Raw genomic sequence first — 72,089 nt, forward strand, 5'->3', positions numbered from 1 at the left:
TGTCACTTGGTTGAAGATGGAATCGATGGATTGTAAGTGGTGTGGAACTTTTTGTTAATTACAGCAAACAGGAGTTACGAGCTGAAGGATCCCAAATTGAACCCAATTAAAAAAATTTATAATCCAACAAGAAATCTTCTCCGAAAGACACTCTCGGGGGAATGCGTTAGAAAGGAAAAGTAACGGACCAAAGGAAAAAATACCTGCGACGAAAGAAAACAAATTTCACATCTGAGTGAAAAGCAAAATTTTGCCATTTAACTGCTCTTTTTTCTCAGAGGGTAGATGTCAAACAACCTGAATTACTCTTGACATTTTACTTTGATCACAACGATGACATTAGAATGGGTGCTTTCAGTCAAAGAAGGTTGTAAAAAGTATTTACTCGTTTCAATATTTTCTTTACTTTTTTGCACAAAATTTGAACGCTGCAGAAACATAACAAAAGTTTTTATTAAATGCTTAAAAAACAGCTAAGCAGTTCGGTAATTTCCGGTAGGATTTTTAATTTCCCGAGATGTTAAAATGTAAATTGTTCAGTAAAACTAGCAAACTATCTATTAATAATTGCTTCCCATTGAGTTGAAAATTTTCGTCAGAATTTACCGGTTGGAAAACATAAATAAACTCTAGTAACAATAAATTCTGTAGATTAATTGCACTGTACATTAAGAAAACTTATTAAATACAGGGACTGTTTATGTTATTAAATTTGAAGAAAATGTGATCTAACAGAAAAATTGTAATTATTAACCTATGAAATTATCAAAATAATATGTATACTAGATATATACACCAAAAAGGTCTTTTATTGGTAGAGGTATGGAATCGTGAAATTCATTGATTTTACATTTTTCGAGAGGGTTGATAAAACGGCGACTTAACGCCTTGGCCATATTCGATTGATATCTGTTTTTTTTCTGTAAAAATTCCTGACAATCAGTAACGTTTCTACAAACCATCTGCTTGAATACTGAAGCTTCAGTAAGTGCTTGCTGATTAATTTGCTTTATGCAACACTTTTTATAGAATTTTCACTGGCTTCATGAAAAAATCTACATTTGAGTTCTTGAACAAAAAACCAGATGGAATGTGTAACTGGTCGGCCGAATCGCTTCCCGATGATAAGCGGGTGGCTTAAATGCGCCACTCTCCTAAGAGAGACCACCCGCCGAGATGTGATTGCCCAGCCTGAGACCTTCCAAGGGGAGGTTATTTTTTATCCCGTTACGAGAAGGGAAGCTTTTTTTTTGAAGTAGAATACTTCTCTCAGGAAGTTCGGCTACATAGGGATGTGAAATGAAAATCTTAAACCGAAAATAGTGAAAAATATGTCCAATTTCAAATGCTAATAAATCGGTTAGTATTCGATGGATTTCCTTAGTTCTTGTAGCAATAGATTGGAAAATCTTCTAAGATTCTTCCCAAAATAAGATAATTGTAATTTTATTATTCACACTATTGTACTATTGAAAATAGTCAAGCCTTGTCAAAACGAAAAATTCGACCTCTGATTGGTCGTTATATGCTTGCTTCCCAAGCACGGTCGACAGAATCATATACCTTGCAATTGAAAACATGCTATTTGGCCTATATAAGAGCCTGTTTCAGCCGGAGCCGCTCATAATAGTTCTAGACAGCGACAACAGCAGTCGTCCTTCCTTAGCAGCAGCACTAGCCCTGTGGCTGGTCACCACGTCTCAGGAGCAGCGCGGTTTTCTCAGCGTGTGTCGCCAGACAGCCATTATTCCCCCCGTGTTGGGGCAGCATGAAGATTGCCATCAGGAAATCTAATTTTGGAAATCAAAATGCCTTTTTGAAGGCAAATAAACAAGTCATTGAAAGTTAATAATTTTTGTCAACGCAAGCAAGTATTCTGTGTTGCATCCTAGCAATTTAAATTTGTCGCACCCGTCTAATTTACTGAATGTGAAATAGCTTCCACAGTGCATGTTGTCCGTGTATCTCAATTCCACCAATGTTAGGGCAGCTCAAAGGTTGTAATTAGCAACCGATTTTGAACCGCAACATGCTTTTTTGAAGGCAAATAAAACAATAATTGAAGGTTAATAATTTTTTGGCATCAACACAAGCAGACATTCTGTGCGGGATGCAATCAAATTCTGTTGTAGTTGTCTAATTTTTACTTTATTTAGTAAACTCCCCACTGTAGGGGCAGCGCAAAGGCTGCGATCAGCATAACCGACATTGAATAATAAATTGCCCTGTTAGAACGCATTCACAAAAGCAGTTAGTTCGACTATGCAGAGCTAATATGAAGTCGATTCAATCAATCATCATAAACAGAATTTCGTCGTCTCCCAGCTGCCAAGTTGCAACATGATGCAACACGCAACAGCGAGCAAACGAAATCGCTTGATGTTACAAACCGCAATAAGATACGGGTTAAAACCGTTGCATGTGTAAGAGCACCATCCGTGTTTATTCGCTGGATACACTATCTACTGTCTACTGAACGCAACAATCTGCTTACATGCGACACGGGGACGGGAACATTTTCCTCAACCAAGCTGCACAACACGACACAAAACATGTTATTTTGTTGCTTCAATAAGAGTGTTATCGGTCCGGCTCGACAAGAAATCATTTTTGTGCATCCGTGCTACGAATCTGAGGAAAAACTTTAAAAACTGAAAAAAGAGGTGGAGCTTATCAAATGATCGCTCTGAGCCGGAATGAAGTCACATATATTTTTCAAGTTATGTCATTTCACCACATACGAAAAATAATTCATTTCTATTTTCATCCCTATATAAGAGCCTGTTTCAGCCGGAGCCGCTCATAATAGTTCTAGACAGCGACAACAGCAGTCGTCCTTCCTTAGCAGCAGCACTAGCCCTGTGGTTGGTCACCACGTCTCAGGAGCAGCGCGGTTTTCTCAGCGTGTGTCGCCAGACAGCCATTATTCCCCCCGTGTTGGGGCAGCATGAAGATTGCCATCAGGAAATCTAATTTTGGAAATCAAAATGCCTTTTTGAAGGCAAATAAACAAGTCATTGAAAGTTAATAATTTTTGTCAACGCAAGCAAGTATTCTGTGTTGCATCCTAGCAATTTAAATTTGTCGCACCCGTCTAATTTACTGAATGTGAAATAGCTTCCACAGTGCATGTTGTCCGTGTATCTTAATTCCACCAATGTTAGGGCAGCTCAAAGGTTGTAATTAGCAACCGATTTTGAACCGCAAAATGCTTTTTTCAAGGCAAATAAAAAAATAATGGAAGGTTAATAATTTTCTGGCATCAACACAAGCAGACATTCTGTGCGGGATGCAATCAAATTCTGTTGTAGTTGTCCAATTTTTACTTTATTTAGTAATTCCTCCACTGTAGGGGCAGCGCAAAGGCTGCGATCAGCATGACCAACTTTGAATAACAAACGGTTAACGTTTATTCACTAAAAATTCATCCAATTCAAAACAGGTTATTGTCTGAGTACAATAATTTGCACAAAAAGACATTAAAAATTTTACCGCATTATTAGACGCGTTTCTCCAGTCATGCCTCGTGAACGTGAAGGTTCCCTATCACAGACATAGATTTCGTGCTCCAGCACGTTACAACACGTGGAAATTGTCTTTTTACTAGTGCAACATTTCTTGGAAGTGTTTTATTATTCTCGGGTAAGAGACTACGAGTGCATTTATTGCATTTATTGAGAAATCCATCGGAAGTGTATTCAAGGCTATGTCTAAATATATGAACGCCAAATACAAGCGTGATGCTCGGAAACGCGCGAAGGACCAGCATGGGGGAAGTGCATCGAAGAAACCAAGTACCAGTACGGAGGTCAATGTAAAAGCAGCCAGAGGTAACACGTGTCCAACCTCTGGTTGGGACGCTGGAGAAGGGCCTTCTACTAGAGGTAGGAGAAATCGAACCATTTATTTATTCCGTATGCTTTCATGTCTAATTTACCTTGGATATAATACTGCGAAAATGATGAAATTTATATATTGTCGTGCATGCAATATTAGCATAACTTTTGAACTCTCCTAAGGGATGTAATAAAAGGCAAAATAATTCTAACTTTTAATTCTCATCATTTTCGTTGCATAAACAAAGATTTACAAAAGGTACAACAGTTTACTGAAACAAAAGGTCTGAACTGTGCCTAAAAGGTTCCGCACATAATATACGATAAGTCCTCATCTAAATGTCATATCTGCATAAAAGAGCACGAAAAGTTCTGATTGCATTTTTGAAGTAGAATACTTCTCTCAGGAAGTTCGGCTACATAGGGATGTGAAATGAAAATCTAAAACCGAAAAAAGTGAAAAATATGTCCAATTTCAAATGCTAAGAAATCGGTTAGTTTTCGATGGATTTCCTTCGTTTTTGCAGCAATCGATTAGAAAATCTAAGATTCCTACCAAATGCAGGAAATTGCAATTTTTTTATTCGAACTATTGTACTATTGAAAATTCTTAAGCCTCGTTAAAACACAAAATTCGACCTCTGATTGGTTGTTATACGATTGCTTTCCCAAGCACGGTCGACAGAGTTATGAACCTAGTAAATTGAATAATGCATTATTTGGCCTAAATAAGAGCCTTCATCAGATATTAAACAGATATTTCATCAGATATTAAACTGGACAACTGAAATTTGAAGAACACAAATGAATATTTGAAGAGTTAATATTTTCGCTATAATACAAAGTTAATTATCTTCATCTACATGCATACTCTGCTTATTATTATGTATTTGCGTCGCTAAGTGTTTGGCTACGGTGATGCAGAACGCAAATGACGGCGCGATGCGATTCGGCAAGACGAAATGTGTTGAAATGTATAGCTCTACTTCGCCGTAAAAAGAGCTGTACATTTCACCACGGTAAGGCGAATCGCATCGCGCCGTCATTCGCGTTCTGCATAACTGTAGCCTTTGTTCCGTTCCCGTTCAATGATGTCGTATTTAATGTGTATATTAAAATTCGGCAGCACTTCAACTGCTCATTTGCGCAAAATTTTAAAAATATTCAATACACTTTATTCAAAATATCAAACAAAATGAAATTACAATACTGCCAATGAACGGCCAACGTTTATTTACTATAAAAAATAACTGACACGCAAGCAGCCGGGTTATCTTTCTTTCAAAAGTATTCTACTTCAACCTTGCGGTCGTGGCTTTGCATACAACCTTCCTATGTTTTTTCTTCATTGGGAAGGGAAGCTGTCCGCTGACCTTAAATGCCCTGCTCTACTCCGCTAAATGCGTCAGATACTTTGCCTACGCTCCCACCTGGTACCTTTATCCGCGGTACTCGACCTCGCAAAAACAGAACGGCAGAGGGTTAATTTTCATCACTGTCCCAATCCAGTCTCGCAGAACTAAAATTGACCAGAGTGGATTCGGGAGCTTTCCGGGCTGGTTTCGGAGCCAGCCGCCCCAGTAAAATAATACCAAAACAACAGCGAAACTACACGAAACCCCGAACCAGTGAAAAACCTTAACCCATCTACTAGGACAGTCTATCGCTTTTCATAAAAACCGCCGTTTTCTGCCGTATAACTACTGCGGTTTATTCCAGTGAGATTTGGTACCTTCTATCACGTTTCAGCATTTTATTACAATGGTTTTGGTTTACAATTTCGCTTCACTAGGCCTAGTCATTTCTTATCCTAACTCATTCCTTTCCCGATTTATTCCCTATCTTTTACAGTGTGCAATTCTGCTGTCGTCAAAGGGGTAGGTGTGCGGCGGGGGCAAATATTCTCTAGATTCGGCTTAGGGTCACGGCCCTAGCTTAGTCGCATGCGCATGGACAAAAATTAGATGGGAGTACTCACTCTTTACCGGGTTTCATGAGGGTGGGTCGGCTTACAATGGCGTAGCCGCCATACCTGGTTACTGCTGCTGCGTCGTTCTGCTTCGTACCACGCGGGTCCTTTCACCGATGTCCTATCGGCACGCTACCAGTGCTACGTTGGGTCGAAATCGGGTGTCTCCACTCTATCCGTCTAGCCTATTGTTCTCCTCGAACGTCTGCTGCTGCCTGGCAGCGCACAGCGTGCGCCTCGATCAGTGAATCATCAAGGGTGATGGTGCCGATTACTGGTCTTTCGACCTGTTCCGTACAGGCATAAACGTTTGACGATGCTCGTGTTCGGAATCGTGTTGTGCAGGGGGCGGGGGTATCCGTGATGTCGCAATCGATGAGCGGTGGCAATTCTAATGGAAGAAAAAGGTGGCTAGCACGTGTCGTTTCATTATCTACCGCCTTTGGGCAAGATTCCGCTTCTTACCTTTATGCACACTTTGCACACTACAATTTTTTACGCACATCCACTCTGAATGGAACCTGCCTTTTTCTATTTACGGGTCTATCTGGGGAAAGGAACTGTCCTTAGTAAATTGATTGAAGAGTTTCACTGGTTTTTTTAAACCACCTGTCTCAAACTTTGCGCGGATCTGTACTGTGCAGATCACTCCAACCTCTTTCGCTAATCAACTTAGAGTGAACGATCAAGCATTGGGATTCCTCAGATCAACCGTCCACGGTAACTTCGTTACCGGAACCTGTCTCGCGAGGATCATTGCCCACGCTAAAAGCCCGAAGGTTGCAGTTTCGGCAAAGTCATCTTCTTCTAGCGTGCATCTTCCACCCAGCATCCAGTATCCCATCCCCGAGGATAGAGAGAAAAAGGAAACTCTCCCAGTGACGCAATAGGTCAATAGACTTATTCGGCTGGGTCAATCCACTCTTCGACCGCCAGCGATGCATGCAATGCAACGTAAGCGAACGTAAGAGGACTCGTGGCTGAGTAAATATTATGCCAATTACTACTTTTTTGGCGCCTGTTGCGGTAATGTAAACCGCAGATTATTTAGAAAAAAAGAATTTGAACGTGGCAAAAGTCGGAAATTAATTCTAGCATGCATTATGTGTAATGCAGAATACTGAAATAAAAAACAAATCAATTCTGATTCAATCTTACAATATCGTTATTTAATATTACGATAGTGCTGCTAAATCTAAAAAACCATTACTTCCAAGGTACTCGTTACAAATGTACTCGCCTTCCGTTGAAGGTCAGCTTGACCTTTTCGATCGACTCGCCGTAGGCCTCCAGCGTTTTCGTCATCCGCAACGCCAACGGTCACAAGCTCTTCAGGGAACTTTAGCTTCAAACCTCCGTCGTACATGACATTCCACCACGCCGGATCCAAGATGAAACCTTGCGGTACTCCTGCGGTCATTGGAACGCACTTCTGACCCTGCACCGTGATGTAAGCTAGTACTCGATTCCGAAAGTAATTTTCCAATATCTTGTACGACGAAACTGGAACATGGATCATCCTAAGCGCAAGCGCTATTCAACGCATTCTTCACTTGCCAGACCGTTTTCATCCTCTGTGTACTTCACCAGTCTGTTGAGGATAATCTTCTCAAGCACCTTGCCGGCGGGTGCCCAGCAGACATATGGGTTTGTATACCGATGGCGGTTTCCCAACCTTAGGCAATAGAACCAGTTTCTGTTGCTTCCACCTCTACGGGAAGATGCATTCATCTAGGCAATTCTGCATGGCTACTGTAATGGCCGTCTTATTGGCTAGGTTCTGTATTCCATCCAGTCCTGATGCCTTGCTCATTTTCAAGAAGTTGGCGATCACAATGAGTTTCTTTTCGTAACACTTGCCTCCTCCTCAACCTCGACACGATTGTCGTTGCTCACGGATTGGATGTTCGGCAAATTGGTCGATCATCCATAGTCTGTGTATGATATACTGGAACATCGGACGGGAGACTGAACCGCCGGAGGAAGGGGTGAAAAAGGCCCCTCGATGATACGCTCCAGTATCGCTGGTGATCGCTCTGTAGGCGCTATACTTTAAGATCCTCGGTGCACGGGCTTCGCATCCTCCGTCTTACATGGAGGCACGCACTGCATGGCAGTATCGCGTCCGTCCACCAGTAAACCTGTGGTTTTCTATTCCTAGGTTGGCGAGTCCCAGACATGGTGGCGTCGCACGGCCGCGTTAGTGTGGTAATTGGTCAGCACTCGGGTGGAGCCAATTAACCCCCTAGAGCTCTCTCAAATACCTCGGACGGTTGGAGTGTTGGCTCTACCCGTCGCTTGGCACCTCACTTTGTGATCTACACTATAGCAAACCTATTGGTGGTCGCTATTTGTGTCGTCTACCCGCTAGTTCGTGATCAGTCCTGGACTGGAGAACGTCACGTATATGATTGACTTTATACCATTTCTGATGAATGCAATTTTGGTCCCAACGTTGGCCAGGTCAAGGTAGAGCTTTACCAAAGTTTCCAACAAGATCTGACCCCTCTGGTTCGTACAGCGAGTTCCCCTTTCAACAGCCCAAGCGTTAGGCCCCGTCAGCTCCATGGTTGAGAGGTCGACCATCCTTTCGAACCTTTCGATAGACCAACATGGCGGAGCGTAGCAATTGCAGTAAAACACTCCGTTCAGCTTGGCAATAGCGTATCCCTCGTTTGAGGCTGACACAATCTGGATTTCCGATCACACCTTGCTTCTGCGTTCAAGAACTCTTGGAGTGTCTCCTCTTCTCCTCCAAGTCGTAACTTCAAATGGCTATTTCCAATCAAAAATCGTCAAACCGGCTGCTGTGGGTTTGCTTATTCATCGTCCTGGTATCGATTTGCTTACGGCAATATCCGACTTTGTGGTTACCGGTAGATACAACAAACCACCGATGAAGCTGTAAGGCTCGGTACTATTTAAAAGCCTTAGCTGCTCTTCAAAAGGCATGCAATTTGAGCAGTTTCTCTCTGGTAACATCTATCCATTCCAGCTCAGCCTTGCTCACCGTCAAGTTGCCGTACTACAGAAAACTTCACCGTTGCAGCATGCTCTTCTATGTCCTGTTGTATCTCGACCCAACTCACATCCGACAATCTTGTTTTTTTTTTTTTTATTCTCGCTTATTTTCCGTCGGTCAAGTTCCGCCACTGTTGTGGCCAATCACCGACGCCCAGGGAGACGACTCCACCCCCAGGACCCTAACTCACGACCCGTTTATTAACGGACCGGCGCCAACGGCTTTACTTCCTCATGCGATGGAAGGCGTGATCCCAGAGATTTTTCGCCTCAGAAAATCTCCCGGTGTCGGCTAGGATTGAATCTAGACCAGTTTGGGTTGGTTGTGAGTGGATCACGCCACCTCACAACCATCGACACCTATGTCGGCGGTGGGATTCGAACCCAGGCGTCGAGCGTGGTTGGCGGAGACGTTACCAACCACACTAGGCCCCCGCTCTAATTGTATTATGGTTGATGACTGCTTGGACAGTTTAAGTTTTGACTTTATGACTTGTGTTTATGATCCAGTAAAATAAGTGATCAATGCCATCAACTGATTAATAGAGATGGTCGGGTTTGACCCGAACCCGAAAATTTTATTTCTTTGAAACCCGAACCCGACCCGAACCCGAAATTGTGGAACCCGAACCCGACCCGAACCCGAGATTTCATAGATTTTATAGTCGGGTTTCGGGTTTTCATACCCAAACCCGACCTGAACCCGAAATTTTCAAACCCGAACCCGACCCGAACCCGAATTTTTTTTTCACCAAACCCGAACCCGACCCGTACCCGACACTTTCAAAAATTTTCAAACCCGAACCCGACCCGAACCCGTCGTTTTCAAACCCGAAACCCGACCATCTCTACTGATTTAGTACTGTACACCGATTCAGTTGACAGCGCTTCAACAGCTCTTTATGATAAGCTCTACGTACTTTGAGTTCGGCCCACGGAAAAGACGAGTGTTCCACTCGTCCGTTAACCAGCCCTGTTGGACTCTTGAGCTGCATCCAGGGGCGGATTAACGCGTAGGCGAAGCAGGCGGTCGCCTGCTCGTCAATCATCGAGGGGCGGCAAACAGACGGCTAATGCGTGTGCTTATTTTTTAAGCGACGAGGAATTTTTTTCTCTCGCTAGCAGGATTTCCATTCACGTGCGACGCGACCAGGCATGTACCATACAATTTGCAGGATGCGCAAGGTGATGTCTTGTCGCTTTACGAACTACTTACTTGATAGAGCTCGTGAGACTTTATCGTGAACCAAAGCAATATTTTGTGCTATTGGGGAAAGTCGTTTGTTGTCAGAGCTTCGAGCTTAGCGATACAGAACTTTTCAATGCAAATATCGCGCATTCACACAAATAACTAATCCACATTTTCATGTACTAACGTTGTACTAACACTCCACATGCCACAGTCTTCTTCCAAAATTACAGCTCAGTCGGACTTCGAAAAGTGGTGCCTCAAAGCGGTCAAAGTTTCAATTTTTCGGCCGATAAAAAATGCACAGGTAGTTCGTAAAATGTTTTTTTTTTTTTTAATAATCTTAGAAATGCATGATACGTCGAGATCTGGTATATTCTCTTAAATTTATTATCTTAAACTTTTTTTGTAAAAACTAATCCGTTCCATGCAGCAACCATTCTCTAAATCTTGTTGTGCCAAGTCATGTTTTGATGCAGTAGACTTTTTCAGTGTAGTGCAAGAGGCCATTGCCCCCCCTAATTGCTGAAATTGGTGCAGAATCTTGTTTTCAATAACTCTAATAACGTTTGCGCTAAGAAAATGGACAAAAATTGCCAATTTTTCATGGGTTTACCTTTGCACGCACTGACGAAACTACGCATGCAGCAACAATCATATTAACCCATGAGTCATCAGAAAAAATTTGATTTGCGCGTTTAAATAACGGTACTCTGCCGCGTCAGAAACGGACATCGTGCGGCAGTTCGTGGACACCGGATACACCCGTTCCGGCATCTACAACAACTTGGCACTACTGGACACCAATCAGAGCATTGAAAGAAAGCCCGGTTTCGGACGGCCGACGACCCTGAGCGACGAGAAGCTCCAGAGGATACTGAAGAAGACCGAGGGAAAAGTGGCTACAACTGATTGATACTTTTTCAAATGTTTTTGTATCTTTGAGAATTATACTTACTTTACCCATTAGTGTAGCAAGTGGCGAGAGAAGTTTCTCAAAATTAAAACTTATAAAGACGTATTTACGATCGACAATGCCGCAAGAACGTTTGCGTGGCTTGGCGATGATATCGATAGAAAAACAGGTGCTTCATGAAATTGATATGTCGGAAACGTTAAAAAAATTTGCAACATTGAAAGCACGAAAAGTTAATTTTTGAATTTTTAAGACAACACATGCTATCTAACAAAATTTTCGAGTCTATAGAAAATGCGTTTCATATAAAATAAAAACTTGAGGGGGGCGGCAAAATCAGTCTTCGCCTGCAGCTCAAATCAGCCTTCGTCCGCCCCTGGCTGCATCATCTGCGAAACGAACTAAGGAAAGCTTGCCACTATTTCTTCCTAACGAAATCTGAAAGCGACAGACTAATACAGTACTGTCAGCTCCTATTGCATCACTGTTAAACCGATCGCTACGTGAAAGGACTTCCCCGGCAATCTGGATTCTACTTACTTTACCCTACCTTATCAGTTAGCACCATGCCGAGTAGACCCTTGCTGTTCGAAAAAGTCATCTTCATTCAATTCGGTCCATGTCCATGTTTCACCTGCACTCCGCCGCAGATGGTACGCAGCCGTTCCGTTCCGTTCGAAAACCCCAAGGACGCGTTGTTCCTCTATGAGCATGGTCCAAGTGTCGTGACCGTAGAGGACTACCGATCTGATCAGTGTTTCGTAAATGGTCAACTTCGTGTGGCGGTGGATTTTTTTCGAGCGGAGGGTCCTCTGGAGTCCAAAGTAGGCACGATTTCTGCCATAAGGCGTCGACGAGTTTCTCGTAGTCAGCAGTCACTAGTGATCCCAGGTACACCTCGATTTCATCACTGCTAATCTATATTCGTGGTGGGAATCTGATACTATCTTCTCTGGAACCTCTTCTTCTCATGTACTTAGTCTTCGAAGCGTTTATGGCCAGTCCAATTCGTCCGGTTTCAGCCCCCGTGTTCCAACAGCTCGCTGGGGAGTTGGTCAGTTTCAGCTGCTCTGTTGTTTTTTAACTGGTCGATCTTCTCTTTAACCTCCGGGATGATGTCGGCTGGAATTCTGTCGTCATCAGCCCGGGATTTATTGCCACTCGGTGTCGTTATCTGCTAGATCGCCGTAAAGCTGCTCGTCGTAGTACCGCTTCCACCCTTCAATCACCTCAAATTTGAGAAGGTTGCCTTCGGCGTGTGGCACGTAGCCTTTGCGGGATCTATCCAGCTTCTCGTGGAACTTTCATGTGATATTCGTTTGGTGGTTTTGGTTGTTCCGTGCGCGCTCGGTAGCGAGAATTTTGGGCACATGCATACTGCAACGAGGTAACGGTCTGAATCTATATTAGCACCGCGGCAGGTGCAAACGTTGATGACGTCTGAGAGGAACTGAATTTACCGTCGATTAAAACGTGGTCATTTTGGTTCTCCACATGTTAGTCAGATCATCGACAGGTGGCTTTGTGGATGGTTTTTACGAAAAAAAAAGGTACTTCTGACTACCATACTGCGGAAGGCTGCGAGCACATCGTTGGCCGTTGTTATTTGATGTGGCATACAGGCTATTCGTTCCGATCACCGCGTTTATATCACTGATGATGATCTTAAGGTACTGTTGCGGACAGCTATCATACACCTGCTCCAGCGCATGGAACGATTCTACTACCTTTGGAACCTTCTCGTACCACGTCTTCAACATCAGAACGAAATGTTCAAGTACACCGACGAAGAGCAGCTGTAGCCGTCGTAAAAGGTGAGAAAATCGACAACCACCCGGGCTCATCATGTTCATGGATCCACACAGATCTAGGACCGCTTTGAGCTTCTGACTGACCTTCAGGGATAATCGACGAGTCATTTTCCTCCCTACACAGCACTCGCAGATCACCTTATTTCCACAGGGATGTATTTCGATGTTGGTTGCTAGGCCTTGCTTCTCTATTTCCAAAATCGCATGAGGATTTCGTTGACCGCTTGTGAATACACAGTGAGTTTTGGCTTCAGAGGCTGTAACCAGTGAACATTGTTCCAGTTCCAGCTCTCATAGTTAACTCTTCAGAATCTGCAACGGAGGCAAACGCCCGAAATTGCTGCGGAAGTTGCTTCTTGAAAAGCTAGAGATCATCGGGTCGCTAAATAATCCTTTACAACAAATGCGCCATCTTTCTTACACGTTTTTATCAACTCTGTTTGATCCAACCGGTTCAGCTCGATATGACTTTAGTTTCGTCAACGCGAATGCAAACTTTTAAACTCGACTCGTTTAATAGCCGCATCCAGCTAAGAGAAATTTTGCGAAATGTTTAGATGATAAATACCGTACTGCATCAAATTTCGAACACTTAAGCTATGATTGAACTTCTTGCACTAAAAAATCAACGAAAAATGAATTTTCTTGTTGACCTTATAAATTTAACACGTTGGTTATTGTTGTTGCAATTAAGTAATATTTCTAAAGAAACATTTCAAAGGGTCCTATCTGCTTTTATCGACTTTTTGATCGATCATTTTCATTCAATCCCCTGAACTTATTAAGCACCTCTTAAGACACGTTATTTGCACAATTTGGTAGCGGCGGGATCACTCTAGCCTTCTGAACAAAAATTACACTTGGGAGAATTACCAAAGCTGAACCATTACCCAAATGGAAAGCTGCTCCGGAAAAACGATGAAATCAGATAGGACCTTTTGAAATGTTTATCTAGATTTATATAGATTCAAACATGTTTTGTTTATGAAATTAACGAGAATTCAGAACTCGACTTTGATTCAAATTCTAATCACTTCAATGTAATCACTAAGAGAAAGGTAGACAAAACGTCTCTTTTTTCAACGCCTGCTGGTTCCCTGGAAGTGGTCCTACAGTAAAGAGCTATACATCACTGGGTAATGGACATTCCCAGGTACGAAATGGTATGTAGAAATCATACTTTTGATTGCTTTAGCTATAAAAATGTGAGTTTTATTCTCAAGTGTTCAAAGTTTGAGACTGTTCGAAGTTTGAATTAAAACGGTACCTTTCTTCGCATCGTTTCTAGAATGTGAATAGTTTCCTTTTTTATAAATCTTAAGCCCTATTTAGAGTTCCAAGCGAAGTGAAAATCTCATACAAAATGTTGATTTTTTTACGCTCGTGAAAAATTTCAAAAATTTCACTTTTCTCGGAACTGTAAACAAATTCGATCCAGCGAAATCGAAGGTTGTGGATCTCATCTTTTTCACTTGGGTTTACTTTTTTCACGCATGCAAACGCTAGTGAAAAAAGCAGCAGCAAGTGAAAACTTGCGTGCGTTTATATGCTGTCAGTTGCAGCCAATTTTCACTTCGCTCGGAGTGTAAACTCGTGAATTTCGCTTCACTTAAACTGTAAACTGCAGGCTGGTGAAATATCTGCGTGTTCCACAAACGGGTTTCCACGACAGATTTCGCAAGCGAAAATTTACGCTTTTTCACTTGTCAAATTTTTCACTTCGCTTGGAACTGTTAACTATGCTTTAGAAGGCAGTGCAGTGCTAAAGAAGGTACGATGTAAGAAGAAGTTGATCATTCGTGTATTAAATTTCTAAAAGTGTAGTGAGATCTATACTTATGAATAGTTTGATGTGCAATACAAGTTTAAATGAAAAAATTAGCAGTTTATCATTCGAAAGCCATTCTAAGTGATCGAACCTGTCCGGAATGTTCCAGTTGGTTATTTAGTACAGTCCGTTGTGTCGACATACTCTTTCTTCAAATCAAACAACATCGTTGGCTTCGCACCACTCGATTCAGATTCAGCCAAAACAAAGTGCCAACTCCGTGGGATCGGAGGAAGGAAGGCGCTACAGAAGGCATTATCTATACCTATAAAAATGCAGTCCGGTCTGTCTGTCTGTCTGTCTGATCCATATAGGCTCGGAAACTACCGAACCGATCGACGTGAAAATTTGTATGTAGGGGTTTTAGGGGCCGAGAAAGGTTTTTATGATAGTTTGAGCCCCCTCCCTCTTCTGGAAGGGAGGGCCCCCATACAAATGAAACACAAATTTCTGCACATCTCAAAAACTAACCAAGCAAATGAAACCAAATTTGGCATGTGGATGTTTTTAGGAGTGACAAATATGTCCATATTAGTTCGACACCCCTCCCTCTTCTGGAAGGGAGGAGTTCCATACAAATGAAACTCAAATTTCTGCATATCTAGAGAACTTACCAAGTAAATAGAACCAAATTGGGTAGGTGGATGTTTTTAGGGGTAACAAATATATCGATAATGATTTGACACCCGTCCCTCTTCAACAAGGGAGGGGTCCCATACAAACGAAACACGAATTTCGCACAGCTCGAGAACCAAACAACCAAATACAATCAAATTTGGTATGTGGATGTTTTTAGGAGTAACAGATATGTCCATATTGGTTCGAAACCCCTCCCACTTCTAGAAGGGAGGGGTTCCATAAAAATGAAACACAAATTTCTGCACATCTAGAGAACTAACCAAGTAAATAGAACAAAATTTGGTAGCTGGATGTTTTTAAGGGTAACAAATATATCCATAATGGTTTGACACCCCTCCCTCTTCTAAAAGGGAGGGGTTCCATACAAATGATACTCAAATTTCGCACAGCTCGAGAACCAATCAAGCAAATATAACCAAATTTGGCAAATATAACCAAATGAGTGTTTCTTCAACCAGAATGACGCTCAGAGGCCAAAAACTGTCCCCTAATGCCATTTTGAAATCCAAGATGGCGACTTCCGGTTTCTGAAAACCAGCGGCAAATGACCAAATGCCACCCAATATGGGTATTTCCAGGATTGTTATGATGGACTGTAAACACAAATTGACCTGACAACATTTTGAATTATAAGATAGCGACTTCCGGTGTCTGGAAAACAACCGAAAACAACCGAAATCGACCAAATACCACCCAATATGAGTGTTTCTTCAACCAGATTGACGCTCAGAGGCCAGAAATTGTCTCCTAATGCCATTTTAAAATCCAAGATGGCGACATACGGTTTCTGAAAAATAGCCTGAAGTGACCAAATACCACCCAATATGTGTATCACCGGATCCAGAATGATGCAAGTAGCTAAAAATTAACCTCAGACACCAGTTTGAATTGTTAAATGGCAACTTCTGGGAAACAGCCGAAAATAACCGAATACTACTACATATGGATATTTCCGTAATCGAAATGATGTATGGAAGCCAAGCATTGACCCTGGACACCATTTTGAATTCGAAGATGACCACTTTCAGTTTCTAAAAAAACGAAAATAACTGGAATGCATTCAATATATTTCCGGAATAGAGGTGATGTACAAAAGCCAAAAGTCGAGGATGTTGTCATTCCGATAAAACCAATCATTTCAAATGATATAAACAAATCGCAAGGAATCAATGAATTTGAAATGTTTAAAATTATTAAATTGAACACTAAAATAGGCGAGACGAAGGTCAGCTAGTTTTTAATAAATTCGGCCGTTGATAGTTCGAAACTTCAGGAACTTGCGACAAAAACTGCAGGCCGGAGATCCGCTTGGCATCCGCATTAATGTACGTCTTGTCATCTATTACGACGCATTTCGGCTTCACCAACTACTCGCAATAAAGTTTCCTGGCGCGGGATCTGCCCATCGAATTGTGTTTATCGGTTCAGTTAGACACCTTCTTCAACTTGAAGATATGAAGTCCGACCCATTTCACTGTCTGCAAGACGAGCCAGGCGGACATCTCGGTAACCACTTGGTAGGTTGAGACGATATTTGGCGCATGTAAACATTACAGTCTAGATTAGTTTTACCCGAAATTCAATAAGTTTTTACCCATGTATTAAAATATCATTTACAGAAGATTTTTTTCCTCGTTAGGCCGTTACAAGTTTAATTTTCATTTCAAGTCACTTCCCCCCCTCCTCAAAAGTCTTGATAATTGGAAGGGGAAGAAAAAAGTTCAAATCGTTTTGTTAATATTATTGGTTTTTCAACAGCGTATATGCGAAATTTAGCAACAAATAAGTCCAGTGACATCGAGAGTGTCGTCAAAAGGCAAGCAAAATGATCAATAACAATAATAAAGGATTATTTTTCAACATTTATTAGAGTACAAGTTACAAACGTAACTTGTAACTTGTATACAAACTTTTATCAAAGACATTCTTTCCTTTTTCGTCTCGGTGTTATTAATTATTCGCCCTCCCCTTGGCTAATTTTGATAACCTTGGACATAAAAAGAGTTCGAAATTTGTATTTGTATTTGTATTTTTTTTTTTTTTGCATAATGCTCAACATTATTGCCTCCCTGCTTAACAGTGAAAATAAGTGACAAGCTAGTCGATCTTTTCTGCCTTTTCCACACGAAGGCCTGGTTTCCCTGACACATATATCAACGGAGTAAACAGTATAAACTCCACCGTCAAAACATATTGGGACTCGGTAGCAAGAGGATACATTATTAGCAGCAGAATACTCTATCATCGTCTCGAGTACCGGTAAACAATGCTGCCTACAGCATAAGCATAAGTTGCTCAAATATAGATAAAAGTTTTCACAACGGTAACGAAATGTATTTTTGTTTTTGTTTCTTGGTGTCTAAAACTAAGTTAAACTAACTAAAATAATTATTAGTCTGGAATTATCGCAGCGTAACATGTGGCGATTCGATATTTCTAAGTATTCATGAGGATTTCACAAGCAGTGTGATTAGGGTTTGCAATATTCCCGGGAATCGATTTCTCGGGAAACGGGAATGAAAAATCTCATTTCCCGGGAATTCTCGGGAACCGGGAAGGGAAATTTTTTTTAAGCAAAAATGAGATTTTAAATGAAGTTTTTCAGTAAAAGGCAACAAAAAATGGTTTACAATTTCATTCTAAATTCGCATGAAGAACAGAAAACAAATAAGATACAAAACACTCGAATATGAATTGAATAACATCAGAAATTCTTGATCGATTTTTGTAGCATATATTTGCAGAAGAGGAGGATTTTCAGGTCGTCAAACAATCGTTTCAGATCCGCTGACAATTTTCCTTTAAGCTCAAAAATGTTATTTATGTCTTCTGTAAAACTTTGCTCAAGTCTGCTGAATCTAGAATATTTTCAAATCACCGATTACAGCTCTTGCTACATTTAATTGAAAACTTGTGTCTGATTCTTTCAGTTTGTTGAAGAGAAAACTGAGTGTTAAGCAGGTATTAGACGAAGCAAATATTTGCTATTTTTGGTACGATTTTTATTTGCACAAAATTTAATCTGTATTGAAAAATATCAAATATTTGCTTCGTCTAATACCTGCTTTAGGCAGGCATTAGACGAGGAAAATATTTGCTATATTTGGTACGGAATTTTTGGGCGAAATATTTTACCACAGTAAACATTTACGATTCACTTGAGCGGTAGCAAACCTAATAGCTATTTTTTTTTATTAAATATGTTTACTATGTCATTTTTCGAATAAACTGCGTCTCAAATCTAGTCTCAAATTGACAGAACAACATTTCAAACCCTTTTGAAGTTTATGTCACCGCTGATTAGAGCGTAAGATTCCGAGGAAGAATTTTGGTTACCTTACTACCTTATTTCGTTATTCGATCCACAAACCGGAAGGAAACGATAGAATACTGAATAATCAGTTCAATACGACTTGAAATAAGTCAGTCTTAGAGCATATGAATGCCTAATTATTAACATGCAAAGATGATTTGTACGTTTAAATACTATACTGACTTTGAGTTTTATTAAATGATTTATTTCAGGTCGCACCAGTTTGATGTATTTAATTTTATTGCACAAAATTTTTCGCGGAACTCGGTAATCCCGGGAATCAATATTTCTGTTCCGGGATCCGGGAATCCCGGGTAAAGCCATTTCCCGGGAAATCGTTCCCAGGATTGCAAACCCTAAGTGTGATTACTATAAATCAACGTAATGCACAGAATTTTTAAAGATTCTCGTTCCTCATCTTTATCATTATCTTTATATATCTGAACATGATAGCACCGTTGCATTAAAGTACCGCATAAATAACCAAGCTTATCCTCCAGGCCGCTAACTCTCGGACCAAAGTACTCCATCATCTATGGTTAAATGTATGCATCAATTTTACAACGATAACCAGCTTTCATTGGGAAACACTTATTAACACAATATCGATTAGCTCTCAGTGCACTTTAATTGCCTAAGACCATATAATACTTTCAGGCCCGCAGCGTAGTCAGCAAAAAGCAAAAAAAAAAACAACAACTATCTAACCACAGATATGCATTGAAATGCCGCAATGGATCACTGATCACTGCTTCGAAAGGCAACTTTGAAGCCCACTTACAGTCAGTAACTGACAAAGATATACCCCTACATACACAAGCTGCTGGAGAAGTGAAGCGAAAAGAAAAAGCCACTGCTAATGTAAACATGCTAGTTTTGCCAAATCATCTTCTGTCAATAATACTTAAGCAATTTTGAGCAAGATGTTCGAGTCGCTTCCAAGAGCGATCGATGATTATTTTTCACAATTTTTTTCTGCCGCCGCCGCTCGGTCAGCTTTATGCTCCGCTCCAAACCGCGCCTAGGTATTGGAACACTAAATTGAATTGAATAAGGGATCATTCAAATAATACATAACGCGCTCAGGGGTGGGGGGGGGTACTCAGCGAAGCGTTATATTGCATGTGGCAAACATGTAGAATTGCGTTACATGGGGGTGGGTGGGTATTGAAAATTGCCAAATTCCGCGTTATGTAATATTTGAATGGTTCCTAAGTCGGTCGCACTACAATGTGGTTGTTTTGTCGCGCAAGCTCTCGACTCACTCATGGTATTGATCGTTTCCAAATCTTTCCCGACTCCCGAGACCTGTTACTTTGGTTTGGGCCATCGAGGATCGGCAGGTACCAGCCAAGTGAATTGAGGATTTGCCGACCTGGACAGCGAGAAAACGGCGGCACTTTAGAGGTGGGCGGAATCATTATTAACATGAATCAATTTCTTCATCAAATACGTATGCTGAGTGGCGGTGTGCTTTTCTCCTACCGATGACCTTTGATAGCGGCAGCAACGCCGCAACCGTGGCAGAATCGATGAGAGTTAAATTTGTCTGCCGAATCAAAGCAGCGACTAATTGCTCGTGTTCATATTTTTTATCATACTTTCATAGGTTAGGCTTCTCGTCATTTGTACGAGAGAGAAAGAAAGAAAGCTCCAAACGAGGAGGCTAATGGGACCTCTCAACTACCGTCACCCGTTTTGGACTCGAAACGTTCAACCGCCGTCGTCGCGGCGTGATCAGCAGTTACAGACAGATGAATGTATTATGCTGCTCATAATGGGTCAGTCGAGTAGCCGCTGAAAGCCCCCGTTTGATGCCGACTGCGACCTAATGGGTTGCGAGCCGGTGGACGATGATTATGATGATGCCGCCACTACCGGCTGAAGGCGTTTCCCACAGTATCAGTGGTGTCCTTCTACAAAGTAGCAATCCGAGAGGATGTAGTGGGAATCTCACCAGGACCGGCAATCGTGAGATTAACTTTCATTTGGTTGCCAATGAACGGAACACGATAGGCTGAGTATTGATAACTATTTGTTGAGGTGACAATGCAGCAGAAGAATGATTCGAATGTCGAAAAATCACAATTTATACAATTATTAATAAATTAATTAAATAAAAGTTTATATCATAATTGGGTTCATGTACTGCTTCCTTCTTGCTGTATTCAACAATAATAATAAAACTAAATCTCCCATAGTTTTGATTTACACACCTACATGAATGAAAGATTTTGCTTAATGTATCAAAACCTGAATCAATTCTTTATTTTTTAAAGCCAAGATCTTCATTTCTCAAATTCATAAAAAAATCGCGTTATTGAGATTGTGATCTGTGGTCGGATCAAATCAAATGCTTACGACTAATTTGTAACAGTAGTCTTATCTACACTTTTTTATATTGCGCCGGTCACGATTGTAAAATGCAAACCAACAGAAATAAAAAAAATCAACTAGGGTATCGGCTCTATTATCGTCAGGTTTTACCTATTATCGGCATGAGGGTTAGTGAAGTCATAGAGAAGTAATATTTTGCAGAGAGGTACTCAGCATTATGAAGAACCAATTCAGTGGTGGGCACCGCTAATCGAAAATTTAGCGACGCTAATCGCTAAGTCGCTAACCGGAAAATTTAGCTCGATAATCGCTAATCGCTAAACGCTAAACCCACATTAGCGGAACTTTCGCTAATCGCTAATCGCTAACTTTTTAATATGTAAATAGTCATAACGCTATATTTATTGCTCGTGTTTTGTAAGATTTGGACCACACTGATCTTTTTTGGTTAAACAAACGAAAACCATTACTTTTTAAAGCTATTTACAGTAAGAGGTTGACGAAACGGTATTCATATTTGATTTTGTAAAAACAAGAATAACAAAGTTATTTAGCTTGCATTGAAAATAGATACTCTTAGGAATGTTTTCACAAAAATTCAATTATTATCTGAATCGAAAAAGTAGAACCAAAGTTGTCATAATTTCAAGCGCATTGCAATTTACCAAAGTTCTTGTTGTGCCGAAAATTCAATTTAGACCTTGTGCTTGTTCTTCAAAATGCTCCTGTGGCTTGTACGATAACTGGATCTCCATTCTAGGGTAAAAAACTGACAAAAGTAACTTTCGCATTAAAGTACGTTCATCTTTCGAAGCAATTTACGTACGCCACACACTGGGGCAGCCTCATACAAAAGCTCGGACAAAACCTAAAATTTTTTTTCCGGAATTAGGTTCAAAATCGATATTTTGTAGAAACTAGAATGCCTACAGACCAAGAATCAAGCATAGGTTGTAAAGAATTCGCATGTTTTAGTACATCGTGAGGTAGGAGAAGTTGATGTTTAACATTTCATAAAACCAAAAAAAAAAAAATTCGATCATCTTTACCAACCTACAAAATGCAGGAGCTCCCAAATAATAATGATATTATGCATGATATCTCTTCAATATGAGTTAAATTAAAGGAAAAAAACTTAGATAGCTGAGTATATCCTACTATACCACGATTAAGCACAACGTTTCACGCAGATAAAAAAACCCAATTTTTCATTAATTTCAAACATTTGAAAAAATGATTTACCAGCGAGTACCCACTCTATATTCTTCTCAAATTTGAAGATGCCAGCCTCAGCTATTCAAAAAACCCAACTTTAGCTGCCACTTTTTGCCTATTCAAAAGTTATTCGATTTTTGGTACAGCATGCTTTTAAGTATAAATCATGCGTTTCGCGGCAGCTTTCTATGAACGAATTCGTGAAGCGCACATCCAAAAGTCCAGCAGAGTTGAAACCATACAAGATGTATTAAACGGTATGTTGGTTATATCTGACCCCTTTTTCGTCCAGTTTAAGAACAAACATCGATTCAACTGATACCCGCAAATCAAAAAAAGCGGTCGTGAAACTCCTTTACGTTGAAAATGATATGGAAGACGATGAATTAATGTTTCTGTAATCTATGCAAATTCAATCATTTTGTTATATATCATTAATCATGATCAATACGTTTAGAATGTGTATGTGTATGTGTGTGAAATAAGTGACTTAAACTTTTTTATGCATGACTCAAACAATTAAATGACCCTAATAACTGATCTAAGAACAAAGAATTGCTCAGACTTGAACTTGAGTAGCAAAAAGAATTTCACTTTCAAAATTTAGCGATCTAGATCAAACAGTGATCCAGGCATGTTGTACATGAATGTACTAGGAATCCTGCCAAAAAATTCGCCTGAAAATGTCAAACCTTCTTGTTTTGACATTCTAGATAAAAAAGTCCTCTGGATCAAAACATGATGTGCAAAATGGTAAATCGTATATAGTTGATCAACTTCGCGTGATACTTGTGACCTCTATTCCTTTCCGGCCGAGCCCACACAATTGTGTAGGTAAAAAATGACGGATAACAAAACTTAAATCAAAGTAATTCCTATATAAAAACACTTGCTTGCTTCAGTTTCTTATTTTTCGTAGCAGCTGCGATGTTAACACTAGCTTTGTGAGCAATAAAACAATGAATAAGACTTTCAAAAAGCGGAAGAGAAGGTTTAGTTTAAGTCACCTTCTATCTACGCATTCATATGGGCCCGGTCGGAAAGGGCTATAACATGAATCTAAAAAGTTATTGGGCTTATTTTTTTAAACAAAGTGATTTAGATAAGTATAAACTGATCTAGACCAAACATTGAAGATAGATCACAATCATTCAAACAACTTTGCCGAAGACACTAATAATCTATGATTTGAATTTGAGCAGTTGTGGGGTTTTGTTTTGTGAACAATAAAATTAGTTCTATCTCGTAAACAGTCAATCCTACAATTTTGATGTTTTCGACAACTTTATATCAATTGATGATATGAACAACTTTTCTTAAGAAACAAAATGGCTAGCACCATTTTTTCAGAAGATAGATGTCAGCGCCATCTGTAGGAAGAAAATTGAAGCTACTCGAATACATTTTTCATAAAGATATTTTTATGCTGTACAACATTGCCGAAGACATAAACACTGTGGAAACAACCGTTTAGAAGTAATGAGGGTTTGTCCCACCAACATACCAATCTGCCCCACTGTGCGCCATCAGCAATTCACAGTTTTTCTAAATATTTCTATTGTCGCTTCTCTACAAAATTTAGCGAATTAGCGATTAGCGTTTCGAAGGCCAAAATTTTAGCGACGCTAACGATTCAAAACTCGGGACGTTGAACTGCCGATCTCTCTATCTCCAAGGGAGCACTCGAGTGCTCTCCGAAGTATTGAAATCCCGCAGGTTCGACGTCGTAGCGCTGCAGGATGTGTGCTGGAAGGGCTCAATGGTATGTACGTTCCGGGATGGTCATGCCATCTACCAGAGCTGCGGCATCACACATGAGCTGGGGACAGCTTTTATAGTGATGGGCGAGATGCGGAAACGGGTGATTGGGTGGTGGCCAATAAGCCCTCGAATGTGCAGGTTGAGAATCAAGGGCCGGTTCTTCAACATAAGCATCATAAACGTGCAAAGCCCTTTACCTCGGAAGTACCGAAGACGACAAGGATGAATTTTAGGCGCAGTTGGAGCGTGAGTACGACCACTGCCCAAAATATGATATTAAGATCGTCATCGGGGATTTCGACGCTCAGGTCGGCCAGGAGGAAGAATACAAACAGGTGATTGGAGGGTTCAGTGCGCACCAGCGGATAAACGAAATGTGCCTAAGACTCATCGACTTTGCCGCCACCAAGAACATGACCGTGAGTAAGAAGTACCTGCTTTCAGCACAACCTCCTATACAAGTACACCTGGAGGTCACCAAACCAGACAGAAACACAAATCGACCACGTTCTGATTGATTGTCGGCACTTCTCAGACATCATCGACGTCAGATCCTATAGGAGCGCTAACGTCGACTCGGACCACTACCTAGTGATGGTTAAGATGCGCCCAAAACTCTCCGTTGTTAACAACATTCGGTACTGACGCCCGCTCCGGTTAGATCTCGCGCGACTGAAGCAACCTAACGTCGCCGAAAACTACGCGCATTCGCTCGAAGCTGCGAACCCAAATTTTCCGGGAGAAGAAGCGCCGCCTGGAGGAGGAGGAGGAGTTTGCAGAGCTGGAACAGCTTCATCATTCTAAGGAATCGCGAAAGTTCTACCAGAAACTCCACGCATCCCGCAGAGGCTTTGTGTCACGAGCCGAAATGTGCCGGGATAAAGGTGGTAGTATTCTGACGGACGATCGTGAGGTAACCGAAAGGTGAAAGTAGCACTTCAACGAACACCTGAATGGCGCCCAGGCAGGAGACCATGGCGGCGGAGAAAGCGATCCCGCCGGTGCGACAAATGTAGAAGACGTGCCAGCCCCAACGATAGGCGAAGTGAAAAACAATAAATCAGCTGGGAAGGATGGCCTCGGAGCGGAGCTTATTAAGATAGACCCGGAGGAGCTGGCCCCCCGTTTGCACCGACTGATTGCAAGAATTTGGGATACAGAACAGCTACCGGAGGAGTGGAAGGATGGGGTTATCTACCCTATCTATAAAAAAGGCGACAAATTGGCCTGTAGGAACTATCGTGCCAAAGCCGACCGACAACGCCTAGGCAGTCGCATTACGATCGACGGTGATGAGTTCGAGGTAGTCGATGAGTTTGTCTATCTTGGCTCACTGGTTACTGAGGACAATGATACCAGCCGAGAGATCCGTAGGCGTATTATCAGCGGAAGTCGTGCCTACTATGGGCTCCACAAGCAATTGCGGTCGAACAGACTGAGCCTCCGTACGAAGTGTAACCTGAACAAAACGCTCATAAGACCGGTTGTTCTCTACGGGCATGAAACGTGGATAATGCTCGAGGAGGACCTGCGAGTGCTCGGAGTTTTCGACAACGAGTACTAAGGACGGTCTTTGGCGGCGTGCAGGAGAACCGAATATGGAGGCGAAGGATGAACCATGAGCTCGAGCAACTCTACGGTGAACCCAGTATTCAGAAGGTGGCTAAAGCTGGACGGATACGCTGGACAGGGCATGTTGTAAGAATGCCGGACAACTACCCTGCGCAGATGGTGTTTGCCTCGAATCCGGTTGGAAGAAGACGACCAGGGGCGCAGCGGGAAAGATGAGTAGACCAGGTGGAGCTAGATCGGGCAGAGAGTACACGGTGTCCCACGGATTGAACAGAGGCAGCTAGTAACCGAGTGAATTGGAGAAACTTTGTAAATCAGGCCATGTCATTATAATAATGACTAATGACATGATTTCGCTAGGTGGTTCATTATTTTGTATCCCATGAGCTAGATGCACTCCTTCTAATTAATCTCGAGGTACGACAAGCCAATCGTCGTATGTTCGAACCTTGGCTCAGAGGGACACTGTTAGTGTCAGTAGGATTGTAGCGGAAAAAAGTGCTCCAGGGCTAAATCGACAGTCTAATCTAAAAGGAGGAGATCTAATAGAACACCTGAGAATACTGAAAGATTTCCAAATAAAAAATCTAATAAAAAGTAATGAGGATTGGGTGGAAATAAACCAAACTTCGAAATTCCCTACAGGATATTAGAGATAGAACGAGAGGGTTGGCAACAAGGTGGACCCACAATTCGGGATGGCTCAGACGGTTCTAAAATGAATGGTTCGGCGGGAGCAGGATTCATAGGGCCAGAAATTAATACATTTTTTTTCCATGGGACGCAAATATTTGCATTTTCTTTAATAGGCAGCACTCAAAGCCCTGAATTCTCCTTTTTTGCTCCTCTAAACTAGCGTGGGAATGCATCCTAACGCTCCAACAGTTGGCTATGATAACCAGGTTAACTTATGCTTGATTCCTGGTCACTGTGGAGTCGAAGGAAATGAGAAGGCTGAGTTACTAACCAGACAAGAGTCATCCACTAACTTTGTTGGTCCAGAACCTCCGAGCGCTCTGAAAGCTGAACTCGGTGAATGGGAGAAAGCGACCATCAAAGCAAAGTAGGATGTCATAAGCGGATCACGACAATCGAAAAGATTCATACAACCAAATCGAGAGAAAGACCTTAGGGCATCTACAGGTCTAATTACAGGGCACTCTCCGAGTAAGAATCACCTCAAAAAGCTAGGTCATCTTGATGATGATGAATGTCGCCTATGTGACATCGAAAGCGAAACATCAGAACATCTATTCTGCGAATGCCGAGTAATAATGCAACGCAGGTTGCGTATCTTCGATAAGAGACACCGAGAACCTACCGATATTTGGAGGGAAAGTCCCAGTGTGGTAATAAACTTCATACGAAGTGCGTCGCCTAACTAAGATAAATGTGCAAGGTCTAACAGTTGGTTGCAATGTCTTTGTATTGAAAATAGAAGGTCGAGTTCTGATACGGAATGTAACACCAAGGCTTTGCATTTTTCGATCTAGATATGTCTGCTTTTTTTTTATTCTAGACTATTTCTGGTAACAAACGCTCCTGGGAAAAGCGCGTTCTTGACCATGAGTTTACGGAACACAGGACAAACGCTTGTTTCCGTATGAAATGAAATGCGCTTCGATGATTATCCGGTCCATGCCGAGTATTTTAATCAGGATTAGTCGGAGATGACGGAATTGACTAAAAAGGATACTGTTTAATTTGCTTCATATGTCAGAAGCAGTCAGTATATGCTGCAGATTGTCAAATGTGAAAAAGAAAAATGCCGCAGATCTTTCCGTAGCAGTCTTCTGGATGTACTACCTAACCGCTTCTTGCCACCACCACTACCACTTTATCAAACAGATACTGGATTGAAAGTTGCAAATCTGTCTGCTGTTAGAAGCAAAACTTTGTTTCATTGTTTGTTATCAATTTAATTAATTTGAGCAAAGTTCTGTCCAATTCATTCCAGGTTGAGAACGAGGTTAGTTTCATTCATAATTTGGCCGCATACAATTTCCGATTTCTCCATGAAGAAAAAACGTACGAAACTGGTAAAAATTTGTTTTTGCTGGGTTTATATTAAATTTCAAGGTATAAATACAAGGAAATTTTTTGTCTGCTGTTCTGATGAATTCTCAAACTTTTCGTCGAATACCTCCCATCAATTTTTGCACAGTATTTTGCAACATCAACCGTGTCACCTATTTTTTTCCACCACTTCGCCATATCAGATGATGTTTTGATTGATTTGCCTCACTTCTTCAATTTACGCTTGACTATTACCCAATGCCTTTCGTTGGGACGAAACTGTACGCAGTTTGGTGGATTAATCCTTTTTTCGATAATATCAATATAATTCTGCTTGTACCATTCCAATACATCCCGGGCGTAGTGGCAGCTAGCTAGATCGAGCCAGAGCTTCATGGGGCCTTCGTGTGACTGGATGAACGGCAGAACTATCTTCTGAAGTCACTTCTTCTTGTAAACTTGTCCATTTATGGTTGCTCCAGCTACAGATGGCTTGTTTAATTATCAACTTGCGGGCGAATTTATTTGCGAAAACTAATTTGAACCTACCTGGAGCATTCACCTTACGGTTAGCAAGGTGAAATTTCCGACCCGGGAATTCACTAAGGTCCAATTTGACGTATGTTGCTTCATCAATCAAAATACAGCCGTTGTACTCTGTCAGGACTTGCTCGTATAGCTTTCTTGCTCGTTTTTTTTAACCAGGTTCCGTTTCAGTGTTCTGTTGAATTGTTTGCTGGCATGATACAACCGTAATCTTTCACGCATACAGATTCGACAACCCTATCTAACACGAAGAGAACCTGAGTAAGAATTCACAGGATACCTCAGGATTATATAATTCACAGGCTTCGAGACGGAATCGTGAGAGGAATTGTTTCTGCGATACGGACAGAATCTGTACAAATCGCATATGGAAAACCTTCTAATTGATTTCTCAAGAATCCAAATGAATCGTGCGAGGAATCATTTTTGTGATACGGACAGAATCTGTGCGAATCGCATATGGCATCTAAATGATGGAATCTTCAAGAATCTAACTGTAGAAATCTCTAGGTTTCTTTTTGAGAAATCTTTTTGATTCCCATAGGTACACGCGTTTCTAGCTAACACAAAGAGAATCTCACTGACTTGGCGATACGGACGGAATCTTTTAACGCGGTGTTTTGAATGAATGTGTATTATACGCAGATTTTCGAATCAATCATGTTGCTCATGCACCGCGGTTTTTAACGCGGTTTTTCGAATTACGCAGTTTTATTTTACGCGATATTTTTAACTATGGCGTTTTTTCACACGGAGTTAACGAATTTTTAACGCGGTTTTTTATGAGGTACGTTTTCCCCGCGTAAAAACCTGACTGTATAGCATAACACATGTTTGAATTACGGTTTACGCGGAATTTCGAATTAGCTAGTTTTTTATGCGGGTTTTAATGAGGAACGTGTCCTCCCGCGTAAAAAGAAACCTGACTGTATTACATAACACTGAACAATACGTATCGTCAGCGAAGGAAAAAAATCACCTCTAGCGATTAATGAATACATATAAAACAAGCCTAGGATGCGTTGAGATCGTCGTCAGTATGCGAAAAACAAAGTATCGGTGCTGCTGCACTCTTTTTGCTTTCCTCTTTACGATATATTTCTATTCATTAGTGTACACCACAATACGTGGTTCTCAATGTGCACAACTCGGTATATGAAGTTATTCGTCTCTGTTACAGAGAGCGATCAGAACTTGTTATATCCTTATTCTTTTGACTCATGAATATGATTTTTTGTCAGAAAAAGAAAGAAAATGACAGTGTATGCTCTCCTACTCTCGCTTAAACTCAACCGCTGCCGAAGTAGTTCCTTCCCCCACACATTCCCTCTCACCGCACCACACCTCTGCTGCTGTCTAGGCGACATGATTTTCTCCTGTTGCTATCCTTTCTTCCCGTAACTACCGGCCTATGGAGAGACAAACGCAACGATCGAATCGCTTCTCAGAGCTGATGTAGTCTAAGTCATGTGTTTGTTTTCTCCCAGAAACCTATGCACGCTATCATCATTTCATTATGGGTTGAGAGGATTCGAGTTTAGTCCCGGCCTGTACACTTCGTGAAGTGCACAAGTGATGAATAAACGACGATTGCATCATATTCGTTTCGTTTCCATCACGATTCGTAATGTGTCTATCGCTTTTCCAGTTGAAGTTGAAGAATGTAACCAACATCATAACGAATATCACACACATTACGAGAGATAGAATGGTATACTTGCTTCCTTTTTTAGATCAAATTGTGCTTCTGAGAAGATGGTGGATCTGAATGAGGAAATGAAGGCTTAACCTTATTATCTCTTTCTCAAAGTGTTCTATTTGCCAATTTAATTTGATAAGTGTTTTCATAAAAAATGCATTCACTATTTACGAGTCTTGTGCCTTTGGAAATTCAGAAACGGCCACGTGGTGGCTTTTACACACCTGACAACCTGAACCTGAATCTGAAATGCGTGATTTAGAAAGATTAAAAATCAAACATATAAACTGGACATTGCAACTGACCTTGCGTCCATTTACCGCTTTACCAAATTGTTACCAAAATGTTTTCTTAGAAACTTATCTTTGAAAAACATTGAAATGGCTGATTTTTTTAAATACCTACTATTTAGTACCCACCTTTTTTAATGAACATGACATTTAATTAATATCGAAAAACCATTGCAGAGTAGAATTGGTGTATTTTTACATCACAACAACCGTTTCTGCTATGGGTGCACTATTTCCAACCGTTTTAGTGTGAAATTTGGCCTCGACCCTGGTTCTTGACTCTTCTTCTACATATGACTTACCGTCTAAGTCGAATTGTTTCCAGTTTTGGAATACGATAATTATTCAGTGCAAACCATGTCGACAAGGAGGTTTATTCCCTGTTGATAGTTAGACCGTTATTTATTTTTCTAAGCAATCTGGTTCATTATAAAAAATTTAATGCTCGAATGTTGCAAGCAAGGATGTAAATTGTCACTCGCGCTCATTCACGATCGCCTCATTTATCGCGATAATATTCTGGAATATTCTCTCCGCTCGCTCTGAAGTACGAGTTAAACTCTTTTCGACAAAGTTGTGGTTCTACTTAAGGACTTCAAGTTCGTCATACTAAGGTGTCCAGAAATAGGCTTATTGAATGAGCTATTGGCTTGCAAAAAAAGGTTAACGTGAGTAAAAATTTACATCTTTTACAAAAACAAAAAAAAAAGATTTCAATCGCCCCCTTCGCTGTAAACCCGCAGTGCCGCAGTACACGGAATTTAAAACCCACCTTTGCGTTCGGTAGTGGCTTGGGATCGGCTAGCTACTGTTGTAACGTTGGCTCACTTGTCGGTGCGTTGCGGTTTTGCGTAAGCGATTTACCGCTTCCCAAACCCTGTTCCCCACAGCAACTTGGTTGCCTTTGTTGCTCATCTCCGGGCGCCCACCACAAAGCCGATGATGAAGATGATGATGGTTTATTAGTTTGTTAGCTTTCGGACCGACCCGCAAAAATTTATCTCCTTTCTTGTGCCTGTGAAGACGGCAGCGGCGGTAGCAACAGTGGTTTCGATTGGCGCCACTCAGTTAATAACAATCACATTTTCTGTACCCGATTCAATCTCGGGTTGTTTGTCTTAATTTATTTCTGTAATGCGAATCATTACCCAGCCGTACGGGCTGGGAGGAAAAAAAAAAAAGGAAAAACCAATATTTGCGCGAAGAGTGCTGCTTTTTGTTCTATATGTACAAAACGGTGCACGTATCCATCGGAAACGATCTTGCGGTCCCGCGGGGGTGTCGGCAGCCAGCCTATTTTCTTGCTTTCTTTCTGGCTGGCTGCGTTAGGCCACTGTCAAACTCGGACATGTTAACCATCCGCGAGGATTGAGCGAAGCCGGCGAGATCCTTGTGGCGCTGACGCTGATCGTTGTCCAATGCACGACGTTTACCGAATCCGTTTGATGCGGCAGTGGAATAAGTCATGGCAGCAAAAGGGCGCTTTGCTGCGGTTATCTTTGAACGTTTTTGGATGGTGGTTCTGAAATGAACATATTATATGTTAATGTGAAGAGATTTCAAGCTTTAAATGGTTTCTTACCCTTTACGAGGTCCTTTACTAGCAAACTTCCGACTGGTTTTATCTGAGCCTTTCTCATCATTAGGGCCCGAATGTTGTTGTCGCACTAGCTGCTTCGGTGGATCCCGGAGCCCAAGGCACTTAGCGTAGTGACCCATGTTGACTGCTTTGATGGCAAAGATTCGCCGCAACTCTTTCGGAAAGTTTGAATAGTATCGCACCCAGGAAACGAACGCTAATAGAAAAGCCCGGTAAGAAAGAGAGAGAGATGAAAAAAGGTAAGATATTAAACTTCCATTACTCTCCAGTCAACAGCCCCGTAATCCCGGGTTTCATTTTCGTGTTCAATTGAATTCATCGAGTACCTGAAAACAAGATGCTCTCGAGAGTGCCGCCGGAGAAGCCGGGACCACCTCGAACATAGAGGATGGTAAGCAATTATTATGTCATTTGGCTGAAGCGGGGACCGACTACTGACGGGTCGCTTAGACCGGGAAGCAGCGGAAAAAAGGGGGAAAAAGATTAATCAAACATTTTCAATTGACGCAAATTTGAATGGGAAATTGTTGTGTGTGCAGCACACTTCTTGAGCCTAGGTTGACTAGGGTGTGACTAATTTTGTATGTATTTTTTGGTATGTATTACTTCAGTCTTCATGAAAAGACATTAGTGGATGTGGAAAAATATTGCACATCAACACAACTAAATAGGAACCACCCCAGGCCCACCGAATGCCTAATGGGATTTGAAATAGTAATTGTGTTTGACGGTACGAAGCTCTGTTCCCGATCTACAATTCTTGCCGGATTCTTGACTGCGTCGAGTTGAGTGCACGTAGGCACCGATAATTAATGGAAGTTACATTTAATGAAGGGAAATATTTTCCACTTTGGCACCATCGAAGCGCTGGGACGCGGCAGCGGGTCCTCGGGAATCTGTGCGTTTGACGATCTGCGGTTCGCGAGCAATCGATAAATTGTCGTCCTCATCGGCATCCGAAACACGCCGCAGTGGTCGGCTGCCGGCGAAGTGGTCTTTTCAAGTGGTAATTGAATTCTTACCGGGATCGGATGGGATTTCTTTTTTTTCGTCTCTTGCGTGTACCGAACATTACACTCAGCTGTTATTGTTTGTGGGATTTCGAATCTTCACACCGAGGGAGACGCAGTAAAGAGGTCATATATCAAATGGGTGAGAAAACGGGGGTTTTCATCTTCGATCCGGAGCGGGCACCTAGCAAGACTTCCTTAATGGGTGGTTAATGACTGTGAATGACTTTTGGCCGGCTGGACCGAAGATGGCTTGAAAGGGAATTTTAGGGAAGTTGTTGTTTTTGTGAAACAATGTATTCTCGTGAAGTGGCCATACTTCCGTTTCGTCGAAATGCATAGAAAGTTAAAATAATATGTAGGCTGTGTAAGCTAAATATTTCGATCCGTGAGAACTTTTTTTGAGATGGGGTTAGCGTGCAGTTTTTGTTAATTTTTATTTTTTGATTGAATTAAATTCAGAGTTTTAACGATTCTTCAAATGATTCTAGAGTACCGAGAAAAAAGTGCTATTTTGACATCATTTTTTTAACTAGATTTTACACAAGTTCAGTTTAGATTACGTGATTACTTGATTATTTTCTCTGTTTAAAACCCTCGCTACAATATTTATTATGTCTATCAGGAATATCCATTTATTTTCTCTTGAAGCTGAATCTACGAACAACGAAGCATTCCTGCATTTGTCCTGTAGTCATTATTACAAATTTTGAGGACTCCAGATGCTCTTGTTTTGCATCTGGAGGATTATACTTTCGCTCGTTCCTATTATTACAAACAAAAAATACCTACAGCTGCTAGATTAGACAGAAATATGTGCTTGTAATTAGCTAAATAAACTAAATAAAGGCACACATGTATATTGTTTTTCAACCAAAAATGAATTCAGACATTTTTTATGCTACCTACAATAACACAAACTTTTAGAAAAATCCATCACGTCCAGCAGGAGTTTTTTTGTGATATGGACATTTTTGGACATATCATCATTGGAGACCGTTTTACTCCACTTAACCTCAATGGAAAAAATTAAAATTTTGCAAAACTTCCTACCTTGAATAGACAAAAAAAAAGCTGAAAATTTAGCCCAATCGGATAACATCAAAACAACATGCGGCTGGGCCTTTTCGCGAACTGGCTCTCAAAATCCCAATGAAATCTTCGATTCGACGGCACCGAGGCAAATTTGTTGGGTTGCTTATTTTGGGTACAAATGGGGCGAGTGGTTGCTCAGGAACGTTTGTGGTTTTTTGACTTAATGAGATTAACTGATCTGTGTTTCGGCCTTCTATCGACGTTGTGTTTTCTTTTTTTGACGTAGGAAATATTCATTATCACTTCATTGTTAAACAGTGAAAATTGAATAAAAGTTTCAAGGTCGATTTTTCACCAACAATGGACCAATCATATGCGAGCACGCCTGGCTCAGACTTCATGAATAGATACCAACTGCCTGCTGAGATATTCTGTATAGCAGTGGCGAACATTTCCGAAAAAGCTTCACCTTCAAGACATCAAAATAGTCTAGGCTCATGGAAGCTAACATTAGTTGACCTATTGGGACGGGGAGATTTTGTCAATTTTTTTTGCCACTATGAATTGTAAGAAAAAGAAAAAAGAGATTTTTGACAAAAATTGCGCGACTTTGTAAAAAAGAGGGTGGTCCTGGAGAGCGGGGGGTTTTCCAATCGACACCAAAATTGATATTTTCCAAAGTAACAGTAGATGAAAAATTCTCCCAACTTCGAGCAAAATCTGTAATGGTCGTGTCCAAGTTTGTGCTTTTTCGTGGTCACTTCGTATGGAATGACCCATATGTTAATGTTAATAAAACTGATGTCTTGGAGGAGAACATGATGGCACAGGCAACAGTACTGCACCGAGCAATGTATGAACAGAGCGCTGGTTACTCGTCGTCTATCAGTGCAGAAAAACTCGAAATTCATTTTTGTGCAGTCAAGCCAAGTGAAAACTGCATTGCCGCTGTTGACACACAGTGGGGAGTGGAACACAATCGAATTGCCGTTTGAATTGTCTTCTTCTTCTTCTTCTTCTTCTCCTTGTTTCGTATAGCAGCAAATATCAGAATTCAATATGATTTTCGGGTGCCGCAAAATACGCTGCGCCGCCGGGGACAACAAAATGCGTTGTTTATTTTTGAACTCTACACTCTGCTTTTTTCAGATTTCTTTAAATAACTGATATGGGGCATTAAAAAGACAATAGAAAACCAAAATGCTCCGAACAGATCTTTGAATAGGTAGTTGAACGAACTGTACTGATGACTATATTTTACTAGCTAAATGAATTTGATATTAGAGTTCCGACATTGGTATTTATATTTTTCAATTGAATTTTTTTTTAATTAACATTTGCAAGAAAATATTACTTTCCATAACCTTACTTGTATTTGAACAACGCTATGCAAACATTAATTGCTGAGGCTAATGTTGTGCATCACTCTAGCCCAGTTTATTTTAGAAGATAACGGACATATAACTGTACTTCGTTATCGATATTTTTTCCACGAGCTTGTAACTGCAGGAAAAAAATTTATGTGACGTCTTTGCCGCTTTGTGATCGGTGAGTGAGCCAACTTCAACAAAACAAATAGATATAGAAGGAAGTTTAATTTCTACAAACTCGCTCCAGACCCAAATTTCCCCCTAAATTTGGTTTCTGGACCATTGTGAATGTTAAAGAGAATATTTTTTCTTTTAAGATAGAGTGCTGCGAAGAAATAATCAAAATACAGACCCCGTTCGATTTTGGCACCACGCCAGATTTTTTTCCGTTGCCAAAATCGAACCATGCCAAAAATGAACGGTTCTATTTTCATGACTTTTTTTACTTTTAAAATGGTCAAAGGCGACCTTAACAGTAGAAATGGCCACCAATGAACTAGTTTTAGTTCCAAGTTGTTTGCGGTGTCGCTTGATGAATTTGGGCTGACGACCTAGATACTTGATATTACCACCCAATCCAAAATACTTTCCTTTTGGAAGATGTTGAGCTTCAATTGGTTAAAATAAATCAAGCAAACTACAAAACTAAAACGAGCTCAAATCAAACATAACTTCAAAATAAAAATATAAAATTATTGTAGTCCTACGTCAACTGTGCGGTCGTGTCTTGGATACCACCCTCCTACTATTTAAGAAATGGAATCTGATCTGATCTGATTTCCCTGATCAAATATACAGAGTCTGCAGACAGAATCAATGTGTTTGCTCAGCGACTGTACGTATTTTTATTTTCAGCCTCCCCTGGAAATCAATTTCTGAAATATATTCAACAACACTCGCCTGTAGTATTTTTTTGTGCAAACATCATGTATTAGACAAGGCACAAGCATAACGTGCTTGTTGAAGAAGCACCAAGAATTTAAAGCAATCCACAATTACACTTTTGTTTTTTGCTTAACATTTTTTTTTGTCTGCAACTACACTCGCTGTATTACGAAGACAGCTAGAATAATATTATATCATCTAACAATTTTGAAATATAAAAAGAGATTCTGAATGAATCTTAGTAAATAAACAAAAAATTCACAAGCATTCGCAGGCTCTTACTCTTCTATAAATGTATATATTTAGGAATTTACTCTTTCGATACCATCCTGTCACGATTATTTAGTGAATATCGAAGATAAAAGAAATGTACGAACAAAAGTGTACCACTGCAATACGAATAGTACCGCTGCAGTACGAATAGAAGTGTACCGCTGAAATGTACAAATAGAGGAGTACTGCTGCAATCATAGACGTCGAGAGACCTGCGGTTCTTTGCTCCACTGGTACTGTTGCTTTTACCGGCATGTTTTCTTTCATGACATCAGTTGTTATTAGGTTCTGAAAGCAGGTTTAGAAATTGTTGGGGATTGTTTCAAATTGACCTATTGGGACGGGGAGACTCTGTCAATTTTTATTTGGCTATTGATACAGAGAATATCACAGGGAACGGATGGTGTCCATTCACGTCGTCTGTGCTAGGAATGCTCGCATGTAATTGGTTCATTATTCGCGCAAATTTGAAATGAAACTTTTTATCAATTGTACCGCTCAGCAATGAAATTAGAGTGATAACTAGCACATTACAAAATTGTTATACATTTTATCTATCCAACAATATATTGGTTATTGTTATCCATCATGTGGTTATGCTGTTATTAACGTTTGAAATCTGACGCAACATTTGCCAGTTTCATTTCCAATTTTAAAGAATGCATCCCAGTATAGTTAACAAAGACGTAGTCCCACGTCAAAATCGAATTCCATGACATAACCCGATTTTCAAGGTTTCTGTCGCCCAGTGAAGATTACTGTCATTAATAAGAAATTCACATACTCTTATTTCTCTCTAAGCGTATTTGTTTGTGGAGTTACAGAGCCTAAAAAAGTTCAAAAAATTTAGCTGTCACCCGTTGATATAAAACATATTGTTGTTGTAATAGCGAATACGAAAAGCGCTGAAAGAATGTGAACATGTTTCTTTCCCAACTGATGGCTTAGTGGAAGCGTGTAGAGTTCTGATCAGCGATGGAAACGAAACGATTATGACCCGATTGTCGTTTTGTCCCAAACTGTACAGATTGCGATGTGTTCAAGTAATGAATAAACTTGAATCCTCTCAGTACGTAACAAAATGTTGATGCATTGCTCACTCGGAAATAATAAATACATAACTAGACTATATACAGCTCTTAGAAGAGAATGATCCGCGCAACTCGTTGTGTTTTTTTCTCCGTACGTGGCTCGTCGCACGAGGAAAAACGATAGCAAAAGAGAATAATAAACTTGACTTGTCCCCTTCGCATCACAGTGACGCAGTAGCAATGATGTGGTACGGTGACGGCGGGAGGGAGAGTTATTTTAGGCTATCGGACTACTTGGGCAACGATTGTTTTCAGCAGGTTTGCTACACCAATTATTAAAAAACTGCTGGAGTAGTGTGAAACATGATATTATATAATATTTTTTTTGTTTTATTCATTTAAAAAAAAAGGCTGCTTAAGCAGGTAATACAGAAATTAATAGGTACCAAACTTTGCTATTATTCAATTAACCGAATTAACCTACGTTAAGCTTGCGGTTATGCCGAAAAATTTATCTACCTCTCGTTTTGGTTATGGTTTGGTGAATGGAACATTTTCCTCATATTAATTTCAGAGGTAGTGCTAAGAGGAGAGAGAGAGAAGGTGGCTACCTGATATAAATAAATTTAAAAAACGCAAGCTTGGCATAGTTTGCGTGATTGATAGTAGACACTCAAATGCTTGAACCTATCTCTTAAAACTAAATTCTTTTTAGTCGTATTGAACTAAGATTTTTAGTAAACATAACAATAATTCTTTTCAAGCAACAATAAGTTTCAGGGAACCTACGTGTAATATTTTATTTTTTTATCGTTTCCTTTCGGATTGACTTTTTACAAAGAATCACTTCGTTACTTATTGTTACGTAGGAGGGAGGGAGGGAGGGGGGGGGGGGTAGTAGAAACAGTTACGTAACTATCATGTTTGCTCGAAATTGAAAATTTCGGAGAGGAGTCAGACTGATTAGTGGTAAGTAATTTTAGGGGGGGGGAGTCATGTCGAACGCTACCTATCGTTACATAGGAGGGGGGGGGGTCTGAAATCTAGATTTTCAGCGTTACGTAATTTGTAATATAACACGTCGATGTTGCACCATCATGTTTCATATCAGAGCAATTCCATCACAAAACCGGGCAATCAATTTAGTCGACCATTGCAAATACAGTGATCACCCGATTATATCACCCCCTTGATGATGTTTGGAGTGATAAAATAGGGAAAGTGATAAAATCGGGAATTTTTTTTTATTATTATTTTGTTATAAAAGATGGTAAACCAATCATTTAACACGTAAAATCAGCGATTTTGATTACTACAAGAAATCAAATCATATGAAAAGGCAGTTCTATCCGTCTGTCTGCTTCTCCTTATAGACGTGGGAACTACTGTACTAATCGGCGTGAAAATTTTTATGTAGGGGTTTTTGAGGCCGGAAAAGGTTATTAGAGTAGCTCGAGACCCCTTCCACTTCTTAAAGGGAGGGCTTCCATACAAATATAACACAAACTTCTACGTAACTTAAAAACTAATCAAGCAAATGGAACCAAATTTGACATGGTGAGGTTATTAGGAGTAAGAAATATGTCAATGGTCACTTGACACCCCTCCCTCCTCTGGAAGAGGGAGGGCTCTCATATAAGTAAAACATAAATTTCACTACTAGTTCGTAGGATAGGTACTAGTGTTTGCATAAAGCTGTGAAGTTGTTCTCTTAGTGTCATACATATCTCAAGCAGCTCAAAAAATTAGTTTCAGCTATTTTCTAAGGTTACGGAAGAGGGATCAGAAATGACCCAAAATGTGTTTATGTGGTTTACTGATAGCCCTTTCACAAAATATCTCCTGGCTTTTTGGACCGATAGGCCTGAGCAAAACTAGAGAGGGAAAAAAATCGATGAAGTAGTTGAAACAACACCAATGATTTTAAAAATAAAAATTAATCGAGGATACTGTCTACAGACATTAAAAGATGAAAGTTTGTATCTTAATTGACAGTGGAACTGGCACTTGTAAATAATTGCGAAATTCGGAGATGGTGGACATACAATGTTATATGATGATAAAATTGGGCGAAAAAGGTGATAAAATCGGGGGCAGATAAAATCGGGTACTGATATAATCGGGTGATTACTGTATTTTCATAGCCAAAAAAAAATCGGTTTTCGATGGTTTTTGATGCCAAATGACTTAGAAACGCATGAAACGTCGAGAATTGGTGTCATCTGAAAAAAAAATTGCAAAAATCGACTCTCTGGGACTTAATCGTTTTTTCAATTGTGGAAGGCGGAGTTTGAAACAATTAGAATTTATTTAATGAAATTGATTGCTAGTATCTCGAAATAGCCTGTATAATGATATATACTATAAGTAGCATCGAATACATCATAATTCATAATATAGTGAAAAATGAGTATAAAATAAAAAGCACTTCGGTTCGTTTGATTGGTGTGACGTCTTCGACAAAGTTGTAGATAATAATTCTGTCTTTTCAAAAAAATACATTTAAAAAAATCATTTATTGAAAAATAAAATAAGACGAAAAATTAAAAAACAATTATGTATTCAAATGAGCTCATTTTTTAAAAATCTGATTTTTTAATAAAACCTACAAAAGATTGCCAAAACAATGAAACCAGTCCGACCATTTAGAAGTTAAGAAAAAAAAGTTATCGTTTTTTGAAAAAAAAAAAAAAATTTTTTTTTTTGAAAAAACAAATTGTTTGAATCGTTTTTTCAAAAGGAATATTTTTCTTTTGAAAGGACAAAATATTATCTACAACTTTGCCGAAGACACTATGTCAATCAAACAAACCGTTTCGACTGTAGACATATTTTTAATTTCCAATAGAGCACTGTATGAGGAATATTTTTACGGTCAAAAAGGTTTATTTGATTGTCATAGTGTACCTGGCAAAGTTGTAAATAATAACTTTGTACTTCCAAAAAAGATGTACCCCGTGAAAAAAAAATAGCTTTTTTTCTGATTCCTCCATGACTGGTTTCGTTGTTCAGGTAATCTTTCGAAGTTTTTATAAAAAAAATCGATTTTTTTTAAATGGGCTGTTTTGGATAGTTAATTTTAAATTTTCTTCTAATTTGTTTTTAAAAAATCAATAATATGTTTTTACAGTCTATATTTTTTTGGAAGACAAAACTATAAGTTACAACTTTGCCGAAGACGTCACACCGCTCAAACGAACCGTGTTGGCTCTAAAAGTATTGGTAATCATCAATACCATCATAATAGCATTTTTCAATAGCTTTTCAATATGAGTTGTGTTTCAAAAAATTAAACCTATAGCACAAAAGGGCATTTTTTGCCTATAAAAACGACTATGCAAAGTTTCAGCCAATGGGCACGTTCACGTTCTGATGATGTAAACTTGACAGAAAATGTATGGTTGAACTGTCAAAACGACGCAAACTCAGAAACAACGAGTCAATTGTGTTGCTTATTGATTGAGATCCCTATCCCTGGCAAAGGACATTATTGTGGTAAGGGGCTGTCCACATACCACGTGGACAGCTTGGGGGGGGGGGGGGTTGTGTGATGTCCACGGTCCTTACAAATATTTTATAATTCATATGGGCATTTGTCCACGGGTGGAGGGGGGTCAAAATCGTTAAAAATCTGTCCACGTGGTATGTGGACGGCCCCTGAATAAAACGAATAAATTGTCTGGTACAGCATTTGCATAAACAAGTACATGTGTCCTAGAGAGTATATTTTTCAAACAAAATCAAAAAAACATATTCCATCAGTATCCACCGTTTCATGTACTTTCAAGACACTTGGAATAGAAAACATTATTCAAATTCCATGCACCTCCCGTGTGTGATTTTGTAAATGACATGGAAGCATTCAACATTTTCCGCGAGACACAATCTTAATTTTGGTTGAGTTATTTTTTTTCACAGAGTAGTTTTTTGAAACATTTTGTAAATTTGTTTTGAAATATCTTGCCATTTTACATGGTATTTTTTTCCAATTCAACATTGCCACCCTAACGACAATGATGTAGCAAATATTATATTTTCAGAAATTTTTCTATTGGTACTAAGTGAAAAGTGATTTTTTTCTTTTTATACTCATTTTTACACAATATTATAAACCACTCTATGTCAAATAAATGAACCACCCTAATGAAACATAATGTATTCGATGCTAGTTATAGTGTATATCATTATACAGGTTATTTCGAAAGACTAGCGATCAATTTCATTAAATAATTTCTTAATATTTTGAACTCCGCCTTCCGCATCTGAAACCGCCATTCTCTACTGCGAAAACTTGCCGAACTTTTTGCGGATATGTTAACCTTTTCTACCTTTTTGTCCATCCTGACACACGTTTTATACAAGCAAGATCTCTAAACCAACTGGGAACTTGAACCTGCCACCAAAACAATCTCATTATGGGAGTAGGAAACAACACACTTTTTTTTCACTCTCTTTTTGACAAAAATCTCAATCATTGACTGAACGATCATGAATGATCTTTGTTTATCATATGTAAATATTGCGACTAACCCCATATACTCAACTGTGCACATTTAGATACAGATGTTGTTGTTAGCAGTCACGACAAGAGGCGAATAAGGCGAAGGAAGAGAAAGAGAGTACGCCAGCAGGGATACTATATACATGGTGCTCCTTTGCAATCCTCGTAACTCGTCTTACACATAGATCTGCTTGCAAATGTGAGAAGAGTAAATGTATATCGCACACTGACAGAGATGTTAATGCATCACAAAGGAGATTTATATGTATTCAAAAATCGCTAGAAACGATTTTCTTCCATCGCTGGTTCTGATATCAGCGCATTATGATTGGAAATCAAGTAGATCTTGCACTGTATTGATGGCAACTTATCGATATATCTTCACTTTGAAATTTACATCTTAAAAGTAAGTAAGTTCACTTTGAAATTACATCTTAAAAGTAAAAGTAAGTAAGTTTAAAAGTTTTAACGTAGGTATGTATAGGCAAAGAGAACTGCGTTAGATGCGAGTAAAGAACAAAACATTTGTTCATATGTGAACAATTCCTTAATCTGTCAAGTAAAGTTGCTCTTTATCAGTCAATTTAAGAGAGACAGATTTTTTTTTGCGAAGTTATCTGAAATAAGCTCATCTTTAACATCACCGAAGAATATGTACAGTAGTGTTATCAAACAAATAAACTGTAGCTTTAATAACTTTACTTTTTGTGGCAAAAAAAATTAGCAGATTCAAACTAATTTTATTAAATTTATACAAATAAATAAAACCAAGAGATATTTTTTTTCTCATTCAGAGACATCAACATTTGGAAAGGGCGAATTTCCAACTTTTCATCCGTAAAGTTTAGCCACAAAAAGTTACGTCTTTTAAAGCTTTGAAAGTCATCTGAATCATTCTTCACTAAGAGAAAACATAAAGTCACACTTCACACTTCACTAAGAGAAAATATAGAGCAAAAAAACTTAGGCCACATCAAGCAAAATTTCTCCAATTCAGCCTACTCAAGAGCTACAAAAAAGTAGTCTTCCACAAAGTTGCTTAAAATAAAGAGATTTACAAGTTTGTCGAAAAAAGTGCAAAATTTTTTTCCGCAAACAACTGTTTTGAGGACGTCTAAAACAGAGCAAAGCCTTGGTGCTACATTCCGGTTCGAAACTTGACCTTCTGTTTTTTTTTATACACAGACTTCGCGGCCGAGTGCTTAGTGTACAGGACAATTGCGGGGCTAGCGCTACGATCCTTCCGACACTAACAGTCTCTCACGAGCCGAGACTCGAACCTACGACGACTTGCATAATAGGCCGGCATTATACCTCGAGACCATCTGGGGGAGAACGTCTATAATTTTCATTTCAATCACCAAATTGTATCGAAAACCTCATTTCCGCCTGAATTGCCGTTCTGTACCACTGTACAGAACGACAATATAGGCCACACCCCCTCTGAGAGCGACTCCCGGTTTCTGGAAAAAATTAAAAAATGGCCGAACACCACCCAAGGTGGTTATTTCCGGAATCGGTATGATTCCGGTTTCAGCCTTCAGTCTGATGTACGTCTCCGTCATCTTCTCAAGGGTTCGTGCTACAATATCAATGTCATCGGCGAAGCCAAAAAGCTGAACAGACTTTCTAAATATCGTGCCACTCGTGTCGATACCAGCCCTTCGTATCACACATTCCAAAGCGATGTTAAATAGCAAGCACGATAATCCATCATCTTGCCGTAAATCTGTTCGAGATTCGAAGAGACTCGAGAGTGTGCCCGAAACTCGAACTACGCACATCACCCGATCTATCGTCGACTTGACCTATCGTGTCAGTTTATCCGGGAAACCGTAAGCGTGCATAATCTGCCATGTGGGCACGTTATACTCACGGTACTTCTGTAGGACCTTAATAACCAGATCCCTGCACATGTCGGCTTGTGGCACATAACCAGCTTCTCGTAGAACTTTCGTGTGTCATTCGCACGGTACAGTTCTTCCATTGTCTCGCGTTCTCGATCTTCCTCCTGGCGCTTCTTCTACCGTACGACCGAGTTTTGCCTGTTCAGCGCTCCACGTTCGCCCTCGTTTGGTGTTACAGCATTCTCGCTCGTGCTGCATTCTTCTCTGCCACTAACTGTTTGCACTCTTTATCAAACCAGTGGTTTCTCCTGTTCGGAGCCATTGTACCAAGCGCCACTATAGCAGTACTACCTATGGCTGATCGAATGTCCTTCCAGCCATCTTCAAGAGTAGCTGCGCCAAGTTGCTCTTCCGTTGGTAATGTTGTATCCAGCTGCTGCGCGTACTCCCGTGCAACTTCGGCATCCCGTAGTTGTCCGATGTTTGAGCGCATGCATACTGGAACAAGGTAATGGTCCGAATCAATATTCGCACTCCGATAGGTGCGAACTTCGATGACGTCTGAGAAGAATTTACCATCAATTAGAACGTGGTTGATTTGGTTCTCCACTTGTAAGTCAGGTTATTTCCAGGTGGCTTTGTGGATGTCTTTGCGAGGGAAGAAGGTTCTTCTCCTTAACCCCCCCCCCCCTCCCTTGTTACTAAAAAAAACTAATGTTGTCAAAAGTTGAAATTTCGTCTTATGAGTACCCCGTCGAGCACATATGAGAAATGCAAAAATTTTTTGCAGTAATCGATTGGAAAATTAGCTACGTGATTTTGAAATGCTAACTATTGTGTTATTAGATGTGGAGCCTGTTTTAAACACAGATTTTATCCAATCTTAGTGAAAACAAGGCCAAATACCATAGAACATGGATTTTTTTGACCCTATATCCAGAGGGCGGAAATCGACCCCAGATGAATGACTTCGAGCCAATTAAACAAACACTCGTCTTCAAAGATTCCAATCATTTAAAAAAAGAATGGAAAGAAATTATCACTGAAACTTACCGCTTCAAACCATCAAATTGATTAACCCCAATGTATGAAATACTTTAACATGCGACAGACTACGGGTTATTATTCTACGTTACCTTGCGGTCGTTGTGTCACACACAACCTCTTCAACTTTCATTATTTTCTACACGCCTTGAGAGCTCTCATATGAGTTTAAGATTTTCAACTGTAAGCGTCCAGATAAATATTTGTAATATTTGGTAAATGTTAGAATTGCCCCTGAAATTTTTGAAACTTGTCTACTGTTTATATTTCAATAATTTCCAACTGTCAATATCCTATTTTGCTTGTTTGCGGAATGCTCACTCAAGTTTGCTATTGAATTAAAAGTTTTTTATACTCTCGACATCGCGTCCTTAAATCTACTTTTGAGTACAATAAAACTATGTGAAGGAAAAAAAATACAATAAAACTAAATGGTTTCAATAAAACTATGCTAAAATGTTATGAATTGATTCTGAGTTGCAGAAATTTGTGTTTCATATGTATGGTATTTCGCCCTTTCTGAAATTTATGTTTAATTTGCATGAGACCCCTCTCTTCCAGAAGAGAGAGAGGTGTCAAACCATCATGAAAATAGTTTTTACCCCCAAAAATTTTCACATGCCAAATTTGGTTCTATTTGCTTGATAAATTCTGGAGTCTTGCAGAAATTTGTGTTTCATTTGTATGGATACCCCGCTTTCCAGATAAGGGAGGGTCGTCAACCCACCATACAAACATTTCTTACCCCTAGAAACCTCCTCGTGCCAAATTTGGTTCCATTTACTTGATTATTTTATGAGTTATGTAGAAATTTGTGTTTCATTGGTAAGGGATCCCCCCCCCCCCTTCTAGAAAAAAGGGCGTCGATCTACCACAAAAGTATTGCTTGCTCTCGTGAACCACCACAGGCCAAATATAGTTTTATTTGCTTGATTAAATCTCAAGTTATACAGATATTTGTGTTTCGTTTGTATGGGAGCCCTCCCTTCCAGAGCAGGGAGGGGTGTCAAATCACCACAGAAATATTTCATGTTTCTTGATACATTAACGTGCCAAGTTTGGCTTCATTTGCTCGATTAGTTATCGAGTTATGCGAAAATTTGTGTTTCATTTGTAAGGGGTCCCTCATTCCCGAGGAGGGAGGGATCTCAAACTATCATAAGGATTTTCCCCGGCTTCAGAAACCCTTGCATACAAATTTTCGTATCAATCGGTTCAATAGTTTCCAAGTCTATATGAATCAGACAGATAGAACTCCTTTTTTATGTATAGATAGAAGATAGATTAGAATCTGAAATGTTCATTGTAACTTGGTGCTTAGAAAAAAACTTTTCAGATCTCGCGTAATGTTTTAAATAATTTTAAAGTTGTTTGTTTTAGAATATTATTAAAAAGTAACGGAGATTTCTAATTAAAAAATCTTTTCTAATGAAAATACTCGAAACGTTACGTCAAATGTTATGAAAAACCTAATGATTAGCATAAGAACACAAGTCAGTGTTTTTTTTTTTTCAAATGCGGCTGCAAATACCCAAAATCAAACAATGTCTGTTCATCATGAATTGCTATTTATTTTGAGAACTAAAACTGTGCATTTTATGCACTTCATGAAGTAAAGTATAAAAAAGTAAGAAATTGTACCGGAAAATATGTGGAAAGCTGTGTTTTTTAAGAATTTTTTTCCCAGCAGTTAGATTCTTCAATATAGTAATCAGTTTAACATGGTTCATAATCTGCGAACAATATTTACGACAACGTCGTGTTTTCCAGTGCTCTCCATAGTTCATTCGAACTGCTAAATTATCTAACGATTAGCAACATGGCAACTTAAAACGCTGTTATCGTATCGTCCGCTTTAGATGAACCTCGCGGGAAATAAATAACCTCACCCTCATCTCGTATCGTATCGAATTGCACACCATTGAAGACTGCAAGGATATATGGCTCAACGAGTACGTCAACCGTACCGAATAACACTCCCTCCCACCCCTTCGTACAGCTAATACCGACTGAGGCTGAGGTGGTGTATGTACAACTTTCGCTTGTCTGCTATTTTATTGCTCTTGTGTTACAATTGGTTTTATGCATTATACTCTTAATTTTATTTCCTCCCCTAATTGAAAGAGATATGCGCCACGCTGCTGTCTGCGCGTTTGCGTTCCCTTCCACACGTTCGACTGGTCGTTTCCCGGTGATAGAGAGCTCTATGCATATTCAGATCAGATGAGCCCAAGGTAAAGACACGAAATGACGGCTTTGCCGTCGATCGAACTGGACGAAAAAACAGTTCCACAACTGTACGATGATAAAATACATCCAACTCGTTTTTCACGTGGAAAATCCGAGCTCGACCCAACGTTCCGAAAGCCACCTCCGGATCCACCCCATCAACTTGGCAGGGAACACTTCTGTGTAGATTATGTGTGTTTTTAACAGTAATTAAATTCACCAGAAACAACAATAAAATCCAAGCTCATTGAAGTGGTGCTGCTGCCGTTGTATCGCTTCCCAAATCTTCACTGGGGGAGTCGCGCTAATAGTCTCGAATCGAATCTATTGCTAGTCGAGGGGCCCACCTACTGTGCTGAAAGTGCCAAAGCGAGAAATGGGAATATTATTATCTAACAATAAAATAATAATTCTGTCTCCGCTTCGATTGTGAATTATGGATGGAATAGCTTTATTCGATCAGCCGTTCGACCAGGGCGCTTCCTGTTCGCAGACCGGTATTGTATTCTAAGCACGGTCATTCGGCTCCGATTTTTAGCCCTTGGCAGCAATGGCTTTCGTTGAAGATTGCTACCGATGGCCATTGTGTGTCGTAAATGTGAACATTTGAAAACAATCGACGAGAGTGCGAAGTTTGCCCTGTGGCGATTTTCTTTCCCATTTAATGTGGAACAGGCAAAAGCGGTTTTCAGCAAAAGAAAGCATTTAAATACTGAGCAATAATATTGGTTCCCGTCCCGCTGTTACTATTGTTGGTTGTTGATGTTGCGATGTTGCTAATGGGATAAATTTTGCCTGGAGGGAGAGTGTGCTAATTGTGTGCTACTGTAGTTAACCAGATTTAGCCTATTGTAAATAAGAAGCACTCGGCGGGGGACCTTGTTGAGATGGTTTAGGTGCCAGAGGCGCGCGCACGCCATGTGGCTAATATCACCATATGAAAGTAACTAATTCGAGCTGTGTATACTTTCAGCTTGAAGCACCCTGTCCGAAAATTAACTCCAAATCTGTGCACAATAACAATAGCAACGAATTTGGCAATTTTTATTCAGATCATGTATCTTATCTATGTTGTTGAGTGTTCGATGAACAAATTAATGATCCAGGATTTTGAAAAGTTACTTCAAGTTCATTGCCGTATCCAATTGTGGGTTTCCTTGAAGTCTCGTGCTGCCATATATTTAAGTTCAATTCGACTAACTTCTATCAATAACCAGAGACGAGACAATTTTGTTTATGCCCTTTCTTGGAATTAGTCGATCAATTTATCTCACGCTTTCGCACGATTCAAAGGGACTTGGAAGAACCAACCTCAATTTACCAAGAAAAAAAACAGCCTTGGCTGTTCTCGATCCACTGTATCACCTTAAAATCGATATGAAGTGAGGGCATGTAGCGCGAGGTTTCATAAAAACCCACCTAATATTATTTCCTTCAGTTACAGTTTAGTAGCTTTAGAATTAGAAGAGTGTTTGAGTTTCTTGATTTCCGCTACATCTATGGTCGTTTTTTTAGGTGAGATATACAACTTCCTCAATTCTCTCTTCCGTTAGATTCCAGTGCAGTATGTGCTCTTTCGGGTCTTGCTTTACTGATTTTGTTATGTTGTTCCTCCTCTCCCCCGTCTTCTTAAAAATTTTCTTTAAATCAATTTGTAGTAAGATAACACGATTTTAACTGTTTTTATCACAGCTTTTTAAAGAGGTCTATTGTGTCTGATTGATTTAAAGCTGGAAATTAGGGCAATACTAGCAAATGACTAGGTTTCTAATATTCCGTTACCAATCCATTTTCGGCAGCAAAGATTTGTATTTTCTTTTATATGATCAATTGCAACCGTCTGCAATTCATTATACTGCGTCAAACCAGTTTATCAAATATATTCGACATTTAATGTAAACTTATAGATAAACCTCAAACGAACACTCATTGCCAAATGATACCTCCTGCGCTGCAGGAAACCAAATACAGATGAGCCAAAATTAACCACAGTAAGAAGTAGTAAAGCTTATTAACCGCAATTCCGCAAATTGGATTCCAAAGCATAGTCGTCTGCCTCCAACCTGTGTCGGGATCGGTACAGCCCGAACTAATGCAATGCCAAACGACCGGGCGCTAGGTTTTGTGCAGAAATCTAATTCCGATTCTCCTTGCAAACTCGTTTGCAGCTTCGAATGGAGACCGACCGCGATAAATAATATCAATTAATTTCTCCCGGTCACTCTGTGTCCCTATCCAACAAGGGTAAGCCACAGTAAAAGATACAGGCACTATCTCATGATTAGGGACGCATAATGATGATTCCCTTTGTTCGGCAATATCCCATGCTGCTGCCTATGCGCTAGATGGGCAGGCAGCGCGAAGGCAATTGAATTTTGCAACCGGAAGTACATTATGCCTACTACATGTGATTAGAATGTGATAATTCCTAACTCAATCAGTTTGCTGACCGATCTACTGATGTAGCCAGCAGCTGGTGATAAAATTTTATGTCAACCGAAAACGGGAAGTTTTCTCGTTGTTTTGGGATGGGAAATACTGTTGTTCGTAACTCACCTTTACAAGCCCGAGCGTAGAGTTCCTTTTCCGTCGTAACTAGCCTTTCATATCGGTGCTGCAGCTCGATGGATGCCTGTTCCCGGTTTTTGTGTTTCCGGGCTGCCGGCGCATTCAGCAGTTCACCGATTCGGCTGAATATCGGGTCCATCTTTTCCTCCAAAAGCTTTATCTGTTTGCCAGCTAGATATTTAGCGAAGTCCACTTCGGATGGTTCCAGGAACAGTACAGCCTTCCCACTTTGACCGGCACGGGCCGTTCGACCCACACGATGCACATAGTCGGCTAGCAATTGTGGCGCGTGATATTGGATAACCAAATCAACACTCGGTACATCGATTCCCCGAGCAACGACGTCGGTACAGAGCAAAATAGCCGATTTAGAATTACGATATTCTCGAAATACCGAGCTTCTTTCAATTTGGGTCATTTTGCCGTGCAGTTTGAAAAAGTTAACGTTTGGCAGAAGGACCGCTTCATTTTCATTTTGGTCCGGCTCTGACTCGGATTCACTATCATCCTCTTCCGAGTCTTTTTCGTTGTCCGAATCGGGTTTCTTTTGCGTTAGCACTTCCACCATAACGTCATAGTGATAATCCACCAAGTCCTGAGTGGCCAGAAAAACCAAAGCCTTAGAGACTTTTCTGTTCAGTTCGTAAGCTAACAGTCCGCTAAGGCTCACCAATCGTAACTTTGGAGGTACTACTAAATAGCTTTGCCTCACCGTGGCTGGAATGGTGATTCGTTCTTCCATATCATCCACTGGTATACTATCAAACTGTCTTTTCACAGCAATATCACTTGTATCCACATAAACCGGATCAGATAAAGTCAAACCAGCCAGTTCTTTCACCGAATGGGTTAACGTGGCAGATAGAAGTATCGTTTGAACGCCTTTTCCCTGCTCCTGCGTCTCATCACTAGAACTTTTAATCGATTCCACGATCTGTTTTATATCCTTTTCATAACCCAATTCCAACATTCGATCAGCTTCGTCCAAAATTAAATACCTCACCGAGTTTAGTTTCATCGACTCCGTATTTTTAATATGATCACAAAAACGCCCCGGAGTACCAATCAAAATATTTAACCCGGCCCTCAGCCGTGCCTTTTCTGCCTTTCGCTTTTCTCCTCCGCACAGGTAACCGGATACGATCCAAGTATACGGTTTAAGCAACTTCACAAACAATTCGTACGTCTGGAGAGCGAGCTCCCTGGTGGGAACTATCACAACGGCCAGGATGCCATCCGTGCGCGAAATTCGTACCTCCCGCGAGTGCAGCTGCTCTACGAGCGGTAATGCGTAAGCCAACGTTTTGCCAGAGCCAGTCTGCGCTCGGATTAGAACGTCCCGTCCATCGAGGATTTTTGGAATGGATAAATTCTGCACGACCGTCAAGTTATGAAACCCAAGCAGATCGGCAATATTCTTCTTTTGGTGCGAGTGAATCGACAGTGATTCAATGGCAACATCGCTGAAAACTTTCTCCGTCAACGGATGCACCTCCGGGAGGTCCACTTTGGGCATTTGCGTTTTCATACGATCGAACATGTTTGTTTTACGGTTGGATTTAATTTTTTTAAACTCATCACTGAGAGAAAATTTTCCATCTGGTTCGAGTTTTTTTCGATCCGGCTTTCGGGTTACTTTCAAGTCCAGATTATCATTTGGTTTGCTTGATTTAATCACTTCCGATGTCTGAACGGGTTTCTCCAGAACGATTTTGTCTTGTTTATTCACTGTTTGTACCACTGTCTTGATGGTTCTCTTGGTATCGACTTGTACCGGTAAAACTCGTTTTCTGGCAACAAAAGCCTTAACGGGTTGGGTTTTGTTAAACACCATTGAAAACGTTCCACCGCCATCCGACCCACCGAAAGATTTACTTTTTTTCTGGAAGGAATGTTGAATTAGGTGATTGCTTTTTTCCTCAATTTTAGAGCTATAATACCTTCTCCCTTTTCGGCTCGTCGCTGGTAACGAAATTGCTTAACATTATATCCATGTTTACCGGTATTGTGTTACAGAATCTCACAGAAAAAATGTGTTTTTCTAATTTAAAAAATTAGATTCAATACAACTCGAAATCTAAATTCCGAATTTCACGATGCGATACAAAACAACATTAACAACCGAGCCAAGCACACAGGCAGCGCAATCAAAACAAACGCACGTGCTGCGCATGCAGTTGGAAACAAAACGTCAAAAATTCCTTCGCCTTTTGTGATCGGTGTTTCGCATCGCGCTCCGGCCCGGCACCCCTGTGACTGAGCGTATGACAGCCGATGGTGTCCGGAGTAAATGGGACTAGAGGGTAACGTATTTCCCTTTGGTGAATCGTACACAGTTGCTGGTGGCTACATTATTAATACAGAAATATTCAGATGTTATTTGGAACAGGTAGAGTTTTATTTTTTTATTATGTACTGAATCTCGAAAAACTTCTGAAGCATTCACACCAAACGGTTTTTTTAGCGTAAATCCACAAAATTGACATGAAACTGTATGAAAATTCTTTTTTCGCTATAACCCGTGGTTTCGTTATATTATGTCATACACCAAATTTCCCGTAAAAAATAGATGTATGGATTCTGATACCAAGATACGCAATATCACATAATACCCGCTTTAGTGTGAACAAGGCAGTACGCGAAAGAATAAGTTCAATAAACATTAAACGAATTATATATGTAACGTTTGTTAATGTTTTGTCTCTTTTAACCAAAATTTCTTTGGAACTTTTTAATATAGATTTTTCTTGCATCCCAAACAAAAACTCATATACTATAAAAATATTATTTATTTATTTCGTTAATCGATGTAGACTACAATAGACGGTTTCCGTCGGACCTTACCCCCTATGCTCATATTTTTTCTTCGAAGTACTTTGCATTAAATTATTAATAGCGCTAAAATCAAATTTTTTTCATGAGTATTAAATTTACTATTATTTTTTGAAAAGTTGAGAATGCATGAATGCTGAATATCTTTTTCACTAGTGTGCCTCTTTATACGTCTTTAATAGCCAAATTGAACAAACGTAAGGGCGGTAGAAAACCATACAGTGAAAACACGAACTTCTAAAATAATGTTCTGCCTTACTGTTTCCTTCGGTTGCATAAGCATTCACAGTTCTTGCTTCGAACCTCTGAAACGAGCCTGATCTTAGAATTCAAGCCTGGTTAGCCACTATGTAAAATTAACAGCATTTTGTATTAATAAATAATCGAGTAATTATGGATGACCGATACAATATCTAATTAGAGTACTTGCAGAGTAAGTAAAGTATATCGGTACTGGACACGAACAAGTATGAAAGGCTCAAAATCATCACTAACATTCGTTTGCCAGTTATTTTGGCCGCTACGATATGCTAAGCTATGTTGCCGTAGCCGAGAACGAATCGAAGGTTTGATATTATAGAAAAAAACTATGTGAACCACTACTCGAAAAGCCAGAGGAAAATACTTTTGTTCAATGAAATAAACTATTCGTTAAAAAATTATTTAAGTCTTCTTAATCACCGAAGCTGGCTGATTTATTGTTAAAATAAAAAAATAAAAATACAAGATATTCTTTCCTGAATCAATGTTTTCTGCTGCAGTGTTTATTGAAAACCTTTACGATATATTAGCTGGGAGCACACTCCCTAAGTGCTGTATGACGAACTCGAGACGTCTTCCAGAAAAATCGCACGCGGCATGCACCTGGTCCATCATGATATCGTCCAAGATCTTGGAAATAAGCTTTTTGAATTGGTGCTTCCTTCATGTTCGCTCTGATTGGCCTGCATGTACGACTATACATAAAAATCCAGGGGATTAAGGTCCGGGAGCTGAGAGGCAACGATGTCTTATCGAGAAAATCACTCAAAATCTCCCAAAATCACGCTTCGTCGATATTTGGCATGTGGACCGGTGCACCGTCCTGCATAATGACCCTTTCCGTGGAGGTTCTGAAGCTCAGGGGCCACAACCTTCTCCAGAACATCGACCTCATAGCACGCGACATGGATTTCCACGTTTTTTCTTCATAAACAGCAATAGGAGCTTCCCATGTCTGGATACGGCCCTAAACAATCACTGACGCGGCGCTCTGAAACCGCGGGTCCTTTTTCGTTTAAACGAGACAGTTACTATAACGGTGAGTTCTTTGTAGGCTCTCTTATCTACAGGCTCTCTGGCGTCAATCCACTGTTTTTCTAATCCCGTTTTGCTACATTATAATAAATGATTTAGCTCTCTTTCAACCTGCCTCACTCTTCAATAGAAATATATTTTTAAAATTCACATTTCTTTATCAAATACTCTCCAGTAGAAAATCCTGGTTACATTACTGGTTCATGGTACCATGGTTTATGGTGATTCCTGGAAAAAATTGTCACATATTTTCTATTTTCTTTTATAGTGTTTTTAGTGTGTCAAGACGGAACAATTTGTTTATTTTCATATTCATCTCTACTATACAATCACGTTAAAAAACTCTTACTTATTATAACTTATTATTACGTGTAATAGTGATGCCCCTAGCATAACACTTTTTAATGTATGATTCTCATAGTTTATAAACAAACCACAAACACTGTAAAATACATATTTGCAAACTTCTGACGTCTGAAAAACATTTTCCATTTTCAGTTTTCAACGTATTTACATCACTCCTACCACGAAGAACAGATAAACAGATTTAGTGACGTCAATTAAACAACGATCCTCTTTGAGGTTACCAATCATTTAGTTAAAAAAAGATTTGAAAGAGATTTATAACTGTAACTTACCGCTTCACAGCATCAAGTATTTCAACCCCAGTCGAGTGTATTCCCAAACCTATTGCAAAAAATACAGGGTACCATCGGGAAAGTGATACACTTTATTTATGCTATAAAATTGAAACAGATGAATATTTCTTCATTAGTTCTTTTTTATTATCATGGTAAAGTAGTAAAGTTACAGTTGAATCAGTTCACTTCAAATCTTTTGCCCTAGCATTTGATTGCGGCTCGCAAACAAAAAAAATGAAACACTTCCTTTATCACTTACAAGTGAACTATAAATATGTGTCACAATCAAAACAAACACAGCTAATTAATAGAGTAGATCTCAGGATTCAAAAGAGGAACTCAAATGTTCGTATCACTTTCACGGTTACACCCTGTACTGTCTTATGTCACAGCACAGGATGCCGTAATTCTACGTTACTCTTGTGGTCCTGTCTTATAAACAATCTCTTCAACTTTTTGTGCTCAAACCCTCATTTCTTTTTTTGAACCCGTATTGATATGTTTTCCTAACTGTCTTTCACAAACGCAACATTTTAGCGGCCCCATTTTGAATTTTAATTGAAACTACATCAATGAATTAGTAATCAGTATTAACAATTTCTACAAGAAACGCTCTCATCGTTTATTGTTTGAGGGCCGCTCCATCAGCGTGCGAAATCCGTAGCCGCAAGTCGGTTCATGCGTTGCAGGCAGCCATTAGCCAATTTGTCACGGATGATACGGTTCGGTGATTTTTTCTCCCAAATCCGACGGCACTTTAGAGCTGGCACGCGTGTTGTATTTGTCACAGAATGACGCACTTCCTTCCCTCCTCCGTCTCGCAACGTTTCTATGGTTAACTATTCGCCCCGCTTAGTGAGTGTAACGTTGAATCTATAGTCTCCTGAACAACGGCGCGAAGATTTGAATATGTAGCGAAATCCGTGCACAAAAACGGCCAGGGAAAGGAAACGAAGGTTATAATAATAAATGTTTATTTTCACTATCACATGCCATTATAGTAGGAACGCCAGTAGGGCACAGGCTTCTATTGTCATAGAACCCTGATGTCCTGTCTGCTGTGGCTGTTGAGAATCACTTGCCGAGGACCGAGTCGCAGGTCAACGCATATTATGTGGACTTGTTTCCAGGGCTTACACAAGAAGCTGAATAAATACCATAATTTAGTGACGCGTGGCAGCGTTTTATGCCAAATCAATAGCGGAGTGTGCTGGCTCTTTCATGATGATACGACAGTTATTAGTTTGTTTTGTATTGTAACCGACAGCCAAACTGGAACTAATGCTCGGTAAGCTTCAGCCTGTCCGCACCCTTTCAAGGATGACTTTCCGCTCTGCGGTGTAGAGAAAAAGTTATACAGGATTAATACTCTACTTACTTTGAAAGCATTTTAAAAATCCTTTTACGGATAATAATCAATAACGTTTGTTGGAGGCCACCTATTAAAAATTCATCATAAATCAAAGAATCGACCAAGCATTATCAGGAAGCTGGGAGAAAATCTAAGAAAAAAAAAAAAACAAATGGCAAATCCCGAAAAAGTACCATCCATTATCTGATTTGCAACATAAAAGGTCTACATTTCAGCCAGTTTGTTAAAAGTTCATCAATAGATGTTTATCTTCCTGCATTTTGCTTCCCTCTTCCATGGTGCGGTGGCCGGATTTGTTTGCCGGTAGACCATCCGCTCTATATTTATTTGCGAATGATTCAGTGGGTAATCGTTTTCCGAAATCGATTGGTAAATTTGAAGCGAATGGAAAATATTTATTTATTTTTCTCTGCTGACTTGGAAACGGCAGGCATTAAAATACGAATAACTTTTTCGGTAGTAGGTAGTAAATCAAGCAAACGAGGTTTGTTTTGCAGGTTGTCACCTGGGAAAAGAAGTTGGGAGCCAAGTTAAGTTTAGTTTAGTAAGGAATTTTATTTTTTTTTTTTTAAGCGGAGAATTAAATAAGTTCGAAGACTTATCAATAAAAACCTGTTTTCTGATTGTTGACACTCTATTCTACTATAAGCGTTTTTGTTTGAAAATATCAAATGCTTTAGGTAAAGTAAGGCATTTTCCAAATTTATAACAATCGCTATTGTTTGTTATTTCAAGAATTTTCAACATTTTACGTTTGTTACTACCCAATTAACGCAATATGGTCAGTTATTGACAGATCATTTCCCCTATCCAGAAAAATCCAGTCGACTGGGCAAGAACCCTTTAGCACTGTTGATAACATAATCAATTCACAGTGTGCAGAAGCTCCATTAAATCTGTTCTCTCGAAAAGTCACAGGGGTCAAATCCGGTAGGTAAACACAATAAACCAGATTGATGCGCTTATGATGATGATCCTTCCCCGTCGGGCATCTTTCCACAGCATCCCTTACGGCATCATGTATTGTGCTAAGCTTAACATCACATATTTAAGAGGGTGTGTATATAACCTTTCACACTTTTCGGATTTGTGGTTGTGTTTTTTATGCCAGTTTTCCTTTCACTTTATAAGAGTAATGGCTTCGAGGTGGGCTACGGTACGGGTTCGCTTAAAGGATTTGACGGGACAGCGACGCGCCAGCCTGGAACCGAGCCATAAAATTGTGCGAAACCAAAGAGCATTTGCTATATGGCGTGCGAGAAGAAAGCGAGAAAACACGATTCGTTTGTTACACAGCGATGAAGCAAGTGGTGTTTGTGATGGTTCTGGAAAAAGGATCCGTTGGGGATTTCGAGGGGGAGAGACAACACCATGGCTTTGAGAAAAAACATTGTTTATTTAGGGGAGGCTGCTTGATGTCTTTGTTTGTTAAAAGCCGCAAGCCGTATCAATTCACTACTATCCCTATGAGTCAGCAAAGTAACAGTTAATATTTCAGGACCAATTTTATCACTCTCATTCCATTATTGGACAGTTACGAAACTATTATCCCTACGAATCATGCCAACGGAGAAGCCAGAAAGAGGCTGCAGAACGATACGCAATTCTCGGCTATTATCGCATAATGTGTACCCATTTGCTACGCTTTTATGTCTGCTCAAATTTTGTTTACTGAATTCTTTTCACGCGACATTACGACCGGAAGCGGTGACTGCAGTGTGGATATGTGTGCACCCGTCGGATTTCGCAAAATTGGGAATCTACATAAGACGGAGCGTCGACGGAACGGAACCGAGAACCGAGCGGCACAAAACGTGCAGTTTCGATAATATTTCCGGTTTGCGTTTCGGTTCGTATATACAGGAAAGCTGTTATTTTTTTCCGCCGAAGATAAAGCGAACCAATAGGAATAACCAGCGGAAGGGATGTTTTATGGGTATGTTTATGCTCCAGTACAGGCTTTTCGCCTGGAGCTGGCATAACTGGAGAAAATTTCTTCGTTTCCGGCGTTCGTTTCGTTGCCTTAGTCTGGACTGATTTATGGCGTCGGAATAAGTTCGGAATATAAATTGTCTATTTGCTCGGTTATTGTTGACTATCCGAATCAATTGGGCGATTTGGTTTTTTCAGTCTGTAGGTTTTTAACCTCAAACAAAATAATCTGGAAGTTGTATGACATTGATTATCTGGCAAACTTAACTTGAAATAACAAAGATTATTTCAATTATTCTTATTGTGAATATTTATCACACATTGTTGATTTGTGACGAAAATAAAAATTATAAAACAGTAGTAAAATATGAAGCTTAGTTTTCTTTCAAGGTAATATTACTATAAAAATTCTAAAAAAAAATCTATTCATGTTAGAGTTTTTGGACGGCAAGGGATTTGATTTAAGTTCGGAATATAAATTGTCTATTTGCTCGGTTATTGTTGACTATCCGAATCAATTAGGCGATTTGGTTTTTTCAGTCTGTAGGTTTTTAACCTCAAACAAAATAATCTGGAAGTTGTATGACATTGATTATCTGGCAAACTTAACTTGAAATAACAAAGATTATTTCAATTATTCTTATTGTGAATATTTATCACACATTGTTGATTTGTGACGAAAATAAAAATTATAAAACAGTAGTATAATATGAAGCTTAGTTTTCTTTCAAGGTAATATTACTATAAAAATTCTAAAAAAAATCTATTCATGTTAGAGTTTTTGGACGGCAAGGGATTTGATTTCATATTATTGTTACATCGAAATGTTTTTGACAGTATTTGATAAGTGACAGTTTACCAACGACAAGAATAAAAACACGTCAAATGCTTTTCGATTAATTGGTAAATGAATTAAATCAACATCTCAAAATTCGATAGCCAATAAGTGCAATATGTGATCGAAAAAACAGATGACTGTCTACGAAAAATCCAAGTTTACTCATAACATTGCACCACTCTATGAGGAAGGCCTCGAGCCGTATCCGGCAATCGTCAGCTGAAGCAATTCTGGCGATCTCTAATGTGGAAACAGAATGACTTGGATCTCAGCCGCATTGATCACAGTTTTTCAGTTGGTGTAATAGTCATTCAGAGCATCCAGGCCTCCCTGCAATTTGCGTGTCAGAGCTCGGGCGACGCGACCCTTTTACATGATTACGGTATAATTCGCGAATTGGGACAACACGCTGATGTTGTACAGAATCGGATCCAAGATGCTCACGCTATGTTTGAAGAAGGTTTTTATACAAAATAAATGTACCGAACATGTTTCTTTGTAAGATTATAATTTCAGCCCTCTAGTTTCAAAATATGAACACCCGAAAATTGTTTTTTCCTCGATTTTTCATTTTATTTTTAACAAAATTACACATTCTGATTTTTATTAACTCTAGAAACAAGGTATCCAAAATCTGAAAACAACATTTTTTCCGCTAAAAATTACTGGAATTTTTGTGTAAAAACATCCTTTCTACGTTAATCCATCTTATAATGAGACCAAAAAATCCCAAGGGTCGTACGCAAAGCCACGATTTCAAGGTTGACTTAGAACTACACTAGCTTGTACGATACGTTACTAGTATGGAATATTTTCAAAATTTTGTACAAATGAGAAGTTGAAGTGCTATCGAATTGCAATATGCATATATAAATACATTACTGAACAGGAATATATAAATACATTACTGAACAGGAAACACTACGCGGAGCAAACAAATTTTAACAGTCAGAGTGTGCATGCTGATAGCGATAATTATCTTTCGATTGTAGCGCAAAACGAGGAAAAATCTCTGTGCTACCTTGACAGTGAGGACTAAGGTGCACGGCCAACAGAGTAGAAAGGTGTTTTCACATCGAAGCCACGGCTTCACAGGAGGAAGTGTTGGCAAATGCATCTACCGCTAATACCGCCGCTATCGTACGGAAGCGCGTCGTTTCATGTGAAGAATAATATCAACAGCGAAAAATGACGCGCGTCTAAGCACATCCCGAACTGTTTCGCCGTACCGCTTCTATTTACTTTCTTATAACATCGGCCTCAGGGAAGTGCCGACTGCACCAACCGCTGAGGCTGTTACCATACTACTACTGGTACCCAAAGATATTAACTCTTCAAATAACTGTTTTATTTGTCCTCAAAAGAATAATTGTTCAATTCAATATCGACCTGTCACAAGCGAGGGGTGATAACCGCTTTACCGGTTCGAAAATTCCCGGAATGCAAATTACAAAAAAAAGAAAAGTGTATGGACTCACTCTGGACAACTCAGGTCGCTCTTTATCTAACTGGCTTAACTTTATTCGTATTTGACTCACAGCTGATTCCATGTTGGAATAACCTTCCTGGTCGTTTGCAGGCTATGCCCGGGTGGGGTGTCCTCTCCCTCTAACCTCAATGTAGGCGAAGTCTCCTCCCTTGTGCCCCGGTACAACCGTCGTGACTACTCGCCAACGGGACGCTGACGTAGCAAGGTTCCTCTATATCGGGGGTGGAATCGGCTCAAACTCAAACTATTTAATGGCGATCAATTGATACGGAGACTCTTGTGAGACAATACTAATCGAACGTTGGCTGGAGGGAATATGTTATATTGAAGTAATGTTTTCTTTGTTATTTGATCGAAAAGAGATAATTTCATAAACTCATGTGACAATGTCAATAAGCTATATTTTTTTCAAAAGGTTCACATATTCTAAAACAACATTTGACATATATTTCCTAACAAAAGTCACGGTGATCAAACAGTGATATTTTTCGGTCGAAGCCTGGTGTTTACTTTTACTGATATCAACTCAAACCAAACGAGATGATTACCAAAATCACTGTGACAATGCTAATAACTTATAAGTCTTTTAAAAGGTCACACATTCTTTCAAACAAAACTGTTGTTGGATATTTCCTCTTGAAAGTCACAGTGACTATCTGGCAAAACTATTTCTCTGGACAAAATGTCTTTTGTGTTTCATATTATCACCGTGACTACTTAATTATAAAACTACCCTTGCTTCCAAAGTAAAGTAATTTGGTCTGTGATTCTTTAGAGAAAAACACAGAGACAACAATTAGAAAAGTTTGTTTTTTAATGAAAACTTTTGTGACTCTTGTGAGAAAATTCGCAAAAGTTTTTCTATCAAAAGTAATAGTCACTCAAATACAAAAACTGTTGCCCCATTTTTTTCTAAAACGTTTGGGGGACAATATTGAGACCAAAGTCTTATTTTATTTGTGACTCTCGTGCGGATTGGGAACGTATTGCTCCATGATGAGCATGGGTTCGTTTTCAGTTGTGCCAGTTGCAGCTTGGGAGAAAGTCATTGCGGACGAGTTCCCTTGGAGATCTGGTGGGAGTGAACGGCTACCGGATCTCGTTGCTTCAGCATACGTAGAGGCAGCTCTGACTGGTTTGGTGGTTGGATTCAGCGGTAGCGGGGCGAGCAAAGGTATGGGGAGCCAATGGCAGGGAACTCCTTTGTGTTGTTTGGGGGCACCTTACGGCGACCTGGTTGATTGTTGGTGGAGGCCCGCTTAAGAATCTCGATGAACTCTGCGCGTTTCGAGCACGTTCTACTGGTTGCTTTGTGTGCAGCCCCACAGTTGGCGCACACCGGATCGGCGGTCTCCATCAGCTGGCAGGCATCGGGGGCGTGCGTTTGGCCACACTTGATGCAACGGTACGCCATATGGCAATTTTTAGTCCCGTGTCCAAATAGCAGGCAGTTAGAGCATTGGGTGATGTCACGATGCACTGGTTTGTAGCGCTCCCAGGCTACGATGATGTGAAAAAGTGCTCGAATGGACTGCAGGTTCGCCAGGCACGTTGAATTTTTCTCCAGGTTTACGAGATATAATTGATCACGGTACTTCCGAGTTTTGTTGTGCCGCGTCATCTTGTGGATCTGGATTGGTTTGAGTCCATTTGCCTTCAGTTCCTCCAACAGGGTGTCAACTTCCATGTCAGGAAGACCGCGGAAAACAACCTTAAGGGGTTTTTCTGCTTCGATGTCATGAGAGAAATATTCCACCTCGTGTTTTTGTAGTATCACTTGCACCGCCTTGTAATGATTCAACGAAGGAACCATCAGTTTGTATCCCTCAGTGCACATGCGGATGGTGCATTCCAGTCCTTTGTCGATATAAAACACAATTGCTTCACGTAGTCCTTCCAGGAAGCCTTTCACATAGAAAGGCGGGATTTTCTCCTTCTTCACTACTTCGGGATCCGTGGCGTTTTCCAAGACAGCGAATCTGTTGTTGGCCAAAAGCTTTTTAGCCGCGGGATCAGGCGTATTGTCAGGCCGAGGCCGTTTCCCCGCACTGAAACTGGTTTTTGATTTACCCATATCAGAATTCACCGTAGCGTCGGTTTCCAACGCGAACACACAAACTTACGAACGAACGTATAAAGCGAACGGAGCGAAAATAAACTATTGTACTGCTCAACAAGCTAGCAGAGAATGTGTGATGAGCGGCTTCGGCTGAAACAGGCTCTTATATAGGCCAAATAGCCTATTCTGAATTTCAAGGTACATGATTCTGTCAACCGTGCTTGGGAAGCAATCATATAACGACCAATCAGAGGTTGAATTTTTCGTTTTGACAAGGCTTGACTATTTTCAATAATACAGTAGTTTGAACAATAAAATTACATTATCTTCATTTGGGAAGAATCTTAGAAGATTTTCCAATCTATTGCTACAAGAACGAAGGAAATCCATCGAATACTTACCGATTTATTAGCATTTGAAATTGGACACATTTTTCACTTTTTCCGCTTTTAGATTTTCATTTTACATCCCTATGTAGCCGAACTTCCTGAGAGACGTAGTTCTACGTCAAAAAATTGAAATTTAGCAAAACTTCCTACTTTGAATAAACCGAGCCTTTGGCATCCCTATACCGAGTAATAGTGAATGACAATGAACGCATGTCCTGGGCTCAAATTATTTGTACCCGCTGTCAGCAGTAAGATGAAAATGTATAAAAAGAAGCAGTGATATGCTATCTCGTTTTTACATATGTTGAGATATTATCCCTTGAACATGGCGTGATGCCAAAGGAATGGAATAAATAGACAAACGCTGAAAATTTAAGCCCAATCGGGAAACATCAAAGCAACATGCGGTTGCGCCTCTCGCGAACTGGCTCTTAATTATTTTAAAAATGAACATCACAAACAAATAAACAAATCTTGCCTTCCAGATAACCTTTGCAAAGCGTCCAACATATAAACAGAAGAAGTTAACCTATCACCTATCACAATTTAACATCCTATAACCTATCACAATTTAACATCGAATGCATTATTTTACTCTGCAATCGCTGTAACCTCAATAATTGTGCGTGGTCAAATACAAAAAGACAAAAACTCAGGGCAAAAAACTAAACATGGAGAGATGATTAACTTGTAGAGCTGTATCTTACTACTAATTGTGAATTCGTTTTTAAACGGCATAGAATTACTTTTTGGCCTTTCTGAAGCAAAATGACAGTTTCTCCTACCACGTGCCTGTTGTCTCATCAAACCGTTACCGCAGACCGTTACATTATTACATTCTGCACATCATAATAGGCAATGTTTCACATGGAAATATTTCATCAAAGCTTTCCGCATTGTCGGTGTTGCATCGTCAGCTTCAGGGTGTGCGCGAAGCTCGCGGATGTTTCGTATGGAAAGCTTAGTCTCACTACTATGCCGACTCTTTTATACTCTGCTTCATCTACAATTCAAGCATTTTTGTTTAAATGTTTACGGTGATAGACAACGTAATTTTTTTCTTAGTTTTTCAGACCACTTTCAAAACAATTTCAAGTGATAGGGCTCCATCAGTGAAACAAATTGTTAGACAGTTTTGAGGAAAAGTTACTTTTGGTTTAATTTATCGCTGAAGCTTTTGCACAGTGCCATCTTTCGGCGAAGATTTTTAACATCGTCATTCCTTTATTTATACCAGATTAAATCAATAGACTAAAAATAAAAAAAATGTTATCATGCGTAACTATTACGAATGCAGTAAATTATCTTGGACAATTTTTACACCATACCTTTTGCCATTTTTCACGTTCAAAGTTTGATTTTAGGAAAATTGTCAAAATTTGCAAAAGAAAGTTTTTTTTTAAACAAAACCAATAAAGAATAAATTGATTTACTATATTGAAAAAAATCATGCGATGATCATTAGTGTCTTGTGATGTCTTTCTATGACTTATGAATTCAAAAAATTTCAAATTATCACTAGGACAAGCCTGTCAAAGGAATAAAAAGTATTGGTTTAACCCTATCCCCGCGGAGAGAAATAAGTTTTTACATCGAAAAATGACATTCAAACTCCTATTACTCGACAACCGCATGCATATTTGGCACAAACTATATTGCATGTTGAAGATCAATCTGTTCTCTAACTGCTTAGAATATTTTCATTGTTGAAAATTTCGAGTATAGTTATTGAACTGTTATCAAAGTTTATATGTCAGGTGATGCCATATGGCATCACCCGCGGGGGATGGGTTAAAGAAAATGGTTTCCAGCCGTAGTAGAAATGTACGGTAATCAGTATATTCTAGCAATAGTTATTCAATCAAATGTCATCAATAGACTTAATCAGGATGAACAATACAGTGTTATCTACTGTAATTTTGGGCAATCAAAAAAATCATGAATGACGAAATTACTCTAAAGACTACCTAACTAAAGATAGCATTGCGTAAGTTTCTTTTGATAATCATTAATTAATGCTACTGTAAACCCTTGAACTTAAAGATCCTATTTTTTCGTTACAATATTTTCAAAACCATTTTCCTTATAGTAAGGTGGAGCTGGTTAAGTAAATCCGATGGGTGTTGTACCTACAATAAACTTAAACTCGAGTCTTTTAAATTATAATGGATGATAAATACACTAATATTTTGTTCTACTACATAATAGGAGAGTCATTCATCGCTCTTCCATCAACAGCATATTGCTCAGTTTGAGAAAACTAAACGCTGTAGTTTGAGTTTGAAAGCACCGCGAACACCACCAGGTGTACCGTGGACATTTCATGAATTTTTAATCAATGTCCGAAGCACACCCACTGAATCCACCTGACTGAAACTTCAAGCTGGGGTCAACATCGGATCAAGAATTTTACGATGAGTTTATATTGTGTTTGTTTACAGTTTGAGTTTTGATTGGAGTGGAATTGTTATCGATTATTTTTTTCTGCTACCTCCACTGCGGATTTATCCGTGTGCAATAGGAAATTCTGTTACTTAAAACGAGATTTTAAATTTAACGCAAGACCACCTCGGAAGAAGAAATACGGCAGGCGAAACGGTGAAACTTCAACCTCGAGGCGTCAAGCTCTAATTGACTGCTCTTCGCTCGCTACGTATCCGGAAAAACAAATTTAGACTGTCAAACTTTTAAATTGTTCCTCTCCCCCTTGTTTCGCGCTCAATTCCACCCTCAGTACCTACAGCCAGTAATCGGGTTGCAATCGTTTCGAATAAACGGAAATATTCCATCGCTCCACGCTCAGCATCCTCCTCTGATGGCACTGGGTTGTTACGAGCCTCGACGTTGCAACCGGCTGCGAAACCGCAAGCAACGCCATGACCGGAATCTACTTTCCATAATATAGGAATTTTTAACGATTTTAATGAAGCTAATAATTTAAGCGCTCTACGGGCGCGCTTGCTTCCAGTGCGGTGGGATCACCTGTTTGTCACCCACAATCAAGCATCAACACAACCGCCACCCAGCGTTGGCTGTTTGGTGTCTGCTTTTCCCTGTTCAAGTTGCTGCTGAAAGGACTGGGAATGTAGCAAAAGTTTTTCACATGTATAATATCATAGCTACTGCTGTTGCATTTTTAATAGTTTGTTTTTGTGCTAGGGTTACAAATTTGGCACAGAATCACAATTGTATGTTACCGAGCTGAATTGCTGAATCTATCTAACTTTAAGTCTGAGTTTCTTTTTTCATACATTAGTCAGGTGGGGAGTTTTCCCCTTTACATGGCAATGCTAATTCTGTTATGTTTCCAATTTTGTTGTAATACATGCCTCGTTGGATCTCCAATGGGTGGATTATGAATGGCTCGAGAAATCTATTTCTATGTGGAAGTTAGTACGATGATGAAAATATAGAACGTAAAGTGAAGGTGGTAACGAAATGCTAATATTGAACTTTATTTTTCGAGCAATTCACATGGGACTCCTCGAAAAAACGACACTGCTAAAATGGGGTGGCATTGCGGTGGTTTGTGCGGATAACAAATTTGTTTGTACACAACACCTATCAGGCAACAGCTGGAAAACTCGGCACAATAAGGATGCGACAAGCAGGAACGGCACGGCACGGAACGGAAGTTGATATAAGTAGATGGGGTGGGTGGGAAATATTCTTGCGGTAGGTCCGATTCTGCTCGTGTCGAGCCGACCCGCGCGATGCCGGCATGAAAAACCTGAACTGACGGAGGAAGACACCTTTGATCTATGCACGCGCGCCGTTGAAAAGCGAATCATGGCTGTGCTAACCTTGCCAAGAAGCAAATAAACAAGCTCTTGAAGGAGGCGTATGACGAAGAAGATTTATTCTTGATAGCAATAGAGTCGGGTTGTGGGTTACTGCTTCAATTATGCTTACCTCTGGCTGATACTTTGATTACTTTACGTTACAAACAAATTCAATTTTATAATAATTATCTATGTAATCTATAAATCGATAAACTTTCAATTCGAGCGAACACTATAATGTTTCAGAACAATGAATCAATGATGTTATGTATGATATTATTAATTGTAAGATACATTTCCATACAACAATTCCTGGAAAAAATGCGGATGATTCGGATAATTTACGTATCGTATTGCTGTAAACGATTCGATTTTTAACGTATTTGGAGGTTTATTTTTTTGCGCTCCGTTTTGTTTTTTTCCCGATCCATACAGAATCAATATAATGAATCAGCCAAACAGTAATTGAGTAACGATGTTGAGTACTCAATTTCAAATAGAGGTCATTAGTGTGTAGTATCCTTATACTGGGTTATAGTTAATTCACTTTCAGAGATAGGCTCCGCAGTGTGTTCTATTTTTTATGTTTAGAAATGGGATAGTTATTCAAACTTCGAACAGCTATTTCATTCACGTAAAAAGCTATTCATGATAATGAATTTGTCCTTTTTAGTTTGGATGAAGAAAAATAAAAGCATTGTACCTAACGAAAGGGTTATTTAATGATTTATTAATTCATGGAGCATCAGAAATTACGCCTCAGATAAGACGAGGACAGGTTAGTGTCCGGTTTTCGGATTGGCTATATATAAATATATCAAAAGCAACGCAGCGAAATGGGTATATAAATAAACGCTTTAACGCGCCAAAAATAAAACAAAATTTTCCAATTCTCAAGAGCTTTATACCTTCAAAGATTTTGAAGAAACAATTCATTATTCAAAGAGGAACCTGTTAACCTCATTCGTTTCATTGAGGGAATTTACTGAAATTGAACCAGACTTTCGAATTTAATTGTAAGAAGTTCGCTACCGCACTGTCGCTCAAAGTATGTGTGGAATCCCGACGCCATTAATCCTGCATTACCCAAAGCAAATTAGTACTAATGATTTCCATATTCTATCTTCCGTTGTGGCATACAAGTTGTCGCAATCTTCTGAGTTGCGAATGAAACGAAAAAAAGATTATTTTTACCCAAGCTCTCTTGATCACTTTGTTTATAATTAATCAAACATGTTTTTTCTTGCATAGGAACATAACAAGAAATACAAACTTTTGTAATCCAATGAACATAAAGCAATGGCTTGACATGTCATGAATTCATATAAAGAGAGGTTAACGCAAGTTTTGCAACAAAACATTCCACCCTGGTTCTAAAACTGAGGACACTAACAATATAATAAAACAAAATTTAAACTTCAAAATCGTTTGTAGCATTTCTTGCCATATATCTTTTCAATTGGTTTAAAATGCCTTACCCTAGAAGGATAAGATTATTCTGGCGTTAAAATGATGCATGAATTTTAAATCATTTCAAATGCAAGTTTATGTTTTTAATTTATGAATTAGTGATCATTACGGTGTTAACACATTGATACCTATAAAATTCCAGAATTCAGTTTTTGAAAAACGAGAACAGATTCGCACTATTCGAAAAAGAAGTGTGCAATGTCACTAAAAGTGTGGAGTCAAATTGACGCAGACTATCTTTCCAGGGTTAAATTATTTGCTCCCTTTGCACATTCTTTCCAAAGCTGCAAGAACTTATTCATAGTTATTTGGCCCGTTGTATCTTCAGCATAGTAGTTCCATTAAGTATGCTCCATTTTAGAGAAGTTACAATGTTGTGATTAATCCTCCTAAAAGTGAGGAACGAATATCATTTTTCAATTTTGTATATTGAAATCCACTGTGTTTAGCAAAGTTGCTTCATGTTTTTCAACAAAAAACAACTTTGTCGAAGACATCATTTGGACTTTTGTGAAGTTTGCTACAGAATACCTGTTGAAACCAGTTTTTTCAGTGCAACTTTTTATAGTGATTTTCTCCAATTTTTCAATTTTTCAGGATGTTTTTTGCTAGGCAGAAAGAAGTATGATGTCTTCAGCAAAGTTGTTTGATATAAAGTGAGCCAGAACTTTGACGAACAGATTTGATATGCAAAAGTGAATTACATAGACTAACTTGTGTTGAAACATTAAAAGCTATGTCAAGCGTCATCACTTGTAAAAATGGTTGGTAAATGTCCAGCAACTCCTATCCCAACCTCCACGAGGTGCCAACTGGGATAGCCCGAGTAAAGTTGAACAACAAAACGATAACATGATGTGATGTCTTGTTATCAAGTAAGCCAAATCCTATAACATGATATTCCATATTTAGATAACAGAGAACAACAAAATGAATCCAAAAATGCCATCATTTGTTATTCAGATGCCCTGAGGGCTGTTATCCTACTTTATTCGGGAGGAGTAACCTTTTTGTTTCCTGTGTGGACTCATCACTGCGACCAGAGATTAGATCTATTGCGATATTGCCCGGGTGTTTTCTGTACTCCGCACTTCCTATTATTGGCAGTATCACTATTGAGAAATTGTGGTTAGTGATGTCGGTCGGCTAGCTCTCCCACACGGTTGTGATATCGAGTTCGATTCTCGATCGAGTCGTGGATCTTTTCGAGCTTGAAATTTTCTCGACTCAGCACTGGGGCACGGTGTATCGTTGTACTCATCCAACACATGCAAAATGTGCCAAAAACAATATCGATAACGAATTATCTCAACTAAATCTAGTTGATCGAGACCGCTATTAGCCCCCAGGCTAAGCGTGCGATATAGAACTATTGAGAAGTAAGTGATACGCTTATCATTCATATCCGTGCTTGTGTGTAAGTTTTACCTTTCCGTTTCAAGCTTCCATTCTAACAATATTGCCTAGTTACAATTCCCTGGAGAGAACTTTCATACGTTACTCAAACCAGTTTTATTATAATAGGTACTTATTTTTATTAGAAGGAGAGTCAACAGGAGTACTGTAGAATTCAGGTTGAAGAAAGAGTACGTGGTGGGGAGCCTGAGAATAAACCCATGCTAGAGTCCATTTACAACCAAATGGTCTGATTCTACTAAGATTCGAACCCACGACCTTGCGGCTACAGAGCTCCTCTTACGAGTAACCTTAGTGGAGATCGGGTAACCAACACTTGGTGAAAACTTTGGTCGTTTGCTGACTGGGAAAAGGGAGTCGCGTACGCATACGGTTGGTCCCCATGTTAGGGGCGGCGTACAATAGGGTCTGACCCAGAGCGGGCGGCTGAATCATGAAATGCTGTACTCCGCCAGCTACACCTAAAATGGCAGCCCTATCAGCAGAATGTAGGTATCCTGGTAAGGTAGTATACAGGAACCTCTCCTAACTACGAACAGCGAAATTAGAAATAAGGAACGCAACAATCGGTAAAGACCTAGGTTACGAACACGGAAACAGAAAACGGTAGACGATTGGAAATTGGGTCATTGAAACGTCCGATCTCTCAAGGAATCGGTGCGAACAGGCTTACTTGCCCGAGAACTACAGCAGAAATCGCAGCGATTCAGGAGGCTCGGTGGTCAAATTCCGAAGATAGGGATTTCCGTGCAGCAGACCCCATTGCACACACTTTTTTCAAGTACCACATCTACTACAGTGGTGGCAAAGCAGCAGAACGGGACGTCGGTTTCGTAGTGTTGGGAAATCAGAAAATAAGAGTAATCCGCTAGAGGCCCGTAGATGACCGTATATGCGTGTTGAGGATTAAGGGCAAATTTTTCAACTACAGCTTAATCAACACCTGCGCACCGAGAAACGCCAAATCCGATTAGGTCAATGATAAGTTCTATGTAAAGCTGAAACGAACCTATGACGATTGACCAAAACGCGACGTAAAAGTCGTCATCGGGCCTATTACAGAAGACAAGGCAAGCAACTCGTCTCGCCTCCAGTCACTGATGAGCTGGTGACCAATTGCATTATGAGCAGGAATGGAATGGACTATATGGAGGCATGATGATGTCATAACCGCACGCAACCATTCAAAAGCCGATAAGACAACATTGGAAACGGTACACGATACCTGACAATTTCTTCAAATCGTATTTAAAAAAAGTTCTGCACGCTGAAAAATAAATTTATTTATTTTTAAAAAAAATGCTACGTCCCCCTCCCTCCCCCATAAGTGCTTACTTACTTTTACTTTGTTGGCTAACGGACCGTTAACCGGTCTAGGGCCGAATGAATTAGAGATGTCCAGCTTCTTCTGTCTTGGGCAGCCGCTCTCCAGTCTCCTCGTACACCAGCAGATCGTGCATCTTCTTCCACCGCGCACATCCACCGCGTGCGAGGCCTACCACGGAGTCGACGGCCTCTTCCTGGTTCTCTACTGAAGATAGTTTTGGCGGCTCTCTCGTCAGGCATCCTGGCTACATGTCCAACTCACTGAAGCCTGCCCGGCTGTATTACCTTAACTATATACGCATGTTTGTATACCTGGTACAACTCGTGGTTCATGCGTCTGCGCCACACTCCATCTTCTAGTTTTCCGCCAAGTATCGATCGCAGAAATTTACGCTCAAAAACTCCGAGCACTCGTCGATCAGCTTCCTTCAGCGTCCATGCTTCAAGTCCGTAAAAAGCCACCGGGAGTATCAGCGTCCTATACAGCGCTAGTTTTGTGCGAGTTTCAAAAATACGGGACCTTAGCTGGTTACGCAGTCCGTAGAAAGCCATGTTCGCAGCTGCAACTCGTCGTTTCACTTCACGGCTCATATCGTTGTCACATGTCACAAGCGTACCAAGATAAACGAATTCGTCAACCACTTCAAATCGTTCCCCATCTATCTCCACCTCAGCACCAACACCACGGATACTCCCACGCTCTCTGCCAGCTACCATGTACTTCGTTTTGGCAGAGTTGATGACTAGTCCCAATCTCGCTGCTTCTCTCTTAAAAGGTACGAAGGCCTCCTCCACGGCCTTACGGTTGATACCGATGATATCGATGTCGTCCGCAAAGCCAAGAACCATGTGAGATTTCGTGATGATCGTACCGTTTCTTTCCACATTTGCTCTTCGTACTGCACCCACAAGAGCGGTGTTAAACAGTAAGCTGGAGAGCGCATCCCCCTGCTTCAGTCCATCCAACGTTATGAAAGCGGCTGATGTCTCGCCAGCTATCCGCACGCACGATTTTGATTCCACCAGTGTCATACGACTCAGCTTAATTAGTTTCCTAGGGAAACCGTGTTCCAGCATGATCTGCCACAGCTCGTTTCTTTTCACTGAGTCGTAAGCCGCCCTGAAGTCCACAAACAGATGGTGGGTCGGTAAGTTGTACTCCCGGAACTTATCGAGGATCTATCGCAGGGTGAAAATTTGATCCGTCGTGGAACGCTCCTGCCGAAAACCAGCCTGGTATTCGTCAACAAAGGATTCCGTTAACGATCTCAATCTGAAGAACAGGATACGAGAGACCACTTTATATGCGGAGTTGAGCAACGTTATGCCTCGATAAATGCCACAATCCAATCGATGGCCCTTCTTATAGATAGGGCATATGAGGCCTTCCAACCAGTCGTTCGGCATTTGTTCATCCGCCCAGATCCTTAGTATTATCTGGTGGATCGCATAATACAGCCGCTCGCTTCTCGCTTTTAGAAGTTCGGCCGGGATACCGTCCTTCCCAGCGACCTTGCCATTTTTCAGCTCACTAATCGCCTTTTTCACCTCCTCCTGTGTTGGTGGCTCCACAGCTTGTTCGTCACTCATAATCGTCATCCTGTTCCTGCTCTGCTCATCCGGCTGCTCACCGTTCAATAGCGCCTGGAAATGCTCCTTCCACCTAGCTGCAACCGTCGGTTTATCAGTAAGCAGGTTGCCGTCCTTGTCATTACACATGACCGGCACAGGGAAATTCCTGCTTCTGACTCTGTTGACAGTTTTATAGAATCTCCGCACGTTGAGTCCGTTGTGCATAGCTGTCCTCTGCGCTGGCGAGCACCTGCTCCTCGTACTCGCGCTTCTTCCGACGGTGGGTTCTATTTTCGGCAGCTCTTGCCACCCTGTACCTCTCTC

The 72,089-nt window shown here is 40.0% G+C and overlaps 1 protein-coding gene across 1 annotated transcript; it reads right to left on the reverse strand.

Moving 5' to 3' along the window:
* Positions 1–31,066: 31,066 nt before the first annotated feature.
* LOC129718151 (probable ATP-dependent RNA helicase CG8611) lies at positions 31,067–51,517 on the reverse strand. Its single transcript, XM_055668591.1, has 4 exons — positions 51,292–51,517; positions 49,340–51,233; positions 31,541–31,754; positions 31,067–31,480 (listed from the first exon to the last, which is right to left on the reverse strand). The coding sequence occupies exons 1-4, from the start codon at positions 51,343–51,345 to the stop codon at positions 31,252–31,254; spliced, it is 2,391 nt and encodes a 796-aa protein (XP_055524566.1). The 5' UTR covers positions 51,346–51,517; the 3' UTR covers positions 31,067–31,251.
* Positions 51,518–72,089: the final 20,572 nt, after the last annotated feature.

Source organism: Wyeomyia smithii, chromosome 1 (genome assembly GCF_029784165.1).
Source record: "Wyeomyia smithii strain HCP4-BCI-WySm-NY-G18 chromosome 1, ASM2978416v1, whole genome shotgun sequence".
In the NCBI taxonomy this organism is placed as follows: domain Eukaryota; kingdom Metazoa; phylum Arthropoda; class Insecta; order Diptera; family Culicidae; genus Wyeomyia; species Wyeomyia smithii.

Coding starts and splice junctions, on each gene's coding strand:
- LOC129718151 (XM_055668591.1), bottom strand. CDS start 51,345: ATGGATATAATGTTAAGCAATTTCGTTACCAGCGACGAGCCGAAAAGG. Junction 51,234..51,291: donor ACGAGCCGAAAAGGGAGAAG/GTATTATAGCTC, acceptor CATTCCTTCCAG/AAAAAAAGTAAATCTTTCGG. Junction 31,481..31,540: donor AGTAAAGGACCTCGTAAAGG/GTAAGAAACCAT, acceptor TGTTCATTTCAG/AACCACCATCCAAAAACGTT.